The sequence below is a fragment of the Hyalella azteca genome, unplaced genomic scaffold (assembly GCF_000764305.2).
Source record: "Hyalella azteca isolate HAZT.00-mixed unplaced genomic scaffold, Hazt_2.0.2 contig10672, whole genome shotgun sequence".
NCBI classification, from domain to species: domain Eukaryota; kingdom Metazoa; phylum Arthropoda; class Malacostraca; order Amphipoda; family Hyalellidae; genus Hyalella; species Hyalella azteca.
The window spans coordinates 985,639-1,057,727 of NW_025940701.1; the positions used below are offsets into that span (position 1 = coordinate 985,639).

The following is a 72,089-nucleotide window of genomic DNA, read 5'->3' on the forward strand; positions in this document are numbered from 1 at the left end:
ACGTCATTTATTACGACTATCATCACGTCGCATTAGTTATCGCAATACTGTAATTATATTTTATTCATGTTATTATTATTAATTTTTTCATATAATGATAATCGTGTTTTATTCATATAATTATAATTACGATTTATTCGTATAATTACAATTATATTTAATTCATATAATTCTCCTGCTGTCTGATCTTGCGCTGCGGTATCTGACCTCTGCTGTGATACGACCATGACGATCCCGCGAATTTGTTTGTTCCATGTTTGGCCACAGTTAGGCAGCCTTTCATGCATGCACCCAGCCACCCGACTGTAATAAACTGTCTAAGATTTTTAACAATTTTTATGTTCTTCAAGCAAATAAATCCAGGAATTAATAACTGACAGGACAAAAAAATTCTTAAATAAAAATTTCTGAATTATTTTGAGCTTTCGGGGTCAGCGTCTGCTCAAAATTCCGATTTTTATAGCCATTGTTCTAATTGCGTTCATGTTGAATAAAAATTACACAGAAAATTCGATCGCTTTCGTCATAATTTTTCTTATAATTTTTAGCTTTCCCAATCGATGAACGACAAGATTGTGTAAGAGCCGTGAAAAACTATTAAGCTACTTCTAAATTGTGAAGTTTGACGTATCTGAACCTGAATAAATTTTGAAAAATTAAAATGGATTTTGTGATGAAGTATGCACATTCAGTGGCAGCACCTGGGGCGACAGTAATTTTGCATTTCCGGAAACGACCTCAAATGTGGAATTTATTTATTCTATATTTAGTGTAAATAACAATATTCATTTAATTTACGACGATTTACGAGCCAATGTTTTTTGTGTATGTACTAAAAAATGTTCCCGTCAATGTTTGTGTGCATGTCAACAAGAAGTCTGAACGTTTGTTGAACCTAATATAACCAAAGGGTAAATTAAATATTCGGTCAGTTATCCGTAGACTTTCGAGCCAAGGTCCTTCTCGATCACTGATTTAATATTATGAAATAATCCCTTTAATAGAAGTTCGAAGGTAAACATGGGGAACATTATGATGAAACTGTTTAAGCATACATTCTTATTTTACGCGATTTCGTTCAGAGCTATAGTGATAGATTACCTCGCAAAGTTACGTCAACAAATTTAGAATTATTTCCAGTCGCGAATGAATCGTCGAGTGACACTTATAAATAAACGAATGCGTTCATTGTGCATGCAAATAGTCTAATAACTTTATAAATTATTACTTCAATAATTTAACTGATATATTTTTTCTCTTAGGCGACATACATTTGATATATCGTTGTCTGTGCTTTCAGTTTTTTTATTATTTGAAATAATTACTTAAGAAATGTCCTTAAATATCTTGATGTTCATTTTCACTTTATTCCTTTCGATTTAAATGTTTATTAGTGGACTTAATAATGGACGGAAAATTTGAATTACTGTTTGGAGTCATTTGTATTGTTGTTTAACGCTTAACCAACGAATGTGCTGTAAATTTGCACATGCAGCTAACATTTTATCCCGTCATAATATAAAATAAATTAAATGATTGCATGAATGGCGTCTATTTATAAATTAGTCTATATATTTTTATAGTTTTAAAATTTTCATATCATGGTAAATTTTAACACTTTTTCTCAGGACTGAGCTTTCGACTAACAGGCATCTATGTTGATGACCTTCAGATATATAATAGGTTTTATCCCAAAGCAATATTTGTCTTTTTATTAATTCAAGGAGCCCAAAACACACTCGAATATGGGTTGTGGCTCTAGTGCTCTGCCAGTGGTAAGTAATCATTTTATAATAATTGAAATCTAATCATTATACCATACTAGAACAATGATTATAACACATAGTTGTAACCATTACCCTAACAAAATTTCGAGTCGCCCCAGCTTCTGATTTGGGGTACCAGAAGCTGGGGCGACTCTAAATTTTGTTAGGGTACTACGTATAACAAGCGAGGTCTTCGTAAATAATTGAAAATAGTTGAAGAGGATGAGATTTACTAGTAGCACAGAGATCATTGTCCTGAAAACTCCGTCGCAGTTGCACTTTCAAAAGGAACTAATGTGAAACGCAGATTTCTTTACTGCGCATTTTGTTATCAATGCGATCTCAATTTATAATGACGCGTAAATTATAGTGGCTTCGCCAGACAGACGCTCGATATACTGAATGAACTGTAAGGTTTCATGGCCATTGCAGGGAACGAGCGACGAAGTTGCGGAAATTTTTTTTGCGTACATTTTATTCAAATAAACATAGATTTAAATCTCAAACAGAGTAATGTACAGTTTTGGGCTTTCTCCGTAGTTTAGTGTAGCTTCGTGTCTCATCAATATTGGGCCTTACGTAATCAATAAACTCTGTGACTCTAATAACAGGGATGTTTTCATGATTCTGTTGCAGCCATTAATGGAAAATGATATTTTTTATAGAAAAAGCTAGGGAATACAATTCCGAATTGCTGACTAATTCTGTAGAAGTAATTATTCATTTGCTTTATTCATTGTCAAACAAAATACTTTTAATTAGTTCGGCCTTCATGGTAGAACCACACCGAGCGTAAATCCTTGACATTTATATGCAATTAATAAAATTTTATATGTAATTTGTAATATTTATTCCCATGTGATTTGTCGGAAAAGAATCCGCTGGACAGCGTAGAGGAGACGCTGAAGGCCATAATGAACGGCTCGCTGCCCCCCGAGGCGCTGGACAGCGTTCTCAACCGCTCCAACGTCAACACGAAATTCGACATCGACGACGTGAAGGACTTGACACCACTCATCATGGCTACCAGTGCGGGCAACCTGCCTGCTACTAAAGCTGTGCTCGCGGTAAGTAATGTTGTCGCAAGTTACGGGCATATGATCATTAATGCTTAGAATTAAGTGGGATGCTTAAGCCAAGCTACCGAAATGTGATGAAGTCATCGTAAGTCATAAATGCTTGTAGTAAGTAAAATGTTGAGAGAAGTATCTACTAATTTAGATTGATTATCGATAATAAAGAATATTTTTGGCTAATATTTGAGCTCGATAAAGCCAAATCGTTGCTCGTTAAGATAGTTTTAACCTGGAAAAACTCATTCATCAGAATACTATCTGGAAAATGAGATATCTTGATACCGCCTTATACGTAAGATGAAAATTGCAATATTGATTTTGTTATTGATTGAGTAACAATTTCGTAAAGATACTTGAGTAACGTGAATAATTTATGTGTTGATAACACAACATTGCACGTATGTGGCTAACAATGTGCGTGGTCTGTTATGTCGTATAGATACTTGAGTAACATTTGTGTAGTTTGGCAGAAGCTGTTCTTTAATGCAGGTTTCATTGAAGACCAGAGAGTATTTCTTATTGACAATTTTCTCTTTTATGCAGGTTTCATTGAAGACCAGAGAGTATTTCTTATTGACAATTTTCTTAAATAAGAAATACTCTCTGGTCTTCAATGAAACCTGCATTAAATACTAGAGTAACGTGAATAATTTACGTGTTGATAACACAACATTGCACGTATGTGGCTAACAATGAGCGTGTTCTGTCAGCTCGGCCCCGACCTGTCAGTGACGGATGGTGAAGGCAACACGGCACTGCACATCGCTGTTAAGGCGGACAGACCGGACCTTGTTACGGAACTTATTACGGTGAGAAGCCATGATTGTCATTGTTGATTTCCGAAAACTATTTATATTATATATCTTCAATTAATATCTATAAACTTACACTGTATCTGAACTTATTACGGTGAGGAAATTACGGCTCGTGTATTAAAACCATTATACGGGCCATGATAGTCATTGTTAATTTCCAATATTATTTTTTAGCATGTACCTTGAATACATATCTGTAAACGTGCACTGAATAAAATAATTCATGAATTTATATTTCGTATAAAATTATAATTCATACATATCATTACTTCATTTTTCATAATCATCAAAGTCTCTATTTTCAGAGTAAACATGACGACTAACAAACTAACAAATGAGCGGCTAAGCTGCTCAGTGGCTTACTCTATTTTTGAACGTTTATTTGTTTTCCGGACGCTAGCAGCTGCAGCATTAAAATATCTACTATAACTAAAATCACTATTAGTATCACTATTTCTATATTATGGAGTTTGCAGCTCAGTACATGTGCAAAAATTACTTTTTCGTCGTATTTTAAAGCTCGATGAGTTGACAGGACGCAGCTTTTCAGATGCCAAGTGATCCGGAACCCAAAAAACTGCTTGCACCGTCAAAATAAGTCGAGTAGAAAGCACTTACCAATGACGACGTATTTGGGATATTTGTCTAACGCTTGCAGCTCATAGCTCGGCTCAGCCAAGCCAAATCAATTAATAAGTTATTCAACATGAATATGCAGCTTACAGGGTGGTTGTGCTTTTGCTAATGGCTTAGGAAGTCAAGCCAGGTCAAGAAGCGAGCTTCACCAGCCAAACAAGTTAACGAGAGGCTACCGGATTCGTTATATCTTGAGGTCTGGATCAGACTAGTATTTCGGATGTAGAAGCGTTCAGCGTTACCTGAGAGCTTATGAAAATGTCCTTCACCTTCATATTTCTTTCAAGTTCTAAAATTTGACTTCTGGTTTCTTTAGTTAACAAACTGATCTATTGTCAACAACTCTCTATATTCTCATAATTAACGAGACGTTAATATTTACTTTATGCGATATCCGACTTAAATAAATTTTCCGTGAATGATGTTGGGCTAAGTGGTAATTCAACAAATCTTAACTTTAGGCAGAATAAGCCTAGTTAATCCAGCGGCTAGTTATCCTAAACGTAACTAGAGGAACAGGAGAGGAGCGGGAAGACAGTAGTATAACAATAATCCATTTAAACACTAATTATAGGACACTTAACCAAACTATACTAGTATCTGAGAGTAGCGTGCTGCAGCCTATAATTTTCGAGCCTAATAATAATATATAATAATTAATTAATCATAATTATAATATAATTAATATAAACATATAATAATGTACTGCAGCCAATATTTTCGAGCGTTGAAGCTGATATCTCATAGCGTAATTAAAAGGCTAATTTATGTAGAATGGTCACTCAGTTTATCAATGATGTTCGTTTTTTTCAGCTTGATATTTTCATATAAAAAGATACTCTCTCGGTACTCGGAAATGCTCTCGGTTGCTTTTGTGCATTAAACTAAAATATTAGATCATAGTTTTCTTAAATTATTCTATCATTTTTGAGCAAAAAACTTTCCTAAATTCAGTGTTTTTAGGATATTTGATAATATAGTATGATATCTTGATATTTGAAAGTTATATATTGTCGCGTCAAAAATTCCACAATCCGCTGGATAGGATAACTCAAATTTTATAGATCACTAGCGAAAATTTTTTACATGTCCAAATGTAGCTCTTTCGCGAGAGCATGAAACTTCCTAAGATAATATTTTTTACCCGAAGTCATTACATATTACAGTTCATTTTATTCCTGAGATCATATTTTTTTACCGTAAGTCATTTTATAGTTCAGTTTATTCCTGAGATCATATTTTTTACCCTAAGTCATGTTATAGTTAAGTTTATTCCTAAGATAATATTTTTTACCCGAAGTCATTACATATTACAGTTCATTTTATTCCTGAGATCCTATTTTTTACCCTAAGTCATGTTATAGTTCAGTTTATTAGGGTATCAACGATTGACTGGGGCGGCATGCATTAAAAGCTCAGACACGGCAGCCGCTGCATCGATTGCCGTGTGCCTGCGTGCCTTGTTGTCACTTTCTCAGAAGCCTTTAATGTTCTTTAATTAAATTCAGCGAAGGGAGAATAGCATCAGCAGTGAAAAAACTTACATCAAAACTAAATCGTTAGATAGGAGAAGTTGAGTTCAGCAAGTTTTTTTTAATTTTATCTGCGATTTTTTCGATCAGTATTTTTCACCTTGCTGGGATGATATTAGAGGTAATTTTAACTGATATATATATTTTGTGAAAAAAGGTGAAAAATATGACCCATATAATCAACGTTAACGAAAATTTATTAACCACACTAATAACTAACTCGTAAACAAATGCTTTTCACTTAAAATTTTGAATCCTGATATATGAATTTGGAACCTATATGCTGGGAGCGACACGAGAAAAAAAGTTCAAATTAGTCTTAGAGGAATTGATGCGAAAACGTTGCCAGCAGCACGTCATGCGTGCAGCACGTGACCGTGACTGTCGAGACACCGTGCTGCTTTAGGCACGTAGACGTGACCGTGACTGTCTAGCACGACACCGAGCTGCTTTAGGCACGTTTACAAGTGGCCGTGACTATACGTGCCAGGCACGTAAAGTGGACCGTGCTGTGTCAGGCACGTAGACGTGACCGTGACTGTCGAGCACGACATCATGCTGTGTTAGTCACGTAAACGTGACCGCGACTGTCGAGCATGACATCGTGCATGCTGTGTTAGGCACTTAGACGTGTCCGTGACTGTCGAGCACGACACCGTGCTGTGCTAGGCACTTATACGTGTCCGTGATTTTTGAGCACGACACCGTGCTGTGTTAGGCACGTAGACGTGACCGTGACTATCGAACATGGCAACGGACACGCCGAGACGCTGTGCTGTGCCCATCGATTGCTTTCGCGAATATTTGAACAAAGCTGGCCGCTGAACGGAGAGTAAAGGATACGAGAGAAAATAATCTTGAAATAATTTTAGCAAATCATCTTTTTAATCCACTGAATAATTAGGCCTAGCTTCCTTTTTAGCGCATTTTCTCATTTATGGAAAAATGCACTATTGTGCTCGCCATGTCCGTCCGTTCGTCCGTCTGTCCATCTGTCCGTCCGTCTGTCCGTGACCTCAAGTTTTTGTCGACGAGAAAATGCGCTCTCTGTCACTCACTGCAGTGAGTACTGAGTTATATTTTTATTCCTAATAAACTCGCATGTATATCGTACTCGAATTTTTCTCAATAAATTTTGCAGTTAAAATGAATGTGCGCCGTTAATTTGTTTTCGGCAGCAGAAGAGAACTACTGCCAAAGTTCGTATTATATCCTGACCAAGTATGAATTACTCATATCGAATATAACCTTAGGAAATATTCACTTGTGTATGACATAAATAGATGACTTATTCAAAAAGCACGTTCAAAATGATCAGTATTTGATAATTCAATTTAATAATTTAAATAATAATAAATACAGGGGAAAGCAACAAAAAAATTTTTGTTTGCTAGATGACACAATGAATGGTAAATACAAGGGGAAGCAGAAAAAAAAATATTTTTTTTTGCTAGATGACCTTCATAAAACATAATATTAAACAGAAATTAATATAAAATGAGTGTTCCTCTCGATCATATTGTTCTGTCTTTCAATAGAATGCCTTTCTTCTCCGTCAGATTAATAAATGACCAGCACTCTATAGAATATCAATACGAGCCCCTATTCTCATTTGTTTCCAACATGACGACATGGAAAGACACATTATCTATCATATGTAATCCATTAGTTGGTTCTGTGTTAGCCTTCAACAATAAGGAAATATAAACTGTATAGCTGACCTTGTCGGGGATCAGCAGTCTTTGCGCACCAGATGTTTCATCTCATCTTTTACTTCTTTGGACAAGACAGATGAACATTTTTGTTCAGAACTACGCATGAGATTTATGCTCGATCCCACAAATGCGTGGCAGTGCACAAGGTTATATTCACGTGGCAAGGTTGTGCAAGTTTTATACGCGTTGATTATTCTTATAATAAAAGCAATTATTTGATAGAAATATTGCCAATGCTAAATAATATAATTACATTACCCAAGTGATGTAATTATCAAACAATAATATTTGAGTTAGAGGTAAGTTTAATAAATAATTTAATTTTCTTAAGTAATTGCATTATTTAAATTCGCACGTAATTGGTAATTTTAGACATTTTAATTCATTTAAATAATTTATTTGTTTTGTATTAATTGAAAAATTCGAACTCTCTTTGCTTGGTGAAGCGATTGGCAAGCAACGAAGCCTCAGATAATCATAGGTTTTCTTCACGTGGTTGAACATAACTTAAATATACATACAAATTCTGCATCGTTTCTAAGTGTTGGCCAAACGCAGACAAACACTTGCCGGTTCATGCACGAACTCGAAGTGTGCAACATGGCTCTCGAGTTTGTCTTGCAAACTTGTTGAGTTTGTTTTGCCTGCCAACGTCAATAAGCTGCCTTGAATAAGTTAGTTTATCATTCAGACCGTCTCCAGACCTCGCTGATAGCACGGCAGGACGAGATCACGCAGTTCACGAAGACCGAAGGAGTTCATGTTGTGTCGAAAGGCGTTTTGGATATTTCCAGTCTTTAGCGAATTGTTGCTTTGCTTTCCGATGGCCACCGAGCAATATGCCCAACAACAGCCAGGGTTGAAATGCGAACGATTCACTGTTGCTAAATACATGACATGCATGAATTGCGTGACGTGCACAAGAGAAAACAAGGGAAAAACAACGACGCCCATAACAAGAACAAGTGGAAACGCAACGGCGTCCACATGAGGTACATGCGGAAGCTGCCGCATGTACCATCTGCCGTTAATACCACATTCGAAGCTTGCATATGTACATGTGCAGGTACTATCAGAGAAATTATTGAGACTTCGTGCAAGTTGCGACGCACTCTTTGCCTCCATGTGGGTCATGCTAACCTAGTTTGGACCGGTTAAGTATATCAGTGATACGTCCACTCTCTGCTCGCGCTGCGGATAAGAAAGTGTGTCATTATTTGGTCAACACATTCCATTTTCTGTGTGGACAATAAATTATTATTTGCATAATACACTCCAGTGTACTTACACAACAGCTAAACCAGCGTTTCCTGAAAAGGACTGATGGCAATGCAAGAGACCGAATTTTTTCCACCAAACTTGCAATCCGCATTTACGGGCATCATATGCTTGAGACATCGCAAAAAAATTAGAAGCTTAAATATAATGTAAATAATCGATAGGCTTCGAAGCATATCGTGACTATGACCTCAAGAATTTTGGATAACGATTAAGTTGGGTTTAATGGCCTACAGTTGTGACGTCAGAACAATGCTGATCCTCATTCGTGATACTAAAGCTTGCATCGTGAACCTAATCTCAAGGTCATCATAGTAAACAGTCAACGCAGCTATACTGAAACTGCAGTTAAGCGACGATGTACAACGAGCAAAATTTTATTACATCATAAACTAGGCTTTGAACAAATTAATCAAGTTAATGTATGAGATGAAGGTATGTAAATTGATACTGAATTTCATTTATTCTTGAAAATTTAAGATTCAAATATTTTTTTTGCAGGCCGGGAGTAACGTTAACTCTAAGAACGAGGACGGCTGTCCGATCTTAAGAACGGCCATTATAGAGAACGAAGACCCAAATATTCTAGAGAAGTTACTGCAGGTAAGTGATGCTTAATATTCTAGAGAAGTAACTGCAGGTAAGTGATGCTTAATATGCTATAGAAGTTACTGCAGGTAAGTGATGCCCAATATTCTAGAGAAGTTACTGCAGGTAAGTGATGATTAATATTCTAGAGAAGTAACAGCAGGTAAGTGATGCTTAATATTCTAGAGAAATATTTTTTTCGAAATTTTTTATTAATATGAGTAAGATTTGAAAATTATAGTGTATTTTTAAACTAATGTTGTTCACATAACGAAGTGTATGAGCAGTTACGTAAAAATCGACTTAATTTTATATGTTCTTTTTTGGAACGAATTCAATAAATAATTAACTGAAAAAATACTTTTAGAATAATTTTTTTTAAGTAGCTACAAAAAAATCACCTAAAAGCCATGATCGTAGGCCAACTATTTAACATTAAATACAAGGATTAACGGAAGGAAAATAATATATAAGTAAATAAAAATTCATTTATCTGCATGTAAAACTTTTTTCTCACGTAAAACTCCTCCTATAAAAACCCGGGTGTCACACTTCTTTCATTCCTCTTTTTACTCTGGGAATTTTTTCTTAAGAGAATTTCTGAAATAACACAACACAAATTCAGGACTGTGATAATCAAGAAATTAATATATCGGGACGTATGGCGGAAATATAATATAAATGAATAAAAAACTTTAAAAATATATAACATTTTCCACCATCATCAGCAGTATCCACTGATTCAACACGGATAGATGAACACGAAATTAGCAGCATTTAAAGACATTAATGAAACTTATCCAAATGATGATGCACTTCTTGCACCTCAGTGGGTCATCGTGATCCACTTTGACAGTGCAAAGGGGCGAAAAGTGTGTCAATATTTAAACCGCATGACCCATTTATTTCTCTGAGTGAGGATCATCATACCTCATTGGTGGGATCACGGACAATGACATATACAATGCAAGGTTAAATTAGTTCACTTCATTTGTCACTTGAAATCTAACAGAGAAGGTGTAAGTATCTTATCGCTTTACGTTACTACTTGTTTTAACGAATTTTTCATTGGTTCAGGCAGGCGCAAAGACTGACTATACGGAACCAGAGCCGCCACTGCAGACGGCGGCCGAGAAAGGGAAAATAGCTCACCTACAGCTACTCCTACAGGTGGGAGAGATGTGCATCTGTTGGGTTGTAACTACAGCAGTCAAGTGTTTTTTGATAAAATCTTATAACCTGAAATATTATGAGAATAACTTATAGAAGTATTATAGGCATAACATTTCGTCTGAAGTATTATAAATATAAGTATATAAGTATAAAATTTTGACAAAATTTTATAACCTGAAAGATTATAAGTATAACTTGTAGAGGTATTATAAGTATAACATTTCGTCTAAAGTATTATAAGTATAAGGATAAAATTATAAAATTTTGATAAAATTTTAAAACCTAAAGCATTATAAGTATATAAATATAAGCTGAAGTATTATAAATTTTGATAAATTTTTATAACCTGTACACTTACAAAAGCTGGTGCAGGCTTGAAAGAAATATATTGGTTGGTGGCAAAATACAAAATAATGAGCAAGCACTCCAAAGGAATGTAGAGAAAATATTTGTATGAAAATATCATCGAAAAGTAAATGGCTTTGGCATCTTCAAATTTTTCTGTTAGCTACAGTTCTTATTTTACAACACAGGCTTGATAATCACTAAATTGCTGTTAGATATTTAAAATTCGTCGTATTTTTAATGAAGAATTGGAACATTTTAAAATTCTGGTTTTGATATCTATTTGATTTCAAATATCATAATCTTGCACATGAAGAAGGGAAACATCAGTTATGACACATTTGAAGAATACGAATTTTATAGTTTCCATACGTTATCAATATAATTAACTGAGCATATTTCCCTGCAGAAACATGCCAACCCAAATGGAGTGAAAGTGAAACTTCCAAGTGGCGAGTCCGTAGATTTATTGACGTGGGCGACCAAGGGCGGCCATTCGTCCATCGTCGGCATTCTCGCGCTCGGTGGCAACGACGATGCAACAGATTTGCCTGCTGTCGCACGGGACGACGAAAAGGACTCTAAAGGCAAACATTCTGATGGTAAAGATGACGAGGATGACGGTAAGCCAGCGGACGTGTCACCCAAGACCACAAAGACGTCATCGCCTGCGAACGACGATGACTCGAAGCGACAAGGAGGAGATGGCGCTGAACACACGTCTCAGCACGACGAAGAAAACGACGTGCAGGTTACCCTAGTAGCATTGCTGGTTAATTTAAATTATTACAATCATAACAATAATTCAATATTTAAAAAAACTACCCTCTCACTCGTAAAATAAACGGCAATAGAAATATGACAACGACGTGTACTCGTCGGAAATGAGCTAATTTTTTTTTTTGTTTCTGGGATACTTTCGTTCGTGCAGTTTGTATGGTATTTTAGTTTGTGTTTTTAATTAAACTACGAACACTAATTAGTCATTCAATCTACTATATTTAACCTATAAGTATGGACAACGGTATTTTGCACGGATAAAATTTTAATTTCTGAACTCATAACTTCAGCAACACACAATTCGGACGTTCTGCTTCATGTTTTTTTTTCTCATTATTGGTCCAGCGAATAAACAATATTATTGTAATGGTTCTGGCCATCTCATGACTTTATTTGCTGTATCGCCTATTATAGCCTATTTAAAAATGTATAAATAATGTCCTTCATAAAAATGTGAAATGTGTTACTGATACTGCGACTATTTATTTATTAATTTTATTCTTAAAAATGATGTGAATGATGTGTGCGTAAATTTTGCAGGAAGCTACGCCGGCGCCGAAGCCTGATTCCTCAGAGCCTGCAGAAGCAATGGATGCTTCTAAACCTGAATAAATCCTTCTTATTGTTATTTTTAAATTAAATCTCTATCAAAGAAAATTAAAATGCAAGTAATTCGTTTGCAATCTCTAGGACAGCGAAGCTTTTTCGAGTGAAATTCTTGAGAATTTTGATGCTATCAGGTGAAATACATTTTGGACAGATTTCTCCTTTAAGAAGTCAGCAATAAGTATAACAAATTATTAATCGAAGAAGGTGTTTGAATGAGCCTGTAATAGGTACTTATTTACAGTGCCAGTTGTTTTGATGAAACATTAAAACTACGGTCACCAGTGGAAATTTGATTTTGAATACTGATGATGAAAAGACGCAATATGTACGAAAATTCACAATGATAAATCGTACAGATGTTATAAAATAAGCGATGAGTTCGGTTATTATAAAAATGTTTCCAGTAACAAATAATGCAAAAAAATTGTTTGAAATCAAAATATCTTTTTTATTGATCATTTAGTTTGATAGAAAGAAGTTGCTGCATGCAATAGAAGTAATCTGCGTTGTAGGCATTCGCTGTTCCCACGCACAAACATTTTACCATCAGGTCGGCCTATTTTTAAAAATTAATATTTTATGCAAACCTAGCACTAGAATTTGGTATATTGTGGACTCAAAATATTTCTGTTAAATACATAAATGAAAAATAAGATAAAACCAATGAAACACATTTAACCCATTCATGTATGAAAAAAAAATCACATTTTTAAAGGAAAAATGTGCGATTTAAAAAATAAAACATTCATGAAAGTTTCAGTGAGAAAGTTACTTAAAGTTGTTGTCAATTCATTGTCCTTATTTATTTGCGTAGAAGCTAAATCCTATTCGTTCAATTTAAAACCTGAAATACATGTATAGTTAATACCTTACTTGAAACTCTTGTTCGATTTTCGTGATGAATTCTGAAATTCTATAACCAAATAGTGCGAGTCTTTATGTAAGTATCAGTTGGCATATAAGGCGGTGGGAAAAATTGTAATGAAGCAGTGTCAGGACAAGCGAATAATGTCAAACTGATGTTATACAGACAAAGTGATCGTAATTCGGACAAACTGATCGTAATACGGACAAACTGATCGTAGTACGGACAAACTGATCGTAATATGGACAAGCTGATCGTAATACGGACCAACTGATTGCAATACGGACCAACTGATTGCAATACGGACAAACTGATTGTTGTACGGACAGTAAATCATTTGTCAGTATTCGCTATCGGATTTGTGCGGAAAACTCAGATAAAATCCGTGCATAAGCACAAGAGAAAATAGATCAATTTGTTGCGGAACAATTGCCTGCGCTGGCCTATTTCTCAAATTTATGATTCGAAAACTTCACGTATCGTGCGATGAAAATGCCTCCGTTTCCAAGAATGATCTTAATTATAATTTATATAAAGTTGCTCAGAAGCTTTGTGCCCATCAGTTCAGAACGCATTCAGATTTCGTTATCAAAATTGTCATTTCTAGTGTTTCATTTCATTCTAAATACCAAGAACTGTGGTCATTGTGGAAGATATTCAAATTATTTAACACGATTGTATGAAAATCAAATGCTGGAGCAATTTCTTTCCAATTAATTGCAAGTAATAATTGCGACATGAATTTTATTGAGATGCTGTTTCAATATTCTCCAACGATCATTAACCATTGTCCTTAATGCACAACTCATAATAAAATGACCGCTGCGAAAAATCGCGTGAAATTGTAATTGAAATTTATCGTTAGAAAGAAAACCCTGAAATGTTCACTTTAAAGAACATCAACCTGGATGGGACACGAAGGAATCATTTTTTCCTAAGCACATATTTTTTGCCAATGAAAACTCCAACTATCATTTTTGGCATAAAATTCTATACATTCTAAAATAGTAGAGCCATATTTCACGGCCGATTTACCTTGGAAACTCGGAAATGACTCCTCGATAGCCTCTAACATCGCACTTACGTAATCTGAGTAGAGCTCACTGTTGCCGGGGCAAAATATGAATAAGATGCATATCAATAGCCTAATTCCAATGACCCCAATGGGAAGTTTATGATTTAGAACATACAAAGCAGTTGTAATGCGCGCGCAAAATGTCGTTTGATGAAAGACTTCAAAAGAGGATTGGGTGTCGTATGAGCAGATTTCTGTGATTTCTCAGCCAAACAGGTCGTTCGCAATTGCGGTCGTTATTTCGTATGGGATTTATGTAGTAGAATCGAGCAATAATAATAGTGATAATAGTGATAATAGTAATGTTACTAATAATAATGATGATACTGATAATAATAACAATAAAAATGATAATGATAATGATAATAGTAACAATAGTAATAATAATTACATTGACAAAAACAATAATTACATATAATATGATTTAATATAATATTAGAAATATTCTTCAAGGAGAATGTTACTTTACTGTATCGTTCATCCGGCAATTAGAAAGGTTTTCCACCCTAATACGAGTAGTCTAATTAAAATATTTAATTTCAATCTTTAAATATGTGAATTTAAAACTAGAAAGTCTATGTTTTTAAGTAAGAATTTTTTGATTCTAATGAAAAAATTGGCTCATAATAATACAAATGAATTTACGTATCATTAAAACTATTGCAGTCAGTGATATAGAAAGCTAACCTCTCTAAAAATTTACAGCCTGAGAATTTGAACGAAATTTCCATAAAGACTTCGAAAATTTTTGAAAACTTGTAGGACTCGACGACGTGGGCATGTCGCGAAAGGAAGACCGTCTATTTGCCTCCTACCAAAGCAGATAAAATTTCTCCCTCAGTAACTGAAGATGTAGAACAAATCTCGTATATTTTTCGTTCTGGAGCTCCAATAGGAAGATTCCACTCCTGCAGGTTCATCTTGGGAGCGAAATACTAGGATATTTTCCGGGGCTTGTTGCCGGGGAGATTAAAAAGAAAGAATGGTAGATTATTTCCCTCCATTGGAAAGTGAAAAAAATTAAACTTTTCGTGGTATTCAAGTTTGCTTAGTCAAAAGAGGATGGCTACACCTCCAAAGGCCCATGAGCTATCAATAATATACATGATTATTTGTAAGCAGGTTATGAATTGCTTTTTTCCTGACAAAATTTGCACGAATGGAATTTTTTATCTTCACATATTTGGTTAATGTTGAATGTTTTTGAAAAAAATTTATGACCCTCTAACATAGAAAATTGTGTTTTCAATTAAACATTTGCGGTGTTTAATTCTATGAATAAAAGTAACTGTTCGAAGGCAAAAAACAATCCGGAATAACAATTATAGAAATATTACATTTTTAGATTTGTTCTTCAGCTTGTGTGACCATTAATGTGTATAGGCCTCATGAAATTCAGCTATTCTGGCTACACAATAATAACTCATGAATTCAAAAATTGAGAAAATTGAGGGCAAATTTTTCGTAAATTCCATTTTTCGTGAAATCCAACTGCTGTCATACCGTTTATTTAATAGATATCAAAAATCGATCAAAAATTTTTTGGAAGACACTCGTATTTTTTGTGAATGTGTGTGTGTGCTTGTGTGTGGGTTTTTGTGTGTGTGGAATGTGTAAGACGCCTGCATGTCTCCACGAGCATCGCACGCCACATCCATGTCTATTTCGAAAGACAAGTTCTGGAATTTTCCACAGATCACGTGACAATTTCGTGGCCGGCGATGGCAAAGCTCGTGCTGTTTGCCAGAATAAAAAAATAACCTAAAAAATAGTGGCCATAAAAATATAATAAAATGATCTAAGCTTCGTCTTGCCTTCACCGAGGCCATTGATCTTTAAGAAATCGTAGAAAAAAGAACAGAGATTTCGTGACATTATGTGGGAGTTTCAAGCCTCTTCAGTTCAGTTTCTAGGGAAAGTTTGAATCATATTTCTATTAAAAACTATTCACTCATTTACTCACTGAAGAAAAATAAAATTTTTATTCTCAAAAATAGATTGTTCTTATATGTCAAAACAGAATTAGACTCAACCCTTAACCATTATTCAAAACTCAATCATTTGAAATTATTGTGCAATTTTGATGTCATTCCAGGAAATTTAACAAACTGTCTAAATTTAACTTCTAAACTTAACTAAGTGCAGTGAGTAGGGCCTACATCAATTACTCTACTGAATGGGGTTATCACTTGGGATAATATAGTACTACATATATAATATATCACATATATCACACATATATAATATATCATATCACTGGCAAGTGGCTGCACGACATGAACATGACGCTAGTTTCACCAAGGCATACTACGACATTTTCGTTTATATCATTGAAATGAAATCTAATTAATGCGCGGTTCTGGTACTAATTATTAGAGGTTTTTGAATATGTTTCAGGTGATAGCTGATTCTCGGCGCTTATTTTTCAATAGGTTCTTTTTTTAATATTCTTATGACGAGGACCTCAAGACTCGAAATTATCTGCTCTTTAACCACCAAATTACACTTTTCCGACATTTCCATAGGCGTTAGATTCGAGATAATGGAATTATATAATTTTAAATTATTGACAAAGTTGCAAAATCAAGCTTGAAATCAAATAGGAAAGTAAGATACTTTGGCTCGCGGAATTTAAATGATACGTTCAACTTTTCATACCTGGGAGGACTTAATGATCCTTGTGTAATTTTAGCGCCTTAAAACCCTTTAAAAGTAAGGCTTAAATTAACGAACTGATTTGGCTTTTTGACTGAAAGAATCACCAGCAGATGCCTAACAAAATAGTCCTGACTTCTCTCGGTTTGCTGTCTTAGTGACTTGGGCAGTTAATTGAGCAACAGGGAACATTTTTTTCTGGATTTACTGATGATTGATGAAAATTGTTTGTAGAAACTAAACTTGGAAAACTTGGAAGTAAAGCAAAAAGATCTCAAAGAATTTTCTGGAGAATGACTCATAAAAAGAAACCAATAAAGCACATCTAAAACAAAATAAACAAACTGGTTTCGAGTAATGACGATATGAAAAAAAAACTTGGAAAATTTCTGTTATAACATATTTCTGTCGTTTAGAAAATGTAATGGATTACTCTATCACGTTATAACAGCGATTCCAGCGTTGATTAGGCCGTAGGCCTGTCGCCCATTATTAACATCACAAAATATTCACAGCTTATCTCGGGTCTCGAACACACAACTCACTGCCGCAATTCTGCTTTGCTTTAAACCGCCCGGACACCTCGCCGATACTGGCTAGAACTATCGCAGGTAGCTGAGATTGAACCTGCACTTTCCTGATCCAATCATAGTACTCTGAACTGTAACCACTGGGCCACCCTGCCTGTAGTTAACCCTCTACCACCGTGTGTCACTCTCCGGGAACATAACTTTCAACTTAAATTATACGTAAACTATTGAGTGTAGCAACCTGTGGACGTTTGTACGCAACAGAAACATTTAAAAGTTGTCGTACGTGGCGGCAACCATCAGTGCAAGTCATTTTGCGCTCACTAGAACGTATCCTTTTTGGGAAGTAGGCGCGTGACAATATTGCCCTGGTTACTAATGTCAGGCGGTAGAGGGTTAATAATGAATTCTTGTATGCGCGGATGGTATAAGGAGTTTTAGCAGTTTGCATATAATAGATCAAACTATGAAAGCAAACCGAAATTTTGAATTAATATATTATCAGCTGTCAAGAGCGTGGAATTTTTGCAATATTTCTAATCATTATTTTTTATATTAGTAGCATGCTAATGAATTCCAATATACCATTTATATTACATATAATGGTTTACTTTGAAAAAATTTGTCGCTACCTTACCTATAATTGCAAAATGACCAAAAAATTTTAGAGAGGACATATGGATAATAAATAATAAGGATAATAAATAAGAAGGATTATGTGAATCTTAGCTTTACAAAATCAAAATTAATATTATAAAAGATAAATGAAATGTGCGATAGTGGAAAAAGTTAAATAATAATCATCGCAACGAATGAATTTAGAAACTAACATCAAATCGCCATACTGAAATTCATTGTCATAATTTTCAACAAAATTATCGTGAGTTTTCTCGCTTTGAGCGTAACTTGCTTATGATAGTGGCGAACCAAACTTGATATTTATAACATTATTCAGCAGTTCCTTTGAGTGTGGATGTGTTGATTGAACTTTAATTCTTCAAAATTTCGATAAGATGCAATCATCGATGTGGATTCATTCCCCAATGAAAAGAAAATATAACTCAGTACTCACTGCAGTGAGTGACAGCGAGCGCATTTTCTCGTCGACGAAAACTTGAGGTCACGGACAGACAGACGGACAGACGGACAGACAGACAGACGGACGGATGGACATGGCGAGCACAATAGTGCATTTTTTCCATAAATGAGAAAATGCGCTAAAAACAATCGATTAGTTACTCGGACCCAAACTATTTTGTTCACACCCGCTTTTGAAGCTCGAAGTTTATCCAATATCTATACACATCTAGGCGCATATATTTCTAGCTATATGCACGGTATATTTGAACCTTGCAATTGTCTCTAACGAGGCACAATGCTGCTAACTTGGTTAGGTAGCCTCACGTGCATCGAGCCGTTCGCGACGCTCACAATCAACTAAAAGAATAAAATGTCACTATAATGAAACAATGTCATTATAAAAGACTATGCTGTTCAATGGAATTATGAAATCAATAATAAAGATGTTTCTATACTAATGACAAATGTTTAATGTTTCTCACTCTCATTGTATTACTTAACAAATAAAGTACATTTCTTAAACATATTTTAGGGAGTATTCTCCTTTATACTTGAATGCTATGCAGTTAATTGATTCGTTTATTATGAAATATTGACTTGATAATATTACTCTCTTAAGGTTAACTTATTACAGGAATATTTAATTAGTATTCAAGGACTGGAAAAAATGTAAACCCATATTTTTTGAAGAAAAAATTAAAGATGTGATCTCAATCAAAGCTAATCATAGCGATAAAAGAATATTTATTGAATTGATTGCTGTCGGTATATTTTCAATTGGAAAATAGTAAACTCTTGTCATCGTATCTGTTTATACTGATTTGGGATTGCACACCTCTTCGTTTCCGCAGCATTGCTTAGGATCACATGAAAAAAAAATCCTGCCGTGCTATTTCCCTTATAATAACTAAATGATATGGTTTAAAAAATTATAAGCATATTTTTTTAGTAACAGAGACAATTTATCGATGATAAATTGTTCGGCTCACCGAATGGTCACACGTTTCTTGTTTTTCTTGCTGCCCAGCGGTGAGAAGTCATCGGGCAGTTCCCCAAGTGATAGTCTGTTGGATTCCCTATGTACGAGTATCGAGGTGAGATCGGGTTCACTGGAAGCCATTTCAGGATTGCCGGTTAATTTGCCAGGACCCAAAAGACTCCTGAGTCTTGAGGAGCTCGTCACGGAGGATTTTTTTACTGGAGTCGGAGGAGGGGTCACAAATTGACCGCTACATTCCCCATCATCCTCATCTGGCTCCTCCGAAATTGTACTTGTGGAAGAAAGAGACAAATATTTTTCGTTTTTTGGCTGAAAAGTCGGGCTATTGCCATTATTCCTAGGAACCGTTGATGTCGTGCTGCCATTAGATTCTTCGGAGAAGTCTGGAATATCTTCACTGATGCCTCTGTCGAGAGTTGCTGGAATTTTACAATCGAGCTGCGACTTTGTTTTCTGCGATGTGTCGTGGGCGACGCTGCTGGTAGGCAACAGTGGTAGTTTTGTGGCATCGGATTCTTTGAAGACGACGGGTCCTAGAGGAGGATTTAACCCTGCAGCTGCGGCCTCTGCAGCTTTACGTCTGCGGAGGCTTTCCTGACGCATGGATCGAGACCGGCGGCTCAACCGCTTACCCCCCACCAACCACGTCATCACCTACGTCGGGTAAAACAATTTTGGTTTACGTCAGTGCAGATTTTCTGATAAATAAACTTTCAGATTAAAGTACCGTTTTCTGTATAATGAGACTTGAACAACATTGTTTAACAGACATTAATATTAACATTTTTCCGGTCTTAATTAATATAAAAAATGTCTGTTTTGAGGATGCTTACTTTGAAGGGAGCCAGGATAAAATACTTGATTATGGAGAGCACGAGAGACATGAGCGACCGCGGCGTGCACTGCTGCTGAGCTGACCAAATCAGACGACTGACACGTACGTCCTGAATAAAAATGAGCTTTACAAAAATAAATCAAGGTAAAATTACTATATAACCTCATTTTTTCAGCAATTACATTGATTGATTCAGATATTTTATTACATTGCATTACATGGTTGCCCATTGGTTACAGTGGACAATTAATTCATAATTACTAGGTTGTCAAGTTCCGCTACACGATACCACTGGTCTTTTACGCTAACTTTTGTAAATGTCATTTGTTTGGTAGTCATGGTTATAAGAACACTGAGCTGGTCCTCAGGTACATCGAATTGAATACACGCGCAACCCAACTCTTTAGCCCAACTCACAAGCCCAACTCACCATCCCTAATCACAAGCCCTTCTCACAAGCCAAATTCACAAGCCCAACTCGCAAGCCCAACTTACAAGCCGTACTCACAAGCCCAACTCACCATCCCTAGTCACAAGCCCTACTCACAAGCCCAACTTACAAGCCCAACTCACAAGCCCTACTCACATTGCACCTGGAGTCATAACAACTGGCTCACAAGCCCAACTCACAAGCCCTATTCACAAGCCCTACTCACAAGCCCTACTCACAAGCAAATCTCACAAGCCCAACTCACAAGCCCAACTTGCAAGCCCTACTCACGAGCCCTATTCACAAGCCCTACTCACAAGTCCTACTCACAAGCTCTACTCACAAGCCCTACTCACAAGCCCCACTCACAAGCTCAACTCACAAGTCCTAGTCAACTCACAAGTCCAACTCACAAGCCATAGTCAAATTCACAAGCCGTACTCACATTGTACCTGGAATCATAACAACTGGCTCACAAGCCCAACTCACAACCTCAACTCACAAGCCCAACTCACAAGCCCAACTCACAAGCCCAATTCACAAGCCTTAGCCAAATTCACAAGCCCTACTCACATTGCACCTGGAGTCATAACAACTGGCTCGCAAGCTCAACTTTCAAGCCCAACTTACAAGCCCTACTCACAAGCCCTACTCACAAGCCCTACTCACAAGCCCTACTCACAATCCCACCTCACAAGCCCAACTCACAAGCCCTACTCACAAGCCCAACTCACAAGCCCTAGTCACAAGCCCAACTCACAAGCCCTACTCTTAAGCCCAACTCATAAGCCCTACTCACAAGTCCTACTCACAAGCCCAACTCACAACCTCAACTTACAAGCCCCACTCACAAGCCCTACTCACAAGCCCTACTCACAAGCCCTACTCACAATGCCCCTGGAGAACCTGATGCTGTTCTTCCTCATGACTTGCAGTTTGGTTGCCACGCGCTCGTACATGGCGTCTCTCTGCCGCCCCACCACAGTCGCCGACGTGTCCACGCGACTGTAGCAGCGGCCTGTCCATTTGTGCGTTGATAGTAAAAATTGTAATCGAACATTTAAAAAGTCATATTTACTAACTGTAGCAGCGGCCTGTCCATTTGTGCGTTGATAGTAAAAAGTATAATCGAACATTTAAAAACGTCATATTTACTAATATTCCGAACCACCGATGAAGTAACTTGAATTGCGTACTACAATCAGAGACAAAAACAAAAGGGAAGTCAGAGACTTAAACAGAAGGGACGCTTATAAATATTTCAGCACATGTTAATAATTTAATTTCAGTCCAAGTTTACATTAAAACTCCAGTCTTTTTGTAGGAATTCTATCAAAAACTGTCACCTGTTTGTTCGCCAACTAGACATTTCCGGGTTTCCTTAATATCAGTCTATGTTTACGTTCAACCTCCAGTCTTTTTGTAGAAACATTATCAAAAACTCTCACCTGTTTGTTCGCCAACTAGAAATTTCCGGGTTTCCTGGATGGCGGCAACATCCGAGCCCTCGGAAGCGGAATGCCGATAGACCGGAGACCGCGGGTAGTGTACGTTTAAGTTTCACCTTCAGTATTTCTACAGAAATTTTATCAAAAACTCTCACCTGTTTGTTCGCCAACTAGAAATTTCCGGGTTTCCTGGATGGCTGCAACATCCGAGCCCTCGGAATCGGAACCCCGGTAGACCGGAGACCGCGGGATCATTGGGGAGACGCGGCCTCCGGTACTACACCCTCCGTCTTCCCAGTCGTCCAAGCCAGAGAAAGACAAGCGTTTTTCCGTCGAGGACAACGAAGAAATTCGGATGCGGGGTTTCTGTTTCGCCTTGACTAGAGCGGCGGCTGCTTCCGCGGCAATTTGTTTCTTCTTCTCAGCTTCTTCGTTGTTTCTTATTAATTCCTGAGCGAATAAAGAATGGTTCATTTTAAAAATTTCAATTTCCTCTATCTGCGTTGCTTGTCTTAGGATTTTATTAATACTTTTTTTCTTGCTTTTATTTATAAACATTAGAGTAACGAATGAACGGATTCCTTTCACTTTACTTGATATGTGTCCTTTACCTTAATTTTTGAAATGGCTCAATGACCCCAAAGATCAAATGTAAACGATGCATTTACGAAAAAAACACACAAAAAGTGTTTGAAATGATCAGATTATTATACGGTCTCTCATTTTCTATTTCCTCCTTACAATCTGAGCAACAAAAATCATTAATTAGTTGTTTGCATTGAGCGCGTGGCTCTCGGACATCAATAAAGCAGTTCAGATGTTCTCGTTTACCCGCATCATTAAAATATCACCACTTTCGAATTTTTCTTCATCGTTCTCGAGAAATTGCATTCGTTAAATCGATAAGAGGCATTTTACACGGCATTTTTACTGGAATTTGATATAATGATATCTTTTGATCTGAGCCTACCGTATTTCTCAATGACCACATTTTCCATGTAATGAGATCATCAACCTCAATAAATCACCATTAACCCCAGTTTTTCAATTTAGTGATGAATTCTTTACCATCCAAACTAATTTTTTTCCGGATTTTCACAAACATTTTCCGCCTTTTTTCTCTTTGCAGCATCGCAATGAGGCTCGTAAGTATTGGAACAATGAATAAAATTCTTAAGTGCGCAGCCCTTAAGAATTTCAAATGAATAAATTCCGGGAAAGCAGATGAACTTTCGAAGATTTAGATATGAACTCTGTTGCTATGTGCTCTGTTGATATGTGCTCTGTTGATATGTGCTGTGTTGATATGTGCTCTGTTGATATGTGCTCTGTTGATATGTGCTCTGTTGATATGCGCTCTGTTGATATGTGCTCTGTTGATAAGTGCTCTGTTGCTATGTGCTCTGTTGCTATGTGCTCTGTTGCTATGTGCTCTGTTGATATGTGCTGTGTTGATATGTGCTCTGTTGATATGTGCTCCGTTGATATGTGCTCTGTTGATATGTGCTCTGTTGATATGTGCTCTGTTGATATGTGCTCTGTTGATATGTGCTCTGTTGCTATATGCTCTGTTGGTATATGCTCTGTTGGTATATGCTATGTTGATATGTGCCCTGTTGATATGTGCTCTGTTGATATGTGCTCTGTTGATACGTGCTTCGTTGATATGTGCTCTGTTGTTGAGGTCAAATTGATTCTTGAAAAGACAGCGCTCGTCATATAGAAACAAAAATTAACATTCAATAAATTTATATTGTTATTTTATCCAATTCCTCAACAATTTTGGAAATCAAATTAATTTTGTGGTTTATCTATGGGTACCAAAGCAAAAATTGTGATTTTTTATTGAAATCGACGTTTCATTTCATCGAAGATTTTTCCAGTGAAGTCTTTAATGCTTATGCCGCAAGAATGATTCAGGATGCTGATCTTAAAAAATAAATATAAAAATTGTTATTTAGGAACTGAGCATCAAATCCAGGTTATATACTTCAAAGATCCTCTTCAAAAAAGAGCCGTTCATGAACAAATAATTGTAGCTCACACCTATATATAAAGGATGCATGAAATGGAAAACAAACAGGATCAAAAAAGACATACAGCAAAGTTCTCATACAATTTATTGGAAAACGTCAGTATAAAATAATATAGTGTCAGTATTTCGAGAGCAAATGTTGGTTATATATACAGTAATTTAGAAATACGTGATGTAACTTAGTGGCAAATACAAAATCCATATGAAAGAAAACAAATTCAGGGAACCTAAAAGTTTAATGGAATTAAATTTACTAAAAAATTATTTTTTAAATTCATTATTGACAAACGTAATAAATAATAATAGAAATCTAATTTCTTATATTATTGGAATTCATTCTTAGTTGGAGAAAAGTAAGCCATTGCCAAACTAGGTGGGGAAAGTTGAATTAAAATTTTATTTTCAAATTTGCACTTAAAAATTTCATTCAAGAGTTATATTCAAAGTTCTTCACATTTCCCTACGTTCTATGTGAAATAAAAGTTCGAACAGATTATTTTTAATTAACATACAATATTTATAATCTTATTCATGGGTTTCTGTAAAATTGGATAGTCAAAATTCAGGAATTATCGATCCAGGGCAACGCAAATCTAACCTAGCTGCTTGTTCTAAACAATATTCTTGTTAATCTCAGATATAAATCAAACCAAATCAAATTTTAGGCTTGTATTTTAGAATACAAACTGAGCTCAGTGATTACTTATAATAATATCAATGTTAATTGGTAAAAAAATAAGATTCATCTTATGTAATACTTGATCATTTATTGATCATTAAGTGACCGTCCAAAGACACGATAGCAAAGCAGCAAATGTAAAGCTTTCTCCATGCATGCCTTTTCCGGAACAGGCTAAAAATTACAAAAAAATTGCCTTGAAGCATTAACTATTGATGAATAAGATGTAAAAAAATTTATTGATTATTGAATTCAACAATACGAAGGGATAATACCATCGAATTGCAACGTAATTCGTCGGATGATTAAATTGGAAAAGGAAATTCAGAGCCCAACGTGGATTATCATTCCACAGAGACTGTAAAACGAGGGACAAAAGCCCACTTTGCCATCGTATCCGAGTACCATCACCACTACTCATCATCGATTAGAATGGTATTGTTTAATCAAGTCTACAGAGCCAACTGCCATCACTGCTTTTTCGGGCTCTGAAAAAGAAGAAAGAGCAAAATAAAACAGCTATATTCGTCCGATGCGAGTTAGTATTTTGTCTAACATTGCCACAATAGAAGTGCTGGCGCATTACTATTAATAAAGAAGAGAAATTAAAGTTTATTGAACACATACAATTTGTCGCAAAACACTGACACTATATCAACAACTTCGTTTTCCTTAACACATTAGTTTAATTTACAGTTTCTTTCGGCAACGCATATAGTTTTAACGTCCATAAACACTGTAATTACTGTATTTAAATGCATTTTCTCCCATCACTTTCGCAATAGTTGAATTTAATCTCCAACATGAGAATCAATTTAGTTCCTTTGATCCATCCGTTTTCTTTATCGCTAGAAATAATTAGTTGATGAATCATTCCTAATGTAAAATAATGTTGGCTCGTGTAGTTACCTCTTGACTGAGCGTCCACATCTGCTGAGTGGACTGCACGCCGGACCTGAGGGCGCTCCAAGCAGAAGTCCACAGTGACACGTACCAAGTCCATACCGCCGACACGCGAGCTGTTGCATGCAGATCAGGGGCAATACTTTCAAAACTCCCTAAGTGAACGTAAGTACTTACGCTCTATTTTCTTGTCTATGATTGGTGGATTTTGCTCGAAAGGCCGTCAATGATTGGCTGATGAACTTACGATCTCTTAACTTTTTTTGAAAGTATAGGTATACAATTTTGTATAATTGAAAGTATAGCTTTCAATTATACAAAAAATACATCACGATATTGGTAAAGTAAAAATAGGGGATTGGACCACTGAATGCTGATCGTGCAAACCAAGTGTCTTTGTTCTAGTCTGTGCTGGAATTACACAAAGTTTTGTCATTGGGCTGCTAATTCCGTTTTGTGATATTCAAATCGGTTATGTGATTTTGAAGTAGGAGGATAATTTTATACACTCATTATTTTCAATTTACGCATGATTCGTCATTTTTCAGATAGGTACAAATGAAATTATTTTTCTGCATCATTCCTTAGACTTTTTTGAAAATTGTGTGTTTTGTGCTCCGAAAAATCGAACCACTCAAAATTGGAGCTAATTTTCGATTCTGAGAGCAAAGTTCTCAGAGTAGAACATTTACACCCAAGCTAGAATTCATCAATTTGTGTTTTGGCAGTGATGGTGAATTCACGTATGTGAATGATGGTGAATCTCACCGTAGACTTTGAGGACGAAGGCGAAAACCCAGTCGTATTTCTGCAAGAACCAGTGGATGACAGAGTCGATCGTTGTGATGAACTTGTCTAAGTAAATGACGAGCGTTTCCAGAAGTCGCATCAAGCGGATGGAAATGCAGTCAAACCACTGAAAATGAAAATGTTCTTAATATAATGCAGTTCAACATTTCAAATTTTTTTTTAAATAATTGTTTGATAAATGAACAAAAAAAAGGAAATATACGCTTACGAAAATAAGCTTGAAAAAAGAGGTTCTAAACAGTCAAAAATTATTTACATTGATTAACTTAAAAAAACAGGAATGATAATTTTTAAACTGAAAAAAATTAAAGATTGCGCGATAAATTACTTTGATTATTTTTATAACCGTTTAATCGATTGTATCTATTTCGAGATCTAGCCGGTAAACATCATAAGAAGAAATTACTTCCAGAGTATAAAAGAAAGCAATAAAAATTTCTGCGGTTGACGTTTTTGTGTCTTTCAAACTTCATGATCGATCTTCGGGCCTTGAAAACTATTAGCGCAAGTTTCTCGTTCTTAAATATTGATCAACTGAATTGATGTATATTAAGATGATAATTGACTCGAAAAATTATATATGTCGCTTCCATGGTTTGTAGCGACTATATGAACTAAATTCAATGTTTTATAAGCTATAAGCGTGATAAAAATTGCATCCAGGAATGAAGCAAGTTTATCGAAGGTGCTTGATCGTTTAACAGAACAATTGGTTTAATTAGAATTGATATAAATTAAAAAAAACAATTATTGGTTTGATTAGAACTGATATGAACTTCGACAATCTCGATCAGAGCTGAGCACATAGTAGGTATCAGGTGTACGGGAGCAGCCATCTTGCACAGTTTAAATATTTTACCTCTTTGATATATGATATAATAATGATATTAAATATAATAATAATGCAATAAATATTATTATACTAACATATATATATATATATTAAATATGTATATCGCCTTGATAAACCACGATCCTCGACAGCCAACTAAGTAGTGATTGACTGGACAAGCACCGCAGCCAATAATTCAATTGAAAAGCAATATTTACTTTGTTATTCATATAACAATCGAATATAATTCAATTAATCGAATACAAAATAGCTTAGAATCACCATGATTTTACCATAATGTTTTCTTCATTAAAGAACGACTAATAATAATGTGGGAGGATAGCTTAGCCAACCGTTAACCTGGCTCTTGATAAATTGTGCATGCGACCTTTTTTATTCGATATTTTTATTGGAGTTTTTATGAATTTGCCTTCAGACTTGCATATACATATAGACTCGTACGAATTATTAAATAAAATTATCAATGAATTATTTCTTATTATTAATAAAAACATTATATAAATACAAATATTATAAATAATTAAAATATAAATATATTAATTATTAGCATCTGCTTGGAGATTGAATAAGGAACTTTATAAATTTAAATATAATCTATGGACAGTACATCGTTGAATCAGGCGATAAACTTGACCAACTATATACCTACTCCAAAGGTCAATCGAGCTATTTTTAGGACTCGTTCCCATGTCTGAGGTCATCTTTATATTGAACCCCATGACTTATGCGGCAGTCCGCCGGTTGCCACAACGACACGGTAATTTTTTTATATCAACAGGCGCATTGCCACGCAAACTCCACGCGAGATCATGTCATTATTTATTGGATCGTTAACATTGCATTACATTTTTCAGCGGGTAGGACCAAGAAAAACTTTCCCAACGTCCGTTGCTCGCGATGACTCATTAAATTTCTGATAAGTTAAGACGGTAACCGATACCCGCGTTGTGATTAAGTGACAAAATCATCCATGTACGTTAAGATGAACTACAATTTATTTTACCCGAGAGTGCGGTGACGTTATGCTAGTTCTAACATTTGATTGACACGCTGCATGCACGCTACATGTGCATTTAGCGTGAAGAATATAACTCGCTCGCTTCATGCCGCGCAAGCTCACTTTGAGAATGCGTGCTCAAAGACGACTCATGAACACTGTAATTTTCGACACATACACAACATTCAGCATTTTCTTTATTGCACTAATTGTAGTACCGGTATTCTATTGATGGTATCTGAGCAAGTAATCAAGACAGCATTGTTTTCTTCTCACATTGTGTTTAAGTTGCAACGTGATTTACTTATATGAATGAAGAAATTATCATATTTTAGATGAAGAGACTATACACTAACACCACCTCCCACTTTCAATGTCATGTGCACGCACGAGAGCTGTGGATGAGACAAGGTATCATAGACTGGTTGATGTTTATGCAGAGCATGTCGTGAACGTAAGCTGCGGGTCTCGAGGAGACTCAATACGAGCTTTCATGAGCTTAGCAACCAGAATGTTTTCCTTCTCAGATAAGCTTGGTTAAATATGCGCCACGCCGGCTTGATATCATTGCTGGGTGACAGACATCATACACATGAAAATGACAGATAAATTAATCACAATAATAAACCCTGATGGCGCATAATTACTTTATTTATTAAGTAATTATTTTACTGACGAACTACTGATGACGAAACGGTAACAACTCATGCAACGGCTGAATATGTCGATAAAAGTGTTGCTGAAAGTTTATTTTATCAATCTATTTCTTATCAATGTAATTCACCCTTCTAATAATATGACTCAATGGAACCGTGCTTCAAGAAGCAATGGTGGAATAGGACGTGAATCATTCCATGACTTAGGCATTGAACATATAATGACGTAATGTCGGAGTGTCACAAATAACCGGACGCAGTGAAGCGATTCTGGCTGGTCTGCTGCCAGTCAGATTTCTTAGCACACATTGTTGAACGAAACTTTATCACACTATAATATTAAACAGCAAACTTGGTTTCGTTGCAAGAAATATTCTATGCAAAATATTTCTGTTCTGAATTTCAATAATCGTATAATAGCCCTCTTTTCGCTCGTCCCTGCTCCGTTAGCTTTCCGTTTCTTCAATTTGATGGCCCGAAATAACGTCGCCATTCACCCACTGAACCCAGTGAAATGTCATCGCTAACTACAACTCAACCACTCTAAATCCTCAAACAACTCGCCCACTCTGTCGTCCTGTAGATGACTCACCCACTCTAGAGTCCTGTAGACGACTCACCCACTCTAGAGTCCTGTAGACGACTCACCCACTCTAGAGTCCTGTAGACGACTCACCCACTCTAGTCCTGTAGACGACTCACCCACTCTAGAGCCCATCAGACGACTCACCCACTCTAAAGCCCTTAAGACGACTCACCCACTCTAGAGTCCTGTAGATGGACTCTAACGTCCTCTCCGTAAACTCGTCCACTCGGTGCACTAAGCGGACAACCACGCCGGGCCACGGCACGGCCTCCACCAACGTCAGCACCACCGAGATCTGGACCTGTAGAGCAGACAATTACGCTTTAGTTTGATCCATCAAAACATGAAAAAATATAACTCAGTACTCACTGCAGTGAGTGACAGAGAGCGCATTTTCTCGTCGCCGAAAACTTGAGGTCACGGACGGACGGACGGACAGACAGACGGACGGACATGGCGAGCACAATTTTTTCCATAAATGAGAAAATGCGCTAAAAACGCACACTGGATGATGATATAAACCAAATTAAGTACATTTACCAGCGGGAAATTGGTCTTATTAACAATTGGATATAATTGAAGAAAATATGCGCTCAACTGACGAATGGTACTGCGACATTTCTAGGGGCGACAAATGGACGATTTTTTTGGATGGACGACAATTTTTTTATATTTTAGGAATATTTGCTTGGCATGCTGAAAATCAGGTTACTTCATTAGTTAACGGATATTTGGATTTGCTATAATGTTAATTCATTAAGTAAGTAAAAGTCACAACGCCGAACATATCGAAATGTTTTTAATGTTGTTCGCTCTTAAGGCCTGATGTCGAGTGTTGTGCAATAAGTTGGCGAAAGTTAAGAAGTGATTTCGTGAACAAAATGAACGCTTCGACTAATAGTTTATAATTTCAAACTCAGAGAAAAATTTAAAAAGAAAGATTCATCAATCTATTCACCCTTAAAATGATAAATCTCAACGGAAATGTGTTTCAAGAAGCAATGGTGACATAGGACGTGAATCATTCTATGACTTAGACAATAAAGAAATTAATAACCAGAGATATTCTAATCAAGCAATGCCAAAATCAAGTTAAGAAACTAGTAATATTTTTGAAAAGCTACACAAGCAGCTGATAGTTTCCCGTATTCTCTAAAATTAGTAAAGATTTTCGTTTCTGTAGTCTTGACAAGGCGTCCCTGATAACAAAGGAGATATGGACATTTTTATCGCCTCGATTATCTCTGCAGGTCGCGCGATACGATGTAGCTTTTACACAACTAACGAGCAACTCAATTATGAACACAAAACATAACCTCGGAAATTTAATTCGATATTAAATGCCTGTTATGAATACTTTAAGTCTAAATAATAGTTTATTTATCTCTAGACCTACCTAATTAATGATTATCTGTCATTAATTGCGCAACTACAATTTCAGTAACATTGATGGTAAAGCAGCTTTGTGCACGCTTGATGCAAGACACCCGTTTAATCTCAGTATTCAATTAATTATATTAAGGGTTTATTTAATATATGGATTATATTTAGGGTGTGGATTATATTAAGTTCACACAATTGTTGTGTTGGCTCGACATTTGATTAGAATCCATCCCGCTTCGTCGGTTCGTGACTTACCTTTATATGGTTTTGTCCGTATCAGACTTGCTATTACAATTGTGAAAATAGCTTCTATGATCCTATACTGTCTGGCTTTGTCGACTTGTATCTCAAAGACGTTACTTTTAAATTTGGCTTGCTTTGCCTAGAACTTAGCAACAAAATTGTGAAAATAACGTCTATGATCCGACGCTGTCCGACTTTGTCGACTTTTTCAAAAACGTTACTTAGAAATTTGGCTTGCTTTGTCTAGGACTTACAACACAATTGGGAAAATAGCTTGGGCGATCTTATACTGTCTGGCTTTGTCGGCTTGTGTCTCAAAGACGTTACTTTAGAATATGCCTTGATTCGTCTAGAACTTACCAACAAAATTGTGTGAAAATAGCTCTTATGATCCTATACTGTCTGGCTTTGTCGACTTGTGTCTCAAAGACGTTACTTTAGAATTTGGCTTGCTGTGTCTAGGACTTACCAAAACAATTGTGAAAATAGCTTCTATGATGCGATACTGTCTGGCTTTGTCGACTTGTGTCTTGGTGATGGCATAGCCGTCGCTGAGCACCGGGTTTGTCTTGATCCAAGTCACTGTCTTGAGCGACCCTAAGACCACAGTGTCGTGGGGACGGCCAGCGATGGTCTTCACGGCCACGGAGGTGCCGTTAGTGATGACGGTCGTGGTGGTTTCCGTCATTTTGGCTTCCTGAAACACGTCAATATTAACTTTTTTATAAGAAATGTAATAAGATTTAGTTGTAATGTGATATTAGTTTACGAATTATTCAGGGGCTTACGTTACAGGAATAAAAAAGTGATATTGGTTTCAAAATTATCCATGAGTTTACGTTACTGGAATATGGTGGCCGTTAACTGGTATGAACATTATTGGATGTTACTTAAAGGATATTGAAATTGTTTTTAATATTAGCAAAACGTATCAGAGGCGGAACATATAAGAGGGTTCTTTCTTCCCACGATAAGAAATATACATATACAACTGAATAAAGCTCTATCGAAACTGAACAAGAACTTCAAACCATAAAAAAATTACCACAGAGTGCTGAGTGGAACGAGATAGAAGCTATTCTGATAAGTAACCAAGTCAAACTGAGCAAGGTTCAGGCACCATCACTCCTATTTATAAGTATGGCAGCCGCAGCTAGTTAGCTGCCGCACAACAACGAACCTCTTGTTATGTTCGCTCTTCGTACGTGACGACACTTTCTCAACTCTTCACTTGATTTCCTGAAACTTTTTTTAAGATTTTTAACAGGATAAACGCGGATATTTATTCGTGTAAAATTTTATTCTTATTATGTGCCTCCCAGATGACATCGTTGGCGCTCCAAGTATGAACGCGTTCAAGAACAGACTAGATAAAGCTATGGAAAAATATATGTTCAGACTTGAAATGCCTAGCTCCTTATCGCTCATCATGATGATGATTCATCGTTAATCATGATAGTGATTCATCGTTCATCATGATAATGATTCATCGCTCATCATGATGATGATTCATCAATCATCATGATAATGATTCATCGCTCATAATGATAATGATTCATCACTTATCGTGATAATGATTCATCGCTAATCATGATAATTATTCATCGCTCACCATGATAATGATTCATCGCTCATTATGATAATGATTCATCGTTCCACGTAACCACACTAATCCCCTCGATATAGGCGCCAATACATTGATAAAGTTTCACTCATTAATAGCTACACTAAAATATACTTCCTCATAGCATAATCTATACTTGCTGTCAGAATCAAAAATGCTACATAGAATTCACGTGATGTTTGCATCGAAGAATTAAGGTAAAGGTTAAATTTTAGTTTAATAAAAGTGTCATAATTGACACATACATTCCGTTTTTTGATCCATTTTTTTTTATTAATGAGCCATATAGATAATTATAAGTTTTCATTCATGAAAAAAACTCATAGGTTGCCAGGGAACGACGAAAAAAGTTATTGAGAGCATTAATAAACATTTTCAGAAAACACAAGCGACTGATGACAAGAAAATTATGCTCCATTACACGCACACGGAAGTCAACATATTATGCACACGGTTTTTGTAAAATCTATTCAAACGATCATAATTTTTATAGTTTTGTGCAATAACAAAGCACGCGTTTCGAACTTTATTGAAATTTCACCAATCATTAAAAATCTCTCGGCTTAAACAGAAAGGAAATATTATCATACGCTGGAAGTTATCTAGGAGTCGAATAAAATTTCTTAACGACTGCAGCAGTATTACAAACAAGAATTTCAAGCCAAATCATTTATTATTCATAGAGAATAATAAATGGCCCAGTGGTTACAGTTCAGAGTACCAGGATTGGAGCAGAGAGGTGCGGGTTCGATCCCAGCTCTGTGCGTCAGTTTCTGGTCAGAATCGGCAAGGAGGCCGGGCGGTTAAGCCAAGAAAATTTGAAGCAGTGAGTTGCGAGTTCAAGCCCGCAACAAGCTGTGGATGTTCTGAAATGTTAAGAATCGGCGACAGGCCTACGGCCTAATAAACGCTGAAATCGCTATATTTTATCGCAAATGATGCGCGCGAACCCAGTAACTCCATTGTCTAGACAGCCCCGCTTCGAGTGGAATAGCAGTGACCCACTTGGTCGTTTGTTTAGCAGCAGAAATAACTATCCATCCAATCATGAAACTAATTGTGAACAAGCTATAGTTATAAGGTCATCTTTTGGATACTAATTTTAAAGCGGTACACCCATTGCTCTCAAAGTTAAGAAGAGGAAATATTTTTTAGGATAGCACTATTAGGATAAATCTACGACAATTATTATCGTTTATTATTATAAAAACTACAACAATTATTAACAATTCCTGCTGATCGTACGTAACGCCGGTTGGAGGTACAGGGGTCACACTTTCAAAACTCGCCAAGTGAACGTAAGTACTTACGCTCTATTTTCTTGTCTATGATTAAGTGAACGTAAGTACTTACGCTCTATTTTCTTGTCTATGATTAAGTGAACGTAAGTACTTACGCTCTATTTTCTTGTCTATGATTGGTGGATTTTGCTTGAAAGGCCGTCAATGATTGGCTGATGAACTTTCGATCTATTAACTTCTTTTTGAAAGTATAGTGAACGTAAGTACTTACGCTCTATTTTCGTGTCTATGATTGGTGGATTTTGCTTGAAAGGCCGTCAATGATTGGCTGATGAACTTTCGATCTATTAACTTTTTTGAAAGTATAATGGGTACAGATAAGCTGCTGGTATCGCAGGCCGCCGGACTTTGATCGTCGGCTGAGGCAGCAAACGTCACGTGGCGTTCACGGACAAGGCAGATGCTCGGTTGGTTATAAAGTTCAAGCGTTGATTGCTTGATTATTTAGTCAATTGTATTCAAGGAAATTCAATAAATTAATTATGAATTACAAGGGAAATCAATCGTATTGATTGACTTAAACCTTTACGTTCTTGCCCAATTGAATGTTCATAATTTCGTGCGATGAATAACTTATGATTCACGGTATTTTTTTTCTCAGCCAAATTTCCTATGTACTAAAAATTTAATTAGTCTATATTTAATTAGTCTAATCTTAATTTAATTAGTCCAATTTTCCTAGGTACTAAGAATTTAATTAGTATATATATAAAACTTCATGATACAGGAAAAATATAAAAATATACCGTAATTTCCTCTTCATTTAATTTTCATAATTAGTAAAAAACAATGCTACGTATCTCGGCATAAGGCCATGCGCCCCCTTAATTTCACCGAATAATAATAATCAATAGTTAATATTATTATCTGAATCGTTTCAATTCCCTGTATAATACATGATCCAGCAACAATTTTCAGAAAAATATAAAAAATTGCTTCATTTACTTATCGAATTCTGCACAAAACAACAATTCATTGAGTAATGCAAGGCACCGGTTTTTATACAATACAATAGTTTGCTTCATTTCATCTAGTTAATGCTTGCGAACTATAACTGTACTGTACCTTGCGTACTGTAGCTTTGTGCATTTTCTCTTTATATTGCAGGAACTCATAGTCATTGCTTCATTGCACTGACATAATATTATAATACTATAAAATACTATGCATGGCATTATTTCATTTCACTTTTTAGTGCCAGACAATGCTTTATTAGCAAGTATAAGTGATATCATGATGCAATTTCTCGATTCAATGCAAGAAAAAGCTTTATTTACATCGATAAAATGCACGAAATGATTGAATTTATCTTAATAGTATAAAATAAGCTTTATTTCTCTGCTTAAAATATAATGCCTCGTTTCAGTCCGATTAACAATACGAAAAAACTTATAATTAGCATCCAATTATGAATGAGGAAATATAGGAATGTGTCACCTTTTTATAACCTGCATGCCCAGTGGCATTTGAACCTGCATGTCCAGTAGCATTTGAACCTGCATGTCCAGTAGCATTTGAACCTGCATGCCCAGTAGCATTTGAACCGGCATGCCCAGTAGCATTTGAACCTGCATGCCCAGTAGCATTTGAACCTACATGCCCAGTAGCATTTGAACCTGTAGGCCCAGTAGCATTTGAACCTGCATGTCCAGTGGCATTTGAACCTGCGTGCCCAGTAGCATTTGAACCTGCATGTCCAGTAGCATTTGAACCTGCATGCCCAGTAACACTTGAACCTGCATGCCCAGAACATTTGAACCTGCATGCCCAGTAGCATTTGAACCTGCATGCCCAGTAGCATTTGAACCTGCATGCCCAGTAGCATTTGAACCTGCACGGCCCAGTAGCATTTGAACCTGCATGCCTAGTAGCATTTGAACCTGCACCTGCATGCCCAGTGGCATTTGAACCTGCATGCCCAGTAGCATTTGAACCTGCATGCCCAGTAGCATTTGAACCCGCATACCCAAAGCACTCGATACTGTGTGTAACTGAACCTCTAAATCAACAGTTTACTCTTCCTGAATCTCACTCAACGAGCAAGCAAATCTCATAACCATTGTCTGTCTCATGGCCTAGTTAGAAGGCCGTGGATTGGGATGAAGTTTGTGGACTTTGAGTTCTTCAGGTTATAAGTCCTCATCGTACGTAAGGAATGTGTAACGCCGTCCTCTAACAAACCCACTGCAATTTTGCGATGAAAAGTACACTTATTAAATGCTGTATTAAACAATATTAGGCCATTTATAAATTGTGTTTTAAATGTTATTAGGCCATTTATAAATGGTGTTTTAAATAGAATTAGGCCATTTATAAATGGTGCTTTAAATTGTATTAGGCCATTTATTAATGGTATAATAAATAGTATTAGGCCATTTGATTAGGAGAGATTACAATGATGTGAAATATTAAAAAACCTAATTTTCTTTCACTTCAAAATCTTATAATTATTTTTGTAATCCTATCTCCAGTCTATTGCCGTTTTGGGCCATTTTTGACACATCAATAATTTATCACGAAACAAACACAGATGTGCGAAGATATATCCTCATATGACAGACCCACTCATATTACATGAACAAAAACATTTTAAACGCTTGCGGTAATCGAACTTGCGTACTGTAGCTTTGTGTAAACTGTACTGTAGCTTGCGTACTGTAGCTTTGTGTAGACTGTATCGCAGATTGCGTACTGTAGCAAGAGTGTGAAAAGTGCGATTTAAATTTTGTTTGCCTTGGCTTGTTTAGCATAAATGACTGTCTATCCAATCATGAAACTAATTGAGTACAAGCTGTAGTTATAAGCTCATCTTGTGGTACTAATTTTAAAGTGGCACACTCATTGCTTTCAAAGTTAAGAAGAGGAATTTTTTAGGACAGGACTATTAGGATCAAGTTTCGCAGTTGCCAAGAAAGCTTGTGAAGATTGAGAAAAAAAACAGCCGTAATGCCAGAAGAGACTTCGAGGTTAACGATAACATACTAGCAAATTTCTGGTAAAAAGTGATGCATTGAGTCCATATGTAATGCATGAATTTTTTTAAGTAATACAATGAGCCCATCACGTCTGGAAGTTGTAAAACATTACCCGACATTTGAAGATAAAGCTGTACCAGTAAACAGGGTTACAATTAACGTTGGTAATTGCACCCTATTTAGGTAGCAGGATCACATTTACTTCAGTTTGGGAGCATAAATTTCTTTATCATGCACTTCCGAGAAAACGATTTTATTCTTTGATAAACTCAATTAAACGTTCAACTCTCACTACGTCGAAACTATTTTTTGTTTAGATTGCTGTTATATAAATATATTATTACAAATGTAATGTATAATAAGTCTCGAGAATAAACTAAAAATAAAATTGTGATTCGATTGAGCAGATTATGAATAGAAAACATGAATATATTATGTGTTTGATCACGACAATGAGCGCGCAATTTTAATTAAGTTTACTTCAGTGCCACGTGCAGCAGGGCTGAAGCTAACCACCACTTTTTGACCGATTTATGGGTGGGTGAGTTGAAAATGAAGTTAGGTTTTGCATTCGAGTTGGCAGGCGGGTCCGCAGGCGTGTCCGCTGAAGTGTCGATTCGGTCACTTTTTGCCTTCGCCGTCACCCTCGTCGGCACCCGCATGGCCGTTAGCGACCATAGAGAAAACTTTTACCCTAAGTGAGGGTAATAAACATTTATAGGGTAGATGTGTGTCAATCAAATTAATGCAATGATTGCCCTCACATGACAGTTCATCATCATCATGGAGTGGCCAGACATAGACTATTTATATACTAATTAGAGACTTCTTCGTCGTTTAGACTACATTGGGACTAACAACCACGACATCGAAAACGTCTCACCTACCACCTTCAGTCTGGAGGACAAGGGAATCCCTTGAGACAAGCTCACAAGACCGTCGCTCGCACTGTGCTGGAGGAACCCACCAGCATCGTCATCATGACATGCAGTGGCGCCAATATTAAATGACCGACAATTGCTGAAACCTTCATCTATGGGGATTGGACCACAGCTGTCTGTTTTCAAACTACCAAAATTGTCTGAACTTTGAAATCGTTTTCAGAGTCATTTGCCGTTCCAAAATTTCGTTGTATTAAATTGACGTGTATTATGATGTACATTTGTCCACCAAAATTTCATTGATCGATTCTTCTTGTAACTTGAGAAATGTATGTTGATACATTCGAAACGTCGTTTAATATATACATGCCTTTCGATCTATTAACGTCATCTGAAGAATTTGTCGACTCCATGAATATTGGAATATAATGCATTCGCTGATCATTACCCGTATGTGTTTCAACAAGAAAATTCGGTGATCTAATACTAATTGCATTAGATTTAGTACACAATTTTCGATTCAATTTTTCACCGTGATGAATATCTGTTAAACCCACGAGGATTAAGGGTAAAGTAACAACAATTTGGGGTAAGAATCTTTCCGCTTGGGGAACACCAAAGCTCGAGCCTCAAGGCTCAAACTCAACTTGGTAAGTTGGTTAGTCTTGAGTTTCACGTGTTTGAGTGAGGGTGTAACTCTGCATTTTTTTGGCATCTTGCGTGTTAAGTGTTCCGCCTACACTGTGTTTATTTGGGGTGCCAAAATTTCTGCGATAATGATATTTCAGTTTTTCCCATTAAAAGAGATTAGTTGGTGTTCTCTATTAAATTACGGACGGAAATCTGATAGTATACGCTCCTCCAGTTTTAATAAAAGAAAAAAACTGAGAGAGAACAATGCATGCTGTTGTTGCGGTGGCATCTCACAGTTTAATTATGATGAGCGTTGTATCTTACACCGTAAACAATAAGGCTGGCTTCTGTACATTAAACGCACATTATTCGATTTTTTTCGACGTAAAGAACGTTCTATTCATTTTGTTTCTCTGTAAAGCCTGACGTAATGAATAATTTTTTCGAATTATATGCGGTCTCAGCATTATGCATTCAAATAAACGAAAAAGATATTAAATGCTGATGGTCTTTCTTAAGTTTCAAGATAAACATTAGTAACGTGATCGTACATTAAAATTCTGAAATTGCAAACTAAAATTTTGCTGGAGTACATTGTTCATGATTTGTGCGTATTATTTTAATCACACAACAAAGTAATTTTCATTACTTGGAATTTCCCGTGCACGAAAACTTCAACCTTTGGACATCGTAATGCATCTTGACCTTATCAGTAGCTCCTTGCAATCTTGCAGACAGACGTGGTGCGATGTTGGATCGTGATGGTCAAGACGTTGTTGCGACAGAAATACATACTCACTTGGTTGTAGCGCGATCAAGTGGTAGCACATATCACTACCAGTGATATGTGCAAGTGTATGTACTGGTCAAAGGTGGGCAGTAGCGCGTTACGATGTAGCGGCCGCTATACTAGCGTCCGCTACATTTTCAGTAGCGGTAGCGGCGCTGCATTTAAGCAATTGTAGCGGTAGCGATAGCACCCGCTACATTTAGAGCATGTAGCGGTAGCGGTAGCGGCCGCTACATTTCAAAGTAGCGCTGCCCAGCTCTGGTACTGGTATAAATCACTCCCAGTGATATGTGCAAGTGTAGGTACTGGTATATATCAATACCAGTGATATGTGCAAGTATATTGACTGTTATATATCACTACCAGTGATATGTGCAAGTATATTGACTGTTATATATCACTACCAGTGATATGTGTAAGTATAGGTGCTGGTATATATCAATACCAGTGATATGTGCAGGTATAGGTATATATCACTACTAGTGATAGATGCAAGCATTAGTGTTTGTAAACTGACGCGGTCAGCGTGTCAATCTCAAATTTTCGTGTCAATTTGCTAGCGATATCTTTGTTCACGGATGTTCGTCAATCAAGAATGAAATTTGTGAACTTTTTTATGCCATGTTAGAAACTTCAATTTATGCACGGTTAATAGAAAAAGATATCTCTTGAATTAATTAGAGGCTGAATCAATACAGTTCAGAGTTTTGATACAGTTTAGAGACCATTTTACGCTCATATCTTCTTCTTATTATCCTTCGGTAGCAGAAATGGATTGCATAACGATAATATCATCTGATAGATATCTTTTGATGTATCAGATGAATTAGTTATTGATATTCACTATCAGTTAATTAAGGTAGATTTTACTTGAGTTTTTAACTTTCGTGTAATTACAACGGCTTATAGCGTCCAAAACGTTCACCACTCACCGTTATTTTGCATTAAATTTCAGGTATTAATAAACACGAAAAATTTACCTTCGTAAAATTAGCTCTAACAAACAACTGTAGAGCAGCAAACAACGATAGACCGGCTTCTCTAGCTGGTCGATTTGCTGACATCTCTTAACATAAAATTTGTCGTTTTTTGCCAAGCTTTATTTTTCAAGCATTGGCAAAAAATATCAACGATGTTATGAATTCGTTAAAAATAAATCAGTCGTCAGCATTATTGTCCTATTATTTTCAACAAACGTGCTTTGTCTTAACCAAGAAATATCTCGTTCATGTCTATGTTAAAAAGAGTTTGATAGCAAACAATTGAACTTTTAATCGATCCATCTTAACTGATTCCGTCTCGTCAGCTTTCACCATGAACTCTGCAGTGAAAGCGTGAGTATTTTTTCACTTCTGACTTTTGAAAACAAGTACGTATGTTTGTTGATAATTATGTATTATATTCGTATTATACCTAACCCTTTCCCGGACGGACATAGAAATACTATAAAAATGCGATATATGATGATAGTGCTTGAAAGCATGACCAATTCTAAGATATATTTACTCAAAAGCATTTTTCAAGAATTTCCGTGTATAAATAGTAAATCACAATAAATGAAGTGATCATATACATGTATGGGGCCTCGCCGGCTTAAGGTAAAAAAGACTTCGCTGATTTTGACATTGAGAGTTTACTATTTTTGCTATTTAGATGGTAAATAGCACCTTGATTGCTGTTTTATGCTTGCATTATAACACATACAGGAGAAGCAATCAAGATGAACTGAATTATAGGCATTTTTAGTACATATTATGGCAAGATATTTTCAGACCATTAACATACCGAGAAACCAAGTTTTCACCTATCACATGCCACACACTTTGGTTCATCAAGGAATCTGTTTATATATGCATTCAGATACAGGTGCACCTCACACATTTAGCACACAAGGTTTGGTCTGATGATGTACATCTGTTGGCTGCCGTGCTTGCGTGTCTGGTGATTCAAGTAATGAGGAAAGTGCTCTAGGAGGAAGAAGAATGGCAGGGTTTTATGAGCTGTAAAAATGGGCTTTCATGTCCTCTGAACAGCTTTGGAAGTATTGGGTGAGATATTTCAGGATTGTTTTGATTAGCAGCGAGACTCCTAGGACCTTGAGTGATACTTTTTCATCACTAAAAAAAGGCTTCATCCTGATCTTATGTTTTCTGATACTCGCACCCACATCCATGCTGCCTGTAATGAGTCACATTCATATATACCACATATACCTCCAACTTGTGAAAAAAATTATCAGCAAAAATTCGAGTTTGTGAAGGACATGTTATTGTCTGGTTCAGGGCAGAGACAATCTTGCTTGTAACTCCTATGGTTCTATGTTCTGTAGCGAAGAAAATGCCAAGAGCTTCGACTGCAGTCGAAGTCTGGAAAAGCATTAAGTGGTGAACCATAGTTACTTTCGACTGAAAAACATGACCTGAATCATAGTACGGCTAACCACTAAGGGCTAACAAGCATATTTACCAAGCGCTGTAGAAATTTCTTATATAGCTTGCATATGTCCGAACATAATCACTTCTATCTCCAAGCATTGGCAGGCGTATGCACATATATAATCACACTATTTTTCGCAGTCTAATTTCACCATCTTGCATTTGCTTCACGTAAATGGCATCATAATCAGTCAATAAAGCAAGTTTTTATCTATGATACTCGCAACTATCACGGAATTACCTACGGTATATCGTTAGCTAGAGCTGATAAAGTTAATACGATGAGGTCCCGAAATGCCGTTTTTGCCATGTCTCCGCACCCACAGTACTTAGTTTTTAAGTCAACTCAGACAGACGTAAGAGCTCGTCTGAGTGCTACGTCATAACTCATACATGACGTAACTCATACACGATCTGTGATTGGTTTGAGCTTGTTGGCGGGCTGCCCAAAGCAATGTGGCTGACTTGGAGGTCTTTTTCCGACTCCCATTTTAATTACCATATATGGTAACTTACTCGCGAAAGGGATAAAATAATTATTGTCATATTGCGAATGATTAATTAACGCAATTCAGACAGCATAATTTTACCACGCTAAAATTTTACCAAGTGGACGTACTGTTGAACTTGTGCACTCCAACAAGGATTCAAGGCATTAAATGCGAATTGCTTTGTTTTATAATACTACCATATGACTTTCCATCCGTTTTCATAATCGAGTATTTTGAATTTAATGTAATTTTCATTTCGTTGATGCGTCTTGGTAATTTGAATCTAAAAGGAATTTGCGGTAATCCGTGAAGGTGATCAGTACCTACCCCCCACAGGCCGCTGTCGGTGACGCTGGTGCTCTACGTGTTGGGCATCGCAGCGCTGCTGCCTTGGAACTTCTTCATCACTGCAGACTCGGTGAGAGTTCATGGTCAATTATTTCCATTACTGGGAATAATTATGATGTTTATTCTTTGTAAATAATCATGATGTTCCTTATTTGGGAATAATGATGTTGTTTCTTATTTGGGAATAATCATGATGTTTATTTTTTGGAAATAATGATGATCTTTCCTATCTGGGAATAATGACGATGTCCCAGGACGTTACGTCATTGGAAATAACGATGATGTTCCATGAAGTTCCATTATTTATCATTTTTGGAAATACCGATGATATTCCAGGATCTTCCATAGTGGTTATGATGCTGAAACACATTTGCGAGATTAGGCAAATTATTCAAAGTTGGTTTAATCTCCCTTAAGGCCGCGAAATGTATTTTATCCCCAGTCTACACAATCTTTGTTAAACTGAATGTTATTCGCCTACTCATTCTGCTCCGGCAGTTTTGGCAGTACAAATTACGCAACGTGACGCTAGGCGATGCTTGGGATTCCGACAACTCCACCCTAACGCCGCTGCAACTCGCGTTCATGCCTTCTCTTGTGGTCATATCTAACGTCTTCTGCTCGGCTTTCCTCCTCCTCACTTCGTACTTCGTTACCAGGTCTTCATTTTATTGTTTTTGGAAAATTTTGTAATCAAATGCATTAACAGTTGTCACTGATCATTAGTATGTGCTTCGGACGTAGCAGTCCCAGGCCGCCCTGGAGACATTGATTGGTACCAAAACCGATGTTACTAGAATAACCGTCTAAAGATAAACTTTTAACCTTTTTTTCTGCGGATGCGTTAATCGTGGTGATTGATATTTGTACATAAAGGCTTTGTAACTGGTGTTACTAAGTCACAAAAGTCATTAAAAGTCACTCAAGTTTACCCACTAACGTTATTAAACCATATGTTTTGGTTTCTACTCTTTCCACGTTTTTCAAGTGATTTGCTTCAGTATATTTTATCACAGTTTATATCTTATCTGTTCTCAAGTTTCCTGTAATTAGATAACCTATCGTGCCAATTATCATAAGTAATAGCTTAAGATGATGACAGCCATTAACAATATATGCTGTTCAGGATTCGAGAGGTACCACGCATGCTGGTCACCCAGGGCGCCATGCTGCTATGCATGGGAGCCATCACCATCTTCGCGTTCGTCAACACCGACACATGTGCGTTCTGTTCAGGCAACTTTATTATTTTCTCCTTGTTTATTCCTTATTAGAATAGAATAGAATAGAAGTGTCGGCGTTGAAGAAATAGGCCCATGGCCTGTTGCCGATTCTTGAACTTTTCGTGACTTGATTCACAAGGGATCCGGCCTTTGGAACCTGATCTTTCCATAACTGACGATTGATTGAGATAGCTGCTGGACTTATTGCCTGCTCCGTAATTTGCTAGTGACGTCGATAATGGAGGCTTGGAAGCTTCATAATCTTTAATCTTTCCTCATAGGACTTGCCTTTCAAGCCCGGAACTATCCTTGTTGCGCGTCTTTGAACACTCTCTACTAAATTTTTGTCCTTTTCAAATTTCGGTGAACTTGTAATCTAGTAAAAAAAACTCGGCATGGTATTGAAATAACTCGTGAAACTATCGAACTTGTAATCACGATGGTGCTATTTGTGCAGTCGGTCATTGAATGGTTCGATTTGTGCAGTCAGTCATGCATGTCACACCTAAGTGCATGTGACATGTGTTTAGCCGCTGGCAGCGACTGCCATCCACGCCAGGGACTTATTAATGTCCTGTCACAGTAGATATTCTTTATATTTCAATTGTTAAAATGTGTTTTGCTTTGTTAAAAGACGCTATGATTTATTACATAGTTAAAACTTAAAAGACGGTATGATTTTATTATATTATTTTCGTATTAATTTACGTTAAATTAACATTGGGGAAAGGTTTGTTATTCATCTGCTACATCAGTTGCACAAATTTACCTTCAAACCACTGTAAGTTGTTTCAAATTCTTAAGGGGGAAATTTATAATGGAAGTTCTATTAATGCATCAGTTAAGAGTTATGGTAATAATGCCGCTACGAGCACAATGGTCAATGATCAATACGTTGAATGGTCAATAACTTAACTAATTAGTTTATAGAAGCTTTTAAATACTCAATGAAAATCCAAAAGAACTTCATAGTTTACGATCACTTGACGAAAATAAAGAGTTTGATAATAATTTTCATATAATAATAACTGCAACAACGAAAATATTGATTAACAATTTTCACTAACGAAACAACGGTCTTTATTCTTTCAGGGCAAACTGCGTTCTTCGTGCTGGTGCTCATCATCGTGGCCGTGCTGAACGGTACGTACGTAGACCTGACGTACTTCACATTATTCACTTTCATTCTTCGAATTCACGCTAAAATTTCCTCGAATTTTCCGAATTTCTAGAATTTCCGTCAATTTATTTATTTTGATTTACTTTATGCGTTTACAGCCACAGGCGACAACATTCACTTCTTTAGAATAAGTTCATAATTTTCGTTAAAATTTGATAAGAAGCAATGCTTTATTGCAATAGTAATTCTGATGGCGTCGTTTTTTATTTCTTCAGTTTTGTTACTGTTCGATCTACCATTTTGAGTTTTTTCCTTAGAGTTCATTGACGAATATATAGAATCCCTCAATTCATAACTGTATAATAATGTGACTGTTAATTAGGACTGTTGGGAATTTTATTGGTGACAGTGGTTCTCGACACGGAATGTTTTTTTTCGCGGGCGCAATCTTTTTATGTATATGAACTCGTGACGTTTTTTCCGTAGCTGTCACTTCAAATGTGTCATTTTTCTTCAGGCCATGATAGTGACTTTAAGCTAGTAACCTTGCTCACTTATACTTGTGAACAAAATTTTTATATATGATTGGACCGGAACGAAACTTTTTGTTATAAAAGGGATGGAACCAACAGCGGTATGTATGAGATAATTTGCAATTAATTTATACGTTACAGTATTTACTAGCCTTTTTAGCGCATTTTCTAATTTATGAAAAAAAACGCTATTGTGCTCGTCATGTCCGTCCGTCCGTGACTAATTCGTCCATCCGTGACTTCACGGACGGACGAGAAAATGCGCTCTCTGTCACTCACTGCATTGAGGACTGATCTAATTTTTTGGTGCGTGTACATGACCGTGACTATAAAATGTATGACAATGCTGGTTAATTGATACATTTTTCCTGATCACCTCAAATAGGGTATGGACGGGTACCACTTCGTAAAACTCAAATAAAATTTTAATCTTTTGATTAGTCATTTGTTCTAGTACTTACTTATGTCACATATTACAAATTTAAATGGTAATTTTGAAACGAAACAATATATTTTGAGAGAATGTAGTAATGCATTGCTACAGTTCGCGAGTGCATCAAGTGTCTTACTGAATGAAATACGAGTAGTACAGGAAGAACAAAATGATTTTAATTCCTCTAATTATTAGTGCTTTAATTATTCAATAATTTTCAACAGATTTGTACCTAACTTTTACTGAAGTTTGAAATAAAATAATTGGTCAGTTTTCAAGGTGGTGTTGCTATAAATACCTAGGAAATTTCCGAGCAATATTCCGGAATTTCTGCAAAAGATATGTTCCTAATTCTAATATTTGTATAATTGTGCATAAGTCCTAATTATAAGTGAATATTTTTCAATAATAAAAAAATGTAAATGAATATTTTTCAATAATAACAAATTAAAAACAATTACCAATAATATATGTAGATGATATTAATATCAATATAATCAAAACTGGTCAGGTTTCGAGGCAGTGTTCCAAGGGTCGCTGTACGGCATCACAGGACAGCTGCCCAGCCACTGCACCAACGCCCTCGTGTCCGGCATGGCTTGGGCCGGCGTCTTCTCCAGCGTTGCGCAGATCATATCTCTTGCCGTGAATATTATTTCATTATTGTTTCTATTATTATTATCAGTATTGCTTTTATTATATTTGATGTTATTGATATTGTTATTATTATTGTTATTATTTCTATTGTTGTTGTTGTTATCATTATTATAAATTTTAATATTATTTATTAATATTTTTATTATAATTATTATTATCATTATTATTATTATTATTATTATTATTATTATTATTTAAAAGGTCATTTTGACATTACAGTTATATGACAACACAGCAACACAACATCCTTGATAGTTCAATTATGTTCCCTCCAGCCTTTGCATTCTCTTACTTGCTGATAACGCATTTAATCGTTAATTAAAATTCTCAGACCGCTCGTAGCGATAATTATGTTATTTCAACCTTGAAGAATTCATCCATTAAAGGACTTGTTTGCAAGTTATTCTGTCCGTAATCAGCATTGCAATCGTAGTATTTTTTATAGCATTTAACTGAAGACATTACTGGCGCATGGAGACTGAACGGATTAGTTCATAAATTTTTAAATAGTTAATCTAAAGGTTTTTAGATTCGTTCAAATGCTGTTTTCGAACTAAAAATCAAAATTAAATATTATTCCTCCATAGACCATCGTAATATTCAGTATATTTTTTAAATAATCTATCAAATATAATAATGTTATTTAACATATTCTAATATTTGTTTAATAGATCGGTGATGCAGACCCCGTAAGGACAGGCATCATATATTTCTGCATCGCTGATGCGTTCATCCTTTTAGCCATCGCCCTCTACTATTACATGACCAGAATAGTGAGTGAGAAACGTGACTAATATAGTGAGTGAGAAACATGACCAGAAGAGTGAATGAGAAACATGACCAGAATAGTGAGTAAGAAACATGACTAATATGGTGAGTGAGAAACATGACCAGAATAGTGAGTGAAAAACGTGACTAAAATAGTGAGTGAGAAACGTGACTAGAATAGTGAGTGAGAAACGTGACTAGAATAATGGGTGAGAAACGTGACCAGAATGGTGAGTGAGAAATNCTAGGTTTATTCTAGAGGAGATGTGTATAAGAGACAGGTGAAGAACATGACCAGAATAGTGAGTAAGAAACGTGACTAAAATAGTGAGTGAGAAACGTGACCATAATAGTGAGTGATAAACGGTTCTAAAATAGTGAATGAGAAATGTGACTAAAATAGTGAGTGAGAAATGTGAATAAAATAGTGAGCGAGAAACGTGACTAAATAGTGAGTGAGCTACGTGACCAAAATAGTGAGTGAGAAACGTGACCAAAATAGTGAGTGTAAAACTGAGCTTTATTGGGAAGTCCTAAAATTTCTCGGGCTATTGAAATAATCTTGAGTCAAATTTCGTGTTTCTGCCGCTTAATCTAGTCCAAATAAATGTTCAATCCAATTCTTATTTGCTCGTGCTGAATAATACATAATTATTTCAATGTGTTATTTTTTGTTTATCTGAGGTATTCCAGCTGTCAGCAAAATTTATATTGGATCACAGTTCTTCTTAAATATTGCCTAATTATGTAGGACCTTCTCTCTAAGTTATTATCCTTCTCTCTAAGTTATTATAAAATATTTCCTTATAATATATACAAGACTTCCCTTTAATAATATCTTTCTAATGATATTATGCAGCCTTTCTACAAGGACGCTTTGTCCACCAAAGAAGACTTCGTAACTACAGACAAGCAGCCCACATCTCTGGCAGACTACTGGAGGGTCTTCAAAAAAGTTCGTGGTTGTTTAGAATAGAATAGAAAAGAATAGAATAGAATAGAAAAGAATAGAGGTGTAGGCACTGAAGAAATAGGCCCATGGCCTGTGGCCGATTCTTGTACTTTTCGTGACTTGATTCCACAAGGGATCCGGCCTTTGGAACCCGATCTTTCCATAACTGACGATTGATTGAGATAGCTGCTGGACTTTATAGCTCGAGATAGCTGCTGCTTTATAGCTGAGTAGAGATGTTTAATGTTATTGTTCAAAACCATTCAAGAGTAACGAAGGCATAATAACGGAGTTCGATACATTTGTTGAAACATGCCAGTTACAAGTTTATAACTCTTCTGATTACGAAGAGTGATAATTTACAAACCGTGCCGGCGTTACATCTAATCGTCTCCTAGTTTCTGTCAACACTGTCAACATGATTGTTGTATACAATGTCAACATGATTGTTGTCAACACTGTCAACATGATTGTTCCAACACTGTCAACATGATTGTTGTCAACACTGTCAACATGATTGTTGTCAACACTGTCAACATGATTGTTGTCAATGCTGTAAATACTGGTTACCTGATTGTTGTCATCACTGTCTAGTTGATTGTTGTTAACAATGTCAACATTATTACTTATAAAAATCTCAGTAAGCTAAGAGCTTGTGTACAAATTGTTGCCTTGAAGGTGTGGAGGCTGAGCTTCACTATGGGCATGTCTCTCCTGGTGACGCTGGCCATCTTCCCTGCGGTCCAAGTTTACGTGACTTCCAACACGCCGGACGGGCCCTGGAAAGATGTTTACTTCCAGCCAACCATCACTTTCTTGCTCTTCAACATCGGTGATCTCGTGGGCCGAGAACTGCCTAGGTTTCTCAGATGGGTGAGACTCGTGGTCAGGTATAGGCACAAATCCTGATGACAAAAAATTCATGGCATATTCCTTTAAAAATTTAAAAATATAACTCAGTACTCACTGCATTGAGTGACAGAGAGCGCATTTTCTCGTCGACGAAAACGTGAAGTCACGGACGGACAGACAGACGGACGGACGGACGGACATGGCGAGCACAATAGCGGCTTTTTTCATAAATGAGAAAATGCGCTAAAAATAAGGTAAAAAATCAAGTCATTTTTTTCTGTTATGAGTATTCATTATAGTTGAAAAACATTGCAGGATCGATCTAGGAGTAATTTTCATTTATTTTCAGCCTAGAGCCAGAAGCTGGCTGCTGCCCACCCTGAGCTGCTGTCGAATAATAATAGCGATTCTCATCATGTTCTGCTACGGCGTGGACAAAACATTCCCCACACTCTTCTACAGCGACGGTGTCTACATTTTCCTTAACTTACTGTTCGGCGTCACAAACGGCTACTTCGGGTGTCTCCCTCTTGTTTACTATCCTGAGTTAGTACTTATTATTTAATTTAAATTGTTTTACTGATTTTAATTGTTACCTTATGTTATACCCTTTTAATTGTTACCTTTACCTTAAAAGTTATGAATTTATTAAGATTTATGCTTCGTCTCCACCAGACTTAGCTTAACATAACATAACATAACATAGTGATCTCTGTGCTGAAGCGTAGGCCTGATGTGGCCTGTCGCCGATCCTTTTTATTTTTCGTGCCTTGTTCACAGAAGATCTAAAATCGTGTCATTTGACCGGATCTTTTCATGACTGACGATAGTTTGACGATATATATTTTTCGATGAATCGTGAATCGAGACTTACTCACAGATTGGCCTGAACTAGCAATGAATAGGAATTAATTTGTACTTGATTATGATGGACTTAATTGATTAATTTCTTTTTTATCATTGACAGTTTCGTGGAGCCATTCGAGAAGGAGTTGGCGGGCACAATCATGGGTGCTGTGATGGGTGCCGGGATGGTGATCGGGTCACTTATAAGTCCAGGTTTTGTGGCCATTTGGGGTCCTCAAGATAAATGAAGCAGCGATGTTTGTTTTTCTCTAGGTTTATTCTAGAGGACCGCGACATCGCAATAAAGCAGCAATGTTTATGTTTCTCTAGGTTTATTCTAGAGGACCGCGGCATCGCAATAAAGCAGCAATGTTTATCCTTCTCTAGGTTTATTCTAGAGGACCGCGACATCGCAAGCACCCAAGCTATCGCCCAAAATATAAAAAATCCTCTAGTGTTCTACTGCCCATCGATGTTTTACTTTTTTTAGTACGAGAAAACGTGCCAATGAGGTAAGAGGGAAAAATGTGCATTTTAGATATTATATTTTTAGTGTTTTTGTTTGTTAATGTGGCTATGAATTTTATTTGCGACAAAGCTCTTTAAAACCGTGGAGTTGTTCGAACTAAGGTAATATAGTGGGATTGTTAGTTGTTACCGCTGGTATGAACTACATATATGTAAATATTCAGCTCCTGTCAAATGGATTTTAAATCAAAATTCAGTCTGCGATGATGAATTAAGAAATTGAGAATTTACATTACTTTCCTTAATGAAGTGAGATTGGGTGAGCGGCTGAACTATTTTTCTAGTCCCAATAGCGTTAAAAACCTTAGTTACAAGTTAATTACTTTTTTATCGACTTGAAACGGACAAGTAAATAATTTCATGGAAGCAACTTTTGTGAATATCCTTGAAGTCAGGAATCTGAGATCTGAGGGTGGCCCAGTGGTTACATTTCAGAGTACCAAGATTGGAGCAGAAAAGGCGCGGGTTCGATCCCAGCTCTGTGCGCCAGTTTCTGGTCAGAATCGGCGAGGAGGCCGGGCGGTTAAGCACAGCAGAATGAATTGTAGCAGTGAGTTGCGAGTCCGAGACCGCAAAATGCTGTGAATGTTCTGCGATGTTAAGAATCGGCGACAGGCCTACGGCCTACTAAACGCCGAAACCGCTATTATTATTATTACTTTTATTATTAATCATGGCTGGGCGGTAATGGTTCAAGTTCATTGCACCAGAATTGGAACAGTGATCTTTGGGTTCGATATCAACAGTGGGTTAACACAATTGATATTGTAGCAGTGATTGGTTTGTTCGAGACCTGCAAGTAACTGTGAAAATTCTGCGATGTTTGGAATTGGCAACAGTCCTAATGGCCTAATCTGCAAAGCTGAAACTGCTATAATTAAGTTTCACTTTACATTGATTCGCGGCTTTTTTTCAACAATTTCAAGATTCAGAATAGTTTTATGTATAAATAAAATAATATAATGCATGACTTATGTATTGTCATAAACAGTAATTCAAATATAATTTTGCTTTGTTTTTAGCAGTGTTTATTAACCATTTATGATGAAAGTTGATTCACGCACCCTACTCTATTTAGATATTTGTTATTTATCATTAGTTCTCACCAGCGCAGTTTGTCGCGATAAATCTAGATTGTGATTATTTGTTAATTTTATAACACTCCACTCGCGTATTAGTGATTCCGTGTTGTATTACAATATTTTCCGCTACAGCGGAAATGATGTTTATGTGTCAAAATAGCGTCTTGTAAGTTGAATGCGAGCATTGGTTCCGAACCCTTCGTTATCCTACCTAGAACTCAGACGTCCGGGCTCTCTTATCAAGGCAGCTTAATAAAATCATAGTGACGAGCCAGAGAGTTTTTAGAATCAGTTCATTTTCAATTTCCTCAATTACCCAAGATTTAAACCAAAATCTTATGTATGATAAAACTGGCATCCATGATAGTCCTACTTTGCTTTGCTGGCCTACCTACTTGATACTTTTACTTTTAGGACTCAAAAGTGAACTTAGTCTTAAGAGAGAGTCTAAAAAACTCACTACCAGCGCCAGGCTGCCTTGTAACTAAGTGACAAATATCATAAATCTGGAGTATATAAGGTTAGTTGCCATCTAATTTTACCTAAAGTATAAATTACAACAGTTTTTATTTGGTAAGAAGATAATTTTTGGAATTTGGAGTATCTTTTAGGTTTTAGCTGGACGGTTTTGGATGCCATTTGCGATTTAGCCATAGTATAAGTAGGCCACACGGTATTATTGCAGATTAACTACATCCAAAAAAAAGGGTGTTTTTTTTTTTAATTATATGTTTTTTGGGGTGTAGATGGTATTATTGCAGATTAACTAAAGGTGAGTGGGTAACGTAAGTTACGTAACCCCCATGTTAGTAAGTCGCGAAAAAAATCGGTTTTCCGATGCCGACCGCCAAAAATGGATTTCAGATTCGTAATCTACACCCCAAAAAACATATAATTAAAAAAAAAAACACCCTTTTTTTTGGATGTAGTTAATCTGCAATAATACCGGCCACACTCAGGATGATGTATGTTTTCGGTGAATTTTCCCGCGCATTTTCACTTTTTTTATGCTATTGCTGTGCACAGTTGGCACAATGTAATGAAAATTGATTATCTTCGCGCACGTGTTCGCGCAATCCCGGGTTCCCGGCCATCTTTATTTTAGAAGAAATTTTTTCCAAAGTCATATGGCAACACTGAACACCGTCTGTTTACATTTAGTATGTATAACAGCCGCAGTTTACGATTACCGTACGTTCCGTATCCGACAAGGCGGACAACCGGAAGAGTCAGAAGTAACCCGGACATGTCTTACATTTTATTATTGTCAGTTCGACTCGCGTAGTCAATATACTCACGTATATTGTTGACTAAAATAGTAGAACTATTTTAGCTTTCTAAAGTACGGCGCACGGCGCATTTTTTTACCAACAAAGTACGGCGCACCACGCAGGTCGTTAAAATGACAAAATAAATTCCCGCGCACCTGGCACATCTTCCTGACCATGGTATAGTAGGGCAGTTGCAAATGAGAGATTTAAAAAAAGTTTTTATTCCAAATTGCCTGACTTAGTCCAAATTTAGTTGAGTTATGTATAGTAAGTATTGTCAATTAATATTAGATGGCATGATTTATTCCTTTACAGTTTACACACATGCAATCAATGACCAGAGAATTAAATATTAAATTTTAAAGTAAATTTTGCCCCAAAGAAGGTTGTAGGTAGACTTCTTCATTATTTGGATTGCATTTGGCAATTTGGGTGATTGCAGTAACAACTATGACATTGGACAGCCGTTTCTCCTACCACCAGAGACAAGCTTAAAACCAGACCAGGTCTCAAAGTATTACACTCGACTGACTCGAGCAGCATCATCTCAAGATCAGCGATGAATTTGACTGGCACCGTGACTGGCATGACACCCTTGGCAACAAAATCAAACCCCGGGCTAAGCCAAACAACAGCTCCTGCAAAAAAGCAAGAGTTCTCCAAGAGGCAGGTGTATTCTATAAATTTTACTTCAAAGAAAGTTGTAGAATTCTTCACGTTATGGATTACATTGGAGTTATTGGAGTGACAACTGCAACATTGAACTGCTGATTCTCCTACCACCAGAGACAAGCTCACTACCATACCAGGCCTTAAAGCATTATTACCAAGCAAGTTCATCTCAAAATTGACAATGAATTCAACAGGCTTTGTGACACTCTTGACAACAATATCAAATTCCAAACTAAACGCAAAAATGCGGGACTTATCCGAGAGGCCGGTGTAGTCTATAAATTTTGCTTCAAAAAAGGTTGTAGACTTCTTCATGTTTTAGACAACATCGGACAAATTGGACTAACAATCAAGACACCGAGCCGCTGTCTCGTTAAGTACCTTCAAACTGGAGGGCAGGTGAATCACGCAAGACAAGCTTACAACCAGACCATCACTCGCATTGTGCTGAAGGCCACACTCAGGATGATGTATGTTTTCGGTGAATTTTCCCACTCATTTTCATTTTTTTAAGCTATTGCTGTGCACAGTTGGCGCAATGTAATGAAAATTGATTCTCTTCGCGCACGTGTTCGCGCAATCCCGGCCATCAATTCTACGTTGCGCTGCCGCGCACGAGCAGTTTGTGGAGGAACAGACGTAATACTCACATTACTCAGTACAGTATGCCTTTAATTATCTTTCAATAATACCGTATATGATTTTTCTTGATACGGAAATTTGGTGAATGAGAAGTCTAGAACTTTATCATAGAAGAAATTTTCTCCAAAGTCATATGGCAACACTGAACACCGTCTGTTTACATTTCGTATGTATAATAGCCGCAGTTTACGATTACCGTATGTTCCGTATCCGACAAGGTGGACAAGCAGAAGAGTCAGAAGTAACCCGGTGGCCGGACATGTCTTACATTTTATTATTGTCAGTTCGACTCGCATAGTCAATATACTCGCGTATATTGTCGACTAAAATAGTAGAACTATTTTAGCTTTCTAAAGTACGGCGCACGGCGCATTTTTTTACCAGCATAGTACGGCGCACCGCGCAGGTCGTTAAAATGACAAAATAAATTCCCGCGCACCTGGCACATCTTCCTGACCATGGGCTGAAGGTACTCATCAGCATCATGATCAAGCAGTGGCCTAACAACAACCGAGTGGCAATAGCTGAACTCTGAAAGAATTTCTGAGTAATTTTTGGTCTAAAAGTTTACTGTTGTATCCTATTTACTTATATTATGTACTTATTTTCACCAAAATTTCAATGTTTAATGCTTCTTCTAACTTAAAAATGAATGTTTGTTGCATTCAAAATATCGTTTATAAATAAGAATTACTTCCTGAAACTTGCCTTTTAATCTGCCGTCATCTGAAGGAAAGTTACCACTCACTGATAATATAAATCAACAAATTCTCTGGTCGTTGATTGCAAGTGTGTAAACAAGTATTTTAAATTGTGCACAAAAAAATTTTTTTTAAGTTTCTCAAAAAATTTAGAACATTACAATATAAATATAAATGGAATAGGTACAAATGAAAGTGAAAAATATTTGAATTTTTTCTTTTATTAAATTATGTCTCCAAAATGGACCAATTTTTCCTACTTTTATTTGGAAAAACTATCATTTATAGGTTTAGGTTTCAATATTAAAGTTTTTTATCAAGTCGTTAATAAAAACAAGTCATTATTATCATTAGTTTTTCAAGTCATAATTAAAGTTTTTATCGTTAATTTCCTGCCCGAGCTGGTCAAATTATACTGCCAGTTGGATGTGACTTTAAAAACTAAATGTCCTTCGCAAGCAAAACTGCTGGTCTAACATTTTGTTTCGATTGTTGTGGTTTCTGGTTTGTGTGTCATTTGTACTTAGTTGATCAGCCTGACTACTTACTGCTTTGGAATATTAGGCAGAATTTTATGGAAATTATGGGTAAAAATGATCTTTTGCAGGTAATTTTCGAAAGGGCAGACAAAAATATGATGTTTTTCTTTATTTTAAACAAAGGAATTTAGCAAAGGCTATAGAAACAAGTGAAATGCTCCATTGGCATGGGCATTTTTGTTTCATTTATGGGTGCATCTTTTGTCATATTTTCTAGTTTGGACTTCTTATTGACATATTGGAAAAATTAGGCAGAAGTCACCCATGAGCCATGAATATAACAAAAACGCCCATGCTTGCCAAATGAGCGATATTTGGCTGAAGCTAAGTGGGAACTTGGTGAAATGGACAAAAGCACCAGTAAATCTGGCAAATTTAACCCATTCCTGTAGCCTTTTCCCAATTTATTCAGCAAAAAATAATAGCCTATTTCTATTTGTGATTTTTCAAAGATCACAGTGAAACAATCGTTTTTACCTATGTTGCAATATAGAGCAGAAGTTTCCTAAAATTGCAAATAAAAGCATTTGTTCTACAGGTGATTTTCAAAAACTGCAGATGCAAATAGGCTGTTTTTTAATGAAATTGGGATAAGGCCATAGGAATGAGTAGAATTAGCCAGATTTACTGGCATTTTTGTTTGATTCACGGGTGACTACCGCCAAATTTTCCATTTACGGTTTTAACCCTCAATTTAAGAAAACATCTCCCTAATAACCCAAATTGGATGCTTGCAATAAATTTTCTCAATTTTTAGTACCTTTACACGATTTATTGAAAACAATACAAAAAAACTTCATATTTTTACCTTCAAAATACTATCAGCATTTAGAAGCCTTAGGCCTAGAAATTGGATCTTGGTGTTACTATTACCAAACACTCGAAAAGAAGTTCAGAAGATCATAAAAACATTTCCCTTAAAATTGTTCTTTACTTGTATTTTTGTAAAGAGATCTTGAAGGTTTAGGTAGTTACATTGATTAACCCTTGATAATACAATAATGTTTTGGGTCTAAAAGGCTGATCTTGCCAACTCTACACAGAGGCTACCAGATCCAACACACTTTTAAAAATTAAATAGGAGATAACAGGCATGGAATATGACAACTTTTAAAGTCATGACATGAGCTTTCACACAATTTTTGGAACTGCAAATTTCTGGATAGCTGAATTGCTGCTTACCCAATGGTAAACAAAAGTTGATGATCAAGCTATGACTTATGAGGTCCCAAATTTACCAATAATGTGTCACTTAGCAGTTGCAAGACTTGAATTACTAGTAGGAATAATCTAAACTTGGAGAGTTAATATTTTGAAATAGGTATCAAACTTGATACAATATGAGATATTTCCTTGATTATATATGTTTGGTCAAATTTTGAGGTAATGTGCTTATGTTTATTTCCCTTTGTGTTTTGTTCAATATAAATATTTGTCTACCAATATTTCTAAAATTTCAGATCATTGGGGTCAAGATGCTGAGCAGTTCGAAGAAAAAAGACAAAGATATCAGCTCAAGCTGCACTTCACTTGCTGGCAGATACCAGAAGAGAGACTCTCTCCCACCTGTCTCTATCAAAAATGTCTGGACAAGTGACGAAGATGAATTGCATGCATCACAGAAAAATGTATCAAACAACCCAATCACACATTCTCCTCGTCCTCAAAGTTTTGGCCCTCTTCAAGACTACCAATACATGGCTCATACTCCGAATTATCAACACCAATCAATGCTCTCCAGTAACAAACAAATGCCTTTGAGCCCAAGCTATCAGCAGTCCAATTTATCACCCTCTTATAAATCAAATTATCTTGTGCTAAAAAATCCTGCTGGAAGATATTCACATACTAATGACTTTAGGCCAACACAAGGACTGGAAAATGTGTCGTACAATGAAAGTTATCATAATTCACATGGGATGATGACAGCTCTGTCTTCGCCTAGGCAGATGAGTTCAGTCAGAAGGTCTGATCGATTGCTAGACAGAACTTTTAATGATCCAGGAGGTAGCCATGATCAAATTAACTTTCAGTACTATTTCAATAAACCCAACTTGCCACCAGACCAGATGTTTACCGGACGCAAATCGGACTCTTTTAATTCATTCTACTCGCCGTCCTCACATTACCGTCTACAGCGTGCAAGTGATGAAACGACTTCTAGATCTTCACTTGCTCTCGCCGCGTTGAATGCTAGTGCAGATCGTGTCGATTCTCCACGTAACCGCAAAGGATCGGTTCCCATATCTCCGTTGCCACCCATGAAGCAGTTCTATTCGCCGTGTCGGCAACCGTCTACTTTGTTCAGTTCTTCCACTCCTCGGTTTGCTTTAGCCCCAAAATCTTCCCCTAACCTGCTTAATTCGTCTCTACCAATTCTCGTTGATCACAGTAATCATAATGCGGATGCGTCGGGTGTCAATAAATATTTGTCTTCCAATTCAAATGCATCGTATTGCGATGGCTTCACGTCCAATAAGGTCTCTTGTTCGCAACTGAGTCTTCCAATTTCACTTCCTAGCGAACCATCTCATGAAAAAGAAAACCTCCCTCCAGGATGGTCAATTGACTTTACTCAAAAGGGACGGAAATACTACGTTGACCACAACACTAAAACGACGCACTGGTCTCATCCATTCGAAAAAGAAGGACTTCCAGCGGGCTGGGAGAAAATCGAATCTTACGAACATGGAGTTTACTATGTAAACCACTTCACTCGACAGGCACAATACGAAAATCCATGTGCGCAACAGTACATGCCCAAATTCTTAGACAAACTTAATGCTAATGATAACCGAAACTGCCCTCTGCCTATACCTTTTCACACCGAGTTCCGACAGTCCCTGTCGCTGATGCCAGCCTCTCCGTACCTACATGCAGAAATTCCTTACTGGCTACGAGTGTATTCTCTAGCTGACCCTAAGCTGGATCACAAGCTCCAATGGCACATGTTCCGTCTTCCAGAACTAGACTGTTACCAAGCAATGCTCAACAGACTTTTCAAGCAGGAGTTGCACAATGTCGTCATGAGCTATGAGATGTACAGAATCGCTCTCATGCGTGAATTAGAGAACAGAAGCATGGGTGATCACGACCGACCGTGCGGCTATCACAAGCCAGGCGTTACGCGTGTTGGTGGTTTGACACTGACAGAAATTCATAACGACGAGGGCCTCCATAGTGCATTTGACGTGTCTAACTTCAGTGTACCAAACGCCGTTCAGCAGTCGAGAACTGAAGCTGTGGGCGGGAGTCGGAGCGTCTTGGAACTGGACAAACTGCACGAGTCCAACGTATAGTTAGTCATTGCATTCTATTTTCGAGAAAATTTACGGTGTTGAAGAAGCTCGTTTGAATGGAATTTTACTTATTTGTAACCGAACAGTCGTTATTTTACGTTAATTCATGCTATTCGTGAGCATGCGTAAGATATTTGATACAAGATTCTCGCTTTTCGTGAAGGTCTTCTGGTGTCGTTACCGTTAGTAGTCTCATGTGGTTCCACGTGCTCTGGACTGTGCCTATGCGCCCCGCCGCTTAGCTCGTGGTATCTCTGACAGCGAGTCTTTTTAGCGCATTTTCTCATTTATGGAAAAAATACACTATTGTGCTAGCCATGTCCGTCTGTCCGTCTGTCCGTCTGTCCGTCCGTCCGTCCGTCCGTCCGTGACCTCAAGTTTTCGTCGACGAGAAAATGCGCTCTCTTTCACTCACTGCAGTGAGTACTGAGATATTTTTTCGTGGTAACGCTAGGATGCCCTCCACTTCTGTATTTAAATTCTAGAGCAGGCGCATTTGATTGACTCTTGTACGAGTGTTTTTTTCCTGCTATTCAGTTCTATCCCATTGTTGAGTTCATCTATCCCGTCTTTGTTTCTGTTTGTTGCCATCCCTATCGTTTTTGCTATTGTTCACTTATCTCTTCTTCGTTTTTTGCTTTTGTTCATCCATCATTTTCGTTTTTAGCTCCTCTTCACCCTTTCTTTTTTTGTTTTCGCTGTTGATTACCTATTCTCTTTTTCCGTTGTTATCTGTGCAGTTACATTTTCCCCGACGATCACATAGCCTTGGGGGAAAACGCAGCTTTTTGGCCGTTCGGGAGGTTGAGATACTTCTTGACGGCGAATAGCTTTTAAGGCGACATATTATGTGAAGGCTGTGACCAAGCGTTTTGTTCGAAATGGAAAATTTATTCCCCTTGTGGGGTAAAGTGCATTGTACCGAGCAGCTGGAAATTATTGCACGCCAAATTACATAATGTACAATGATCGTGTTAGCCTTTACAAACAGTCCAATGTTCCTACGACATGAATTAACCATCAATATGAGTTGTATTATCCAGGTCAAGACGCAGAATTTACTCTGATTCCGTTGTTCTCGAATGCGGTATTGTGAACCCGTTGGGTTTATGAATTGAATGTAGGTATAATTTGTATCACTTGAAGTGTCAGATGCTAGTCTGTAAAGCTTTGACGTACCGATGTAATGGTATTCGTATTCCAGATATCCGTGTGGTAAAAGCGACTATTTAAAGTTCATTGAAAGAAACGCAAGACTCTGATAAATGTGAATGTTTAGTTTTATTCGAAATAATTTTGCAGCTATCCTGTCATTATATTAGTTGCATAACTTCATTAAACAAAGTTTGTCTTATGCTCTCTGTTTGTTTGTGTGACGATCATGTAAACTGGTCGATTATCCCGATTTATCCGTGTCTTTTGTGTATTGTTCTGTATGCATGATGTATGCGATTGCGATGCAACAGGATTAGATGTCTTGCGGTTTGAAAGATAGGGATTTCTCGGAACTCATTTCACGTTTCAAACAATTCACTCTCCAATAACTAAATAAAGCGAGCTGTAAATTTTTGCACCGCATAGAGCGCAGGTTTTCTTAATTATATCATGTAATTGTCACACGGATGAACCGAATCTTGAATTACTGAATACTCGAAGACTGCTGATACTCTGGTCAATTCTCGCAAGGTTTAGCCTAGCAATTCTTAGATTGTGACTTCTGACGACCAAGTTAGTTTTGCTATTTTAAGAAACCAGAGTTTCTCGAATTTTTGTGATCGCCATCACTTGGACGTTCCGTACAGTCACCGCGCATCACTAATACTAGACGTTTGTCATTAATATATAGCAATTCATGTTCAGTCTAGAAATGCCTAGCAAATTACGGACCAGGCACTAAGTCCAGCAGCTATCTCAATCAATCGTCAGTTATGGAAAGATCGGGTTCCAAAGGCCGGATCCCTTTTGAATCAAGTCACGAAAAATTCAAGAATCGGCAACAGGCCATGGGCCTATTTTCTTCAATGCCGACACTTCTATTCTATTCTATTTACTCAACGTGATACTAATCAGCGCACTGAGCACATTTACGGTTTGAATTTAACTTTAACGCTGGGCTGGAGAGACCAGGTGTGTGGCGTGAGGCAACTGTTGCTAATCGGTGCTAGATTGTCTTGTGTTGGACAGTAAAAATTTTTATGTAAGGTTGAAATAACTAACAATTGTACATGACGACTCTTAACGTTCATTTTCACTTGCGTTTATGGCGGCTAAGCATAGCATGGTAAGAGTTTGAGTCGTTGGTCACATCATTGATGGAATGAAACTAGTTTCTTAATTTGAATGTAACCTGATCTTGTGATGCGTTTAGGACGTCGTTGTCCGCGGTTAAGCTGATGCTCCGCCTTCGTCGTCTTCCGTCTCCGAGTCGTCGCTAGGCAGGTCACCCCGCCATCGAGTCCCGGATGTAACGTTGGACGTGTTCCGTACATATGCCCTCCTTTGGGCCAGCTGATGCAAGATGCTGTTGCTTGTCACTTGCTGAGGGTGGCTTCCCATTACCGGACAATCCGGGATCTTTCTCAACCACTTGTCCATTCGTCTCTTGAATTCTTGAATGTTGCAAGGGCGAACTCCCCTCCTCTCAGCGCTGAAGGAAATGATAATTTAGGAGGTGTGTTGATGCTGCAACGTTTTGCATATTTGTTTATTGACGATTATCATCGAAGGTATTTGAAAGTGCCTTACGACATTGTAATTGATTGTATTTTCTATACTGTGATTTATTGCCGAGTAATCCTCTTGTAGTGTGTAATGCATTGGGAAACGAGTCTTCCACTACCAGCTGATACCCGTTTCTGTTACTGCATTAGCTTCGTACGTCTTGTGCATCTCTTTAATACGTATTATTTAACAGCTACGAACGATACTTCGTGATGTTTGCCAAAGATCGGCCTTCCAGCTTGTGACTGTCTATACAATTCGCGAATGGCCGAAATCACCAAGTTTTAAAAATTACAAACGATATTGCCAACAATTATTATTATTATGTTCAGTCAGGTCCCAGGATTTGTAACAAACGCTACTCACGGTTTAATTCTCATTGAAATAGGATTTGTCTAAAAAATTTAGCTACACCACCTGAAAATGGTATATTTAAATTTGAGCTACACGTTTGTGGAGTTCCTTTATCACTTTATCAACATAAAATAATCCAAGTAAAACAGCTTTCTATTTAAATTTGAGCTACACGTTTATGGAGTCCTTTTCAACATAAATTAATCTAACTTAAACAGCTCGTGGAGGCGTCGTACTCCTGAAAAATAGAACTTATAAACATCCGTTATCACAGTTCGTTTGAAGTTGCATCAACTGTTAACTTATTCATGTGATAGAACAGTTTATTTAGAACGATTTCAAATGATTAATTGTCCTATGACACTTTGTTAAATCACGACACATATTATGATGCACGGAACAATTGTTCTCGTATATTATCTAATGCATGCGAGGACGGATGTTCAACTCATTAGAAATATATCGATATGAAACGAAATATATATTTTAATTTCCTTTGAACTAAAGTAAAATAAAAATGCAAATTAATAGTATCGACTAACAAAATTCCGTTGATGAACGACTAGCATTTTAGAAGAGAGCCCGACCGTACAGGAGGAAAGCACTATTTTTTATTCCACGTTCAAAGAAGATACTTGTATTGATCAAGAAATTATAACTCATTGAAACTCAGGCTTGATATACCAAAAACCCTGGCCGTTATCTTTCCGGAAATCACATATTTCTTTGAGCAGAGCTTTGAAAATATGCGTCTTTTCCTTCGGTAAGCGAGCTCGGAACTTGTCAATAATTTCATTGGTAGATGCTCTCCCATCAGTGCTTGCTTGGAAAGCTACAAAGTTTCTGATGTCGCTGAGAAGATCGAGGTTAGCGGAGGTGGTGGCATCAAGTTCTACGGCAACGCTTGAACCAGAAACCTCTTCGTTCTCTCGTTCATCGTCGTTGGTGCCACGGAGACGAGTCTGGCGCTCACGAATGCGCTGCAGAAGCTGGCTCGAGGACATCATTCCGCTGCCTTCGCTGTCGAATGAACAGCCTCCTAAAGTAAAGGTGTCTTCGACCGTATCTTTCTCTGCTCGCGGTTTGTCATCGTTGAACCTCGGTATTTCAGACATGTCGGAAGAACCGATTCCAAATCGGATTGGATTCGGTTTAGGAGGCTGCAGAGTCGGGCAGCGAGATCTCGAGGCTCTCAGAGCTTTCATGGCTTCTTTAGCAACTCGATCAGCTTCAGACTGAAGTAGCAAATAGTCTGGATCGCTGGAATTTACGATGGCATCATGGCTTAAGGCTGTGTGCACGCCAGACCTTTTGAAAAGTTTAGACAGCACGTAGTCGTCTTGCGCTTTACTGTCTTCTGCTTTTTCGTCTTCAAGACCTTTGGCTTTCCTCTTCTTCACAAGGTAACTTATCCGCTCCCCTTCAAATTTACGACCACGTCTGCAATTATTTCCCAGGCCACGTCTATGATCGGTTTTTATCTTACCGGAATGAGCTTTTTCAACGCCGCTCATACTTTCATGTTTTGTCCTGGACGACGAAGAAGTTTCATTTGACGCACTACTTTTTGACCCTATTTTTTTGCTCAGCATTCTTGCAAGCATCCGCATTTTTTCCCTCTTGATTTCAGCATCCTTGTCTTCGACTGCTGGAGAGTCTAGTGTTGCATCACGCGCATGCTGGACCGGAGATAAAGGTTTCTCAGATTCTATACTTTCTAGTACTTCGGAATGAGAACCAGGCGGCATGGGAGGTACAAGTATTTTTTCGTTTGACGATGGGCAAGTTTGTTCTTCCGATTCTGCAGCAGATTTGCAGTTATTTAATTTTAATTCAAAGCCATCACTCGATAAACCAGAAAAAGCTTCTGAAGCTGAGATTTTATTGTCTTTCATAGAAGTTTCTTCGGTGATTTCTAATTCGGCCTTCTCCACTCCGTCACTCTGTAGTAGCGTTGAAGAAGATACACCATCAAGATTTCCAGTAGCTGCGACGCAGGGATTCGGTTCCTCGCCTGACAATGCACGCTTTAAAACTGGCGAGGAAATTTCTCTCTGGCCGATGGGAGTTGATGGTGAAAGAGAGAGATAGGATTTAGTACCGATCGATATACCATCTTCAGGATTTTCAATGCTACAACCTGTCTCATTACCGATATTTACGTTAGATTTTTTGGCTAGGTTGCTTTTCTCAACGTCATATTCATTACAATTTTCGTCTTTGATTGACGCAATAGTACTCAAGTTCTCGGCGTCATTTTGCTGCAGTAGGCTTTTCGAGCTAAGTTCTTTTTTGGAACAAACTTCTTCTCGCTTTATTCTCTTTTTACGTAACTCGTCTTTTGGTTCTGCCTTATCTTTCTCCCGGGAAGACATAGATTGAGGTCTTGCACGCTTTTTGGCTCCGTCTACAGATCGCTTTACATGGCGGCTCTCGTCTTTCCTTGCCTTGCGCGCAACTTTGGAAGGGATGACGTCCGAGTTGAGTCCGGCGAACAGAGCTGACGATTCCGTTTTTTCTTCCTCGCCTTCATTGAGAGAAAAAAGTTCAAATAGATCATTGGTTTTGAAGAAACGCTGCTGTTTGGGGTCTTTCAAGACCCGATTTGTTAGGAACTGCTTGAAGATTTGCCGATGGTAGATTTTCTCCTCGATCGTGCCTGCTGTCAGTAACCTGGAAAATTATTGTTACTTCAAGTATCGATGTTGAATTAATTTCAACTTCCCGATGTATGTCGTCACATATGATCAAAAAATTATATCATCTTTTAGCAATCATATACCCGATTCACATTAAGTATCATCTTTCCAATTTAAAAGTTTTGAAATTTATTCAGTTCAAGCTTCACTAACAGTCCTGAATAAAAACACAGTCCGATCTTAAAAAAAATTATGAATCGATTTTTTTAATCGCGCTCTTGAGACCCTAAGACTGATGATTATAAAAAACAAATCCTTTATATGTACATTTTTTTCAAGCATTGCATATATTGCACTCATAGACTTTTTGTTATTTTTTGTAAAATTCAAATTGTTGTTTTTCTGACGTGTTTTTTCCAATCTTTCAAAATTTGTCTTCCTAGATAAAAAACAGCTAGCAGTACAATTGTGTCTTACATTTTTTGAACAATTATCGTAGCAAATAGCACACGTTTCAGTAAAAATTTCCAAGTGTTCGAGTCTATTTCTTTAATAATTCTGTTTTAAACGACAGCACCACAATAAGAAAATCGAAAATTATCTGGAATTACCGATAAATGGTGACATTTTTCAATTGGCCGATTCTCCAGGCTCTTTCTCTAGCCTGGGTGTCTGTCGAGGGGTTCCAGTCGGGGTCGTAGATAAGAACCCGGTCCGCCCCGACGAGGTTCACACCGAGACCTCCAACACGCGTTGTTAGGAGGAACACGAAAATGTTGGCGTCTTTGTTGAACTGCTTGACGAGCCCCTGGCGAGCGCCCACTGCAGTAGATCTGGAATCAATCGTACTGGTGTATAAAGGGTATTAATAATACATAACTGACTAACAAAAACTTGTGAAAATTATAGTGAGCAGCAACGGCAAATAACTGAAGTAATATTCTCCTGGAATAATTTCAGGTTCTCCGGTATATTTCGCGTCAATCCAAGCTTTTAAGATGATTTGAACTGTGATACCTACTGAAATTATCACTTAATCCATGATCGTGAGCCACATCAGGAAAATCAATATTGACAAGCTTCGCCTAATGAGATATTCTAGGCATTTACTCGTATCTTTCCTCAACAATTTAAGCCGTTACCGAGTTATTTCAGGTGATTCACGTAGATTTGATTAAAGGGCAGAATTTTAACCAATATTGTATTGTAGTATTGCAGACAAAGCAATTAGGCTTACCCAGACATTTTGAGGTACGTGTAGTTCTGCTGAGCTACGAACTTCTCGAGGATAGCGAGCATTTGTGAGGACTGGGAGAAGAGCAGCACGCGGTGCTTCTGCTGATGCCATACCTTCAGCACGCCTTGCACCACCTTTAACAGGTCATGATTAATTCAAGACCTAATAACTTGATGAACGAAGACATACAGTATATAAACTAAGTAGAAAGATAAAAACAGCTAGCAGTGCAAGTCTGGATATTTTTGAACAATAATCGTAATAGATATTTTTGAACAATTATTGTAGTATCGACACAAAAACTACTATGTTGAGAAGTAAGGTGGTAGGAATGCGTAGATTAGTCGAATAAATTTTGCAATGCTATTGCTAGCTACTCACTTGCATCTTGCCACTTCTCTCCCACCAACCGTAGGTATTGTACCGAGGAATATCTTCTTCCGTTTCACCAGCACAAAGTTTGATGCCGCCTGTGAAGAGATCGGGATGGTTGCACAACTTTCTCAAATTGGTGAGGCCAACAAAGACTTTCATTTTTCCCGACATGATTCGAGATAACTGGTCGCCTGCAAGATATTCTTGATACAACTGCCGTTGCTCCTTAGTAAGAGCGCAGAAGAGAACTTGTTCACTTTTGTCTGGCAATTCGAGATGAGCCTTTACGTCAGATTTCATTCTTCTGAGAAGATATGGGGATATTGTGTCGCGTAGCATCACCGCACATTGATAACCAGTCTCTACCTCCACTCTGCTGGCGTTTGCAAAACCGCCATGGGTGATAGGTACTGCAAATTGCTGCAAAAACACTTGCAAGGTTCCCAACTTACTAGGAAACACAAAATCAAATAGAGACCAGAGCTCCTTCAGGCTGTTTTGAATTGGCGAGCCAGAGAGAATGAGGCGGTGAGGAGTATTGAAGCTCTTAACAGCCACAGTAACTTGAGCATCAGGGTTACGAATCTTGTGACCTTCATCGAGGATGACATACTGCCAGTTGTGCTTCAGCAGAGAATCTAAATGAAGACGTACTCCTGTATATGAAGTGATGAGCACTCCTTTATCCTTGACTATATTGTGCATGAGTACCTTGCTGCTGCCTGCGTATCCTCCAGATTGATGCAAAACCCCTACTCTAAATGGCGGCCACCAAGCGTGGAAATGACTTACCCACTGGTGAAGAAGGGTTGCTGGGCATACGATGAGCACCGGGGCGTGATTGGTGTCTCTGCCGCAACGTAGGCCAGCCAAGAAAGCAATGACCTGAACGGTTTTTCCTAGCCCCATCTCGTCTCCTAAGATGCCTCCACAGCCTTGTGAGTGAAGCTGCCACAACCACTGCACTCCCGTTCGCTGGTATTTGTAAAGCCTTGACCATATAATCGAGGGCACCCGCATACTTCGTCCTAGAACTTCATAATCCAGAGATCCCGAAACGTTATTACAATCAACCACCTGCGTCTTCTTCCATTTTTTTATCCGTTTCTCATACGAGTCAAAGTTACTATCATCTACAGCACGTTTCTTTTCTTTCAATAACTTGTTTCTTTCTCTGCGGGTCATCTCAAGTTTAGGGCGTATTTTACCACGTGCAGAAATTAACTTCTTTGCAGTTTTCTTGATAACACTTCCTTCACAGTGTATGCTCTCCTCTGCATCATATTCATCACTTGAACGAGAAGAATCAGACGGTAGATATTCTGAGGCATCATCATCGTCAGTGACCAGCTCGTCTTCCATGGGCAAGGCACGTAATTCTGGTTGGCAGGAACTATTTTCTTCTCTCTTGTACAAAGAGCCACTCAAATTTTCAGTTGAATGTTTCTGACGTTTTTTCGTTTTTTTCAAACAGCATAACGAATTTGATTTTGCATCTCTCATTTTTATGTTATCAAACTTTTGTTTCTTTGATCCAGCATTATTGAACAAAGGTTTTTGCCTTGGTGATAATTTAGAAGTTGACGGTTGAGATTCCATGTACCGCTGCCTGGAAATTACATATACGTACTGTCATTTGATACGTACATAAAGGATAGTAGGCAGTATGAAAATACCAAGAAATATTTCAAAATATTTAATGTCAACAATTTGAACTGATATATATACACATTTACAAGCTTCTATTATATTCATGATTATCCATAGATGAATGGTTTCTTATTCTTAATTTTTACATGAGATCAGAAACTCCTGAGAGCTGAAGTCCCTACCTGGCTGCAAACAGAGAAATTTCAGTAGCAAATGGCGTGATCTCTCCAACTCTGATGAGACACTCACGTTCAGTTTCTGTATTTTGGGAGGAGAGAGACTGGATTTGCAGCAGTTTGTCATCGCCCTGAAATTATAGAATAAGGTCAGCACTTAGCAGGTGTTAATCAATGGCTAGATGGTGATGCCAGATGGTAAGAATTTTTATCAGTTTGTTCTTTCTAAGTGATTGCCAGTATGCAAACATTAGAATATTATAATCATATTAAAAATTATATTGAAAAAGTGAGTGTATGATATTCTATGAGATTAAAAATATTGGAAGCAAAATTATACATAATGTACTAAGATTAAATAATTTAACATTAAATAAGTAGTTATGAGATTGTGGAGCCTGTTTAAGTACACCTACTGATGTGTGGGACATGGAAGACAGCTCTTCTTTGATCTTTTCAAGGCGGCCATTAAGCTCATCAATGCTGGCAAAGCCTTTGGCAGCCTCTTGTTCTGCCGCAGCATAGCGCTTTGGGTCTGTGATGCGGTGCTGCAAGCCTGAAATAGTCAACAAAAATTGTAGATAATCTCCAACTCGTAAACAAATTTGTCATTAGCAATAAAAATAAATCATTTTTCAGCCAGTGACTATGAACCGTACATCAAAAAACTATTGGCAGCAGGTGCATTTGTGGTAAACTAGATATTAGTAGCTTAACTAGCTTTTAAATTATAATAGTTGATTCTGTTGCATTATAGGACACATACTACTGTATATACATACATTCATCAATCTAAGTTGAAAAATAATATTAATATTTAACATGAAAGACATAATTAAATGCTATTTCAAGAGGATAAAAACCTACTAGCAAGTTTATCATTCAACTGAGATGCATTTTTGTGGGCCTGCTCAATTTCTGTGGAAACTTGACGAAATTCTTGTTCCAATATGTTGAGCCTTTGCTTATGTTCATGGTGAGCAAGTACTGCATCAACCTGTCAAGACAAGAAATCATAAATTTGAGTTTTCTTCAAGGTATTTGTCAAAGGAACATAAACTATAAGAAATTATTTTAGTTATGTTTACAAATAAATTTCAGGGTTCCTGAATGGGCATTAATTATGAATACAAACTTGATGCTATACAAAACCATAGCTGAAAGTACCTACCTTTTGTTCAACTTTCTTTTCTACAGTTGATTGGTCTAGTATGGTGACACCAAGAGCACATATTTCTGCATTTTCATCATCAGCAGGAGTAGTTAAGTGACTCGAGTCTTGTGTGTGACTGACAACAGTCGTTTGGAGAACCTGTTGATCTCCTATGTCTGACATTTTGGAATCTGAAACCATGCCTGATAATAAGGAAAGAATATTGTATAAATTGCATTCATAACATTATTCCTATGAGATTTTGTGCAACTATTATTACCCAACCCATGTTACTTGCTTATTAATATCTATCAACATTTGATGGGAACTAGAGTAGAAAATATCTACCTTTCAAACAGCATCTTGAAATTTCCTCTATTTTTGGAACTGCAAGATTCGCACTAGATTAATTACCTCCTATCTAATTGTTAACAAAAGAGCACAGTTGGGCTGAAAGATTACAAATACTTTGAAAATTTGTCACTTCAGAGCCACAAAATTTCAGTGACAAGCAGGAAAATTCCAATCCTGGATAGTGGATGGGAAAGCGATATCAAATTTCCCAAAATAAAAAGATATTATACATTTGGATAAATTTATCAATATATATATATATCCAAAGGACCAAACAATCATATGCGAGAAGCTCACAACAAAACCCTCACCTGTGCAACATTGGAGGCTTGAACAGCATCATCATGCTGTGCCCCAATACTACAAGACTAACAATAACAGACTAAGCGGAGGCTCTCATCATCGAGGATGAGCCTCCAGCCATCAATTCGAAAACCACTGGATTTGTCAAGACATAGAAGTTGTTCTTGCAATAAATTTTAATTTTCAATTTCAAACTGTGCCAAAGATACTTTTACAGGCTTTAGTATATACTTATTGTCTAATGTCATTTCCAAATTTAAAATGTTGCAAAACTCTTCAGTCTTCACCTACTTGAGAATGAATATTGAATATTCAAGACTTTGAATTCCAGTAAAATGTAATTTGGCAACCTGCTTTTTGAATTTTGATCTCTCAATACCAGCAAGAAATTATTAGTCCAGCTTATTAAAGAAAACAATAAGAAAATTGTTAATTATAAGCCTGCTCTGGTCTTCAATCAAACCTACAAAAATATACACCTTAATGCATGATTTTCACTTTTTAGACTGACTTTCCTGAAATGGTCAATGCTGTTAGCCTGTTGGCTTCTGCCTTCTGGGCCAACCTTGGCTAGGAGTGGCCCTAGGACAAGTGCAGGATTGGTATTTTCCTACTTTTTTCTGTTCTGAAATCTCACAGCTCTAATGTGACAAATTTTTAATACAATTGGAATCTTGGGGCCTAATTGTGAACTTTTCATCTGGCAGAAATCTCACGGTTCCAGAAATGGCGGGAAAGCTCTAGTTGCAGCCCTAAAGGTAGATGTTTTCCATGCTTGGACACAAGTGCATCACACATCACAGCGTTCCAGCATAGTACTGAGCACTCAAATATTTGGCAAGTCACTAGGAGCCTAGGCCCTAGGGTAGGGCCCGTAGGCATGGTGGCAGGGAATTATTGTGAGTACTTATCGGTCCACCGCCTTATGATCGTGGAAACACCATGTGAATGTACGCCTTGGAAAAGTGGACGTTTATCTCATACTTTTGTGTGATATCGAAAACTTTGTTAGTATTGTCCAATCGTGAGAATTTTTTACGATTCTGGATGTGTTTTATTTTTATTTTAGAACGTATTCATTGCAAAAATGTGTCCGCTAGCCTACAGATAAACGACAAGTTAACTTGATTAGTCGTTGGCAACACGGGATTGGATTTCAAACCACGCGCGATTTCGGAAGCACGGTAGGTCCCAATGAGCTCAGTTTATAAATTTTCATTGCAGTGGAAACTGGAAGGTGGTGTAACGCGGTGGTAGGGTTGGTATTTCGATACGTTTTCTTATATTGACATGAGAATATATTACCTATACCATAGTGACAAAGCAGAGAGTTTTTTAGACTCTCCCTTGAGTTCAATTTTGAGTCCTATAAGTAGACCAGTAAAGTATCATGGATACCAGCATTATCATACTTGAGAAATTGGTTAAAATCTTGAGCAAATGAGGAAATTAAAAATGAACTGATTCTGAAAAAGCTCTGGTTTGCCACTATGACCTATACAGAATTCCACACTGCCTACGATGTCGGAATATACCGCGTTTACCCTAGTGATATTTGGTGTCTTCAACTCTTTACTTCACATTTACTCATTTTACTGTCTTGGTGAATTTCTTCTCAGAGTCAGAGGGTTTGTAACAGAACTCCACTGACCACTATTAGCACTCCTCCACTGCTCCACAATTATGCGTGCTACAGAACAGTCAGAAGAACTACATTACTACACTATTAACACTCCTCCACAATTATGCCAGCACACTACAGAATGACAATGTAAGCACTAAGCATTACTACCCTTAGTACCCTAGTCTATAACTCTAGGCTCTAGCCTCTATGATCTAATAAGATCTATGGCCTAGGCTGCTTCGCAGTTCGCTGCTAAGCATAACTTCATAAGGCAAGTTATTGCACGCCGGTATTTGCACCTTTTAGTCTTTTACTTTTAGTTCTTGCAGAAGAGTAACTTTTGGGCTTGGATGTTTGTAGCAAGATTTGGCTTGGAAGTTGGAATTCTCAATGTTTAAGGAAATTCTGTGGAGCCTTGGCAAACACGATCGAAGTGCTGACTGTTGAGCCCTTAGGGCTTGGGCCTTGGCAGGATGGGTTGGGGCCCACGGCCCAGACCATTGAGAGTGAGACCAACAATTGGCCCCAAAA

At 37.2% G+C, this 72,089-nt stretch overlaps 5 protein-coding genes across 5 annotated transcripts; 3 read left to right on the top strand and 2 right to left on the bottom strand.

The window, feature by feature from the left end:
* The first annotated feature begins 1,624 nt into the window (after positions 1-1,624).
* Positions 1,625-13,090, top strand: LOC108671306 (serine/threonine-protein phosphatase 6 regulatory ankyrin repeat subunit C). Its single transcript, XM_018158822.2, has 7 exons — positions 1,625-1,775; positions 2,642-2,833; positions 3,553-3,651; positions 9,320-9,421; positions 10,484-10,576; positions 11,334-11,675; positions 12,245-13,090. The coding sequence occupies exons 1-7, from the start codon at positions 1,746-1,748 to the stop codon at positions 12,314-12,316; spliced, it is 930 nt and encodes a 309-aa protein (XP_018014311.1). The 5' UTR covers positions 1,625-1,745; the 3' UTR covers positions 12,317-13,090.
* Positions 13,091-18,614: 5,524 nt separating this feature from the next.
* On the bottom strand, positions 18,615-32,472 carry LOC108671253. Its single transcript, XM_047882545.1, has 9 exons — positions 32,422-32,472; positions 31,846-32,073; positions 29,923-30,051; positions 26,617-26,764; positions 25,855-25,964; positions 22,387-22,681; positions 21,674-21,801; positions 20,352-20,462; positions 18,615-20,172 (listed from the first exon to the last, which is right to left on the bottom strand). Exons 2-9 carry the CDS (start codon positions 32,062-32,064, stop codon positions 19,504-19,506), a joined length of 1,809 nt encoding a protein of 602 aa, XP_047738501.1. The 5' UTR covers positions 32,065-32,073; positions 32,422-32,472; the 3' UTR covers positions 18,615-19,503.
* An 8,063-nt stretch (positions 32,473-40,535) lies between these two features.
* Positions 40,536-51,222, top strand: LOC108671296 (equilibrative nucleoside transporter 3). The gene is made up of 11 exons (XM_018158809.2): positions 40,536-40,914; positions 42,843-42,924; positions 43,353-43,513; positions 43,981-44,075; positions 45,170-45,220; positions 46,675-46,808; positions 47,492-47,593; positions 48,448-48,543; positions 49,219-49,413; positions 49,742-49,938; positions 50,360-51,222. The coding sequence occupies exons 1-11, from the start codon at positions 40,895-40,897 to the stop codon at positions 50,484-50,486; spliced, it is 1,260 nt and encodes a 419-aa protein (XP_018014298.1). The 5' UTR covers positions 40,536-40,894; the 3' UTR covers positions 50,487-51,222.
* A 1,081-nt stretch (positions 51,223-52,303) lies between these two features.
* Positions 52,304-59,278, top strand: LOC108671078 (scaffold protein salvador). Its single transcript, XM_018158561.2, has 2 exons — positions 52,304-52,368; positions 57,134-59,278. Exon 2 carries the CDS (start codon positions 57,149-57,151, stop codon positions 58,970-58,972), a length of 1,824 nt encoding a protein of 607 aa, XP_018014050.1. The 5' UTR covers positions 52,304-52,368; positions 57,134-57,148; the 3' UTR covers positions 58,973-59,278.
* Positions 59,279-62,102: 2,824 nt separating this feature from the next.
* LOC108671490 (DNA excision repair protein ERCC-6-like) lies at positions 62,103-69,475 on the bottom strand. Its single transcript, XM_018159047.2, has 8 exons — positions 69,296-69,475; positions 68,992-69,121; positions 68,541-68,680; positions 68,131-68,255; positions 66,305-67,907; positions 65,924-66,057; positions 65,298-65,519; positions 62,103-64,720 (listed from the first exon to the last, which is right to left on the bottom strand). Exons 1-8 carry the CDS (start codon positions 69,458-69,460, stop codon positions 62,707-62,709), a joined length of 4,533 nt encoding a protein of 1,510 aa, XP_018014536.2. The 5' UTR covers positions 69,461-69,475; the 3' UTR covers positions 62,103-62,706.
* Between the last annotated feature and the right edge of the window lie 2,614 nt (positions 69,476-72,089).

Excerpts from the sequence above, each read along its gene's own strand:
- LOC108671296 (XM_018158809.2), top strand. The coding sequence starts at position 40,895 with ATGAACTCTGCAGTGAAAGC. Across the intron at positions 45,221-46,674 it reads CATCGTGGCCGTGCTGAACG|GTTTCGAGGCAGTGTTCCAA; the intron begins GTACGTACGTAG and ends AAAACTGGTCAG. Across the intron at positions 49,414-49,741 it reads TGCCTAGGTTTCTCAGATGG|CCTAGAGCCAGAAGCTGGCT; the intron begins GTGAGACTCGTG and ends ATTTATTTTCAG.
- LOC108671490 (XM_018159047.2), bottom strand. The coding sequence starts at position 69,460 with ATGTCAGACATAGGAGATCAACAGGTTCTCCAAACGACTGTTGTCAGT. Across the intron at positions 69,122-69,295 it reads AAAAGAAAGTTGAACAAAAG|GTTGATGCAGTACTTGCTCA; the intron begins GTAGGTACTTTC and ends TTGTCTTGACAG. Across the intron at positions 68,681-68,991 it reads GTTGAATGATAAACTTGCTA|GCTTGCAGCACCGCATCACA; the intron begins GTAGGTTTTTAT and ends TGACTATTTCAG.
- LOC108671078 (XM_018158561.2), top strand. The coding sequence starts at position 57,149 with ATGCTGAGCAGTTCGAAGAAAAAAGACAAAGATATCAGCTCAAGCTGC.
- LOC108671306 (XM_018158822.2), top strand. The coding sequence starts at position 1,746 with ATGGGTTGTGGCTCTAGTGCTCTGCCAGTG. Across the intron at positions 3,652-9,319 it reads TTGTTACGGAACTTATTACG|GCCGGGAGTAACGTTAACTC; the intron begins GTGAGAAGCCAT and ends TTTTTTTTGCAG. Across the intron at positions 11,676-12,244 it reads ACGAAGAAAACGACGTGCAG|GAAGCTACGCCGGCGCCGAA; the intron begins GTTACCCTAGTA and ends TAAATTTTGCAG.
- LOC108671253 (XM_047882545.1), bottom strand. The coding sequence starts at position 32,064 with ATGACGGAAACCACCACGACCGTCATCACTAACGGCACCTCCGTGGCC. Across the intron at positions 22,682-25,854 it reads TGTGGACGCTCAGTCAAGAG|GAATTAATAAGAAACAACGA; the intron begins GTAACTACACGA and ends TTATTCGCTCAG. Across the intron at positions 20,463-21,673 it reads TCAGGTTCTCCAGGGGCATT|GACGTACGTGTCAGTCGTCT; the intron begins GTGAGTAGGGCT and ends ATTTTTATTCAG.